The following is a 72,089-nucleotide window of genomic DNA, read 5'->3' as shown; positions in this document are numbered from 1 at the left end:
AGGGAGGGGTCCGTCGAGACCGGCGCTCCTTTGTTGGTCGAATCTCCGTCACCGGCTGTCACGAATCTAGTGGAGCAAAGCTGCTACAATGGGTGGTTGGGCAGTGGTTGAAGGAGGACGAACCATTGTTGCTTTGTGTAACGTCGTAAAAATTGAAAACAATTTTTCATTTTCCCAACATAACAAATATCATATAATCATCTCAAACTCAAGTGTATCAAATATTATCACAGTAAAACATATCCCAGAATCTCAAATACAAAATCCTCTATCAGTGTGTGCAAATCATACTGACGCCTTCCCGCGATCCTCACTAGTACCTGAAACACATATCACATAACACGGTAAGCATAAATGCTTAGTGAGTTCCCCAAAATACAACATACAACACATAAGCCACTCGAGGCTATAACTCAGTAAGACCCTCCGGTCAATGTGTCTCAGCGGGACCCTCCAGTCCCGTAGCTCGTTGGACCTTCCGGTCCAGTCTAACTCGTTGGACTCTCCGGTCCGGTCTGATCGAGGACCCTCTGGCCTCATGAGTCGTTGGACCCTCTGGTCTGGTCTAAATAACACATAACATACATATAACACAATGCACATAAATCTCATACATACACATAAGTCCCTCCGGTATGCACATAGATACCATTCTAGGTAATATATAGTGAGAAGACTCACCTCGGGTAATCTTGGAAAGTCTCGAACTCGAAATACTGATCTAGCCTCCGCCTAATCATACAAATTAATTTACCTCTAATTAACAACGATTCTTAAAGGCTAGACTAATCCCTTCCTATAATCTCTCAGAAGGGGAAAAGATCATTTTACCCCTCCAATGGTCCAAATGTCCAATTGTTGACCAAACCCTAAAAGTTAACGAAATTCAACAAAGGGCAGTACGCGGGGCGTACCAACTCTGTACGAGGGGCGTACTCCGGCTATCCAGAATCGAGGATCTCAACCCCTACGCGGCGCATTCTGGGATTTACGCCCAACGTAAGTCCCAGTTTCATGCTCTTAATGGTTTTTGGTCTGAATCGATTAAGAAATAAGCTCACATTCTAGATCTTCTAATGCCTCTTAACCCATAAAGTCGAAGCCTTTAAGCCTTTGCATGGCTGTAAAGGTCACCAATCACTCCAAACTCTTATCCTCTTTCCTCATTAAGCCCTTATCTCATGCATGACTCAGTATTAATGATCAAGATTGGATTTTCATGGATCTACAACATATTTAATAGTGAAAATGGGGGCAGATCAAGGCTTATGGAGACCATTTATGTAACGCCCAGTTTCCCAGGTACATTAATTAATAGTATAATTTGAATTGCGTTGAGGTGACTCGACGAGTTGGTGCTTAGACTTGTCGAGTCAGGTCGCGAATGGGTGACGTGGAAAATGATCAGACTCGACGAGTCAGGGTAGTGCACTCGCAGAGTCAGAGCTGACGAAAGAAACCCTAATTTCTCGGGTTTGTGACCTATTTAAGGACCTTTATAGCCACCATTTTCGGCTACCAGACCCTTGAGAGAAACCTTTAGAGTGCTTAAGCGTTTGTGAGAGGGAAGAAGCCATTATTTGACCTTTGTGGGTTGGTTTTGCAAGAAGAAGGTGGTTCCAGCTTAGAGGAGGCCAAGGAGGTTGCATACCTGTGGATCTCAAGCAAAGAACATCATCCTTGAGGTAGTATATCGATCCTTTTTCTGTTTTGTTGAAGAATCCATGGATCTAGGGTTTTCTATACCCTTTATGGGGAGGATTTGTTGGAAATATGGTCCCTTATCATGTTTAGGCTTCGGATCTGGACCCATAGTGGTCCAGAGAGCCTTATCCATCTTGCTTTATGATGAGTTATGGAAGAAATGGACTTAGGATGTTGTATTTGGGGCTAATTCTTCAAGTAGAGTTATTTGGACGTTGCATGAGTATCAAGTTCGAACCTTTACGTGTTTATTGAGTTTAGGAAGGTTAGATCTATGGATTAGAGGAACAGATATGACCTCAGAAGGCCATTTGAGTTCGAGCATGGAATGAACTCGCTGAGTCCATGAGCAGACTCGACGAGTCAGAATGGGTTGTCCCGTGACTCGCCGAGTTGGGGGAGTGACTCGGTGATTCAGTTGGGATTTAGGGAACTTGAGTTCACGTATGAACTCGCACGAGTCAGTTCCTGACTCGACGAGTTGGGTCAAAGGGTGGCCATTGACCAACGTTGACCAGAGTTGACTTGTGTTGACTTAAGGGATTTAGTCAAACTAAGTCGGGGAGGTATTAATTAGAGATGTATTTATGCTATAGGAGGAAGCTTGGTCGGAAGATTGAGCGCGAGTGATCATCCGACATCTTCGAGGTGAGTCTTTTCACTATGCCTTACCCGATGGGGTAATTATGTGTGACCGAAAGGTCTTATGTGTATGATGAATATGTGATGTATGTTGTATATGTAATATGTTATGATATGAGTATGATGATGTGGACCGGAAGGTCAGGATGATATGGACAGGAAGGTCAACAGAGTATGAACCGGAAGGTTAACAGAATTATGGGATGGAAATCCCCTGAGACACTTGGATCGGAAGAACCCATAGAGTTATGGCATGGAAAGGCGTATGTGTTGTATGTGGTATTTTGGGGAACTCGCTAAGCATTTTACTTACCGTTTGTGTGTTATGTGTTTCAGGTACCAGTGATGATCGCGGGAAGGCGCCGGCATGATCAGTACACATCTGTAGTGGAGATGTGTGAGATTCTGGGGATTGTGATTTGCACTTATGTTATGTGAAAACAATTGATACACGTTTTTGAGAATTGTGATTGGAGTATTTTTATTAATTTAAAAATGAAAATTTGTTTTGGAATTTCATGGTGTTACAAGTTGGTATCAGAGCCTTGGTTTGAGGGATTCGGATTCATCTTCGGGTGTATTTGAACTCAAACTGAGGATTTGAGAAGGTTTTCATAAATAAACAATTTTTCCTAAAAGAATAAAAAGGAATTGAGGAAACAGAGGAAAGCAGTGTGTACGATCAGCCAGCGCCCGAATGGTGATTTCCCAAATTACCCAAACAGAAAGGACGTCCGCTCACTCTGTCCATCCGTCTGTGGGTGGTAAGCAGTACTGAAGTGCAATCTCGTACCCAACTCCTCATGGAACTTCCCTGGAAGTGAAACGTATATCTCGGTCTGGCACAATCGATATCGGCACTCCATGTCGCGACACTACCTCTCTCACATATATCTCTACCAGCCTCTTTGCAGAAGAGCTCTCACTGATAGCAAGGAAGTGAGCGCTCTTCGTCAGCCGATCCACAATCACCCAAATTGCATCAACACCCCTCGTGGTCCTCGGTAATTTGGTGATGAAATCCATAGAAATCTGTTCCCACTTCCACTGGGGAACCTCTAGCGGCTGCAACTTGCCATGCGGACGCTGGTGCTCGGCCTTAACCCGGCGACAGGTTAAGCACCTCTCTACTACCCACGCAACATCCCTCTTCATACAGAGCCACCAATAATCTCTCTTCAGGTCCAAGTACATCTTAGTGGCCCCGAGATGGATCGAGAATCTCGATCTGTGCGCCTCTTCCATCAATATGTTACGTGCCCCGCCCATAAATGGCACCCAAATCCGACCGTGGAAGGTCATAAGCCCTCGGATATCAGTAATAAACTCGGACACTTGCCCAATCACCCGCTCTCTCTTACGGTTCTCCGGTCTCACAGCCTCTGCCTGGGCCTCTCGGATGATATCCAATACCAGAGTCATCACCGTCATCCTCATGCATATATCTCGAATCGGGGCACTCTCCGCCCTACGGCTCAAAGCATCGGCTACCATGTTAGCCTTGCCCAGGTGGTACAGGATCTCACAGTCATAATCCTTTATGACATCCAACCATATCCTATGGCGCATGTTCAGGTTGGGCTGACCCATCAGATACTTCAAACTCTTGTGGTCCGTGTATATGGTACACCGAACCCCATACAAATAATGACACCATATCTTGAGGGCGAACACTACCGCCCCCAACTCCAATTCGTGGGTGGGATACCTCGTCTCATGAGGCTTCTACTGCCTCGATGCATATGCTACCACATGCCTTCTCTGCATAAGCACCGCACCCAATCCCGATATAGACACATCACAGTACACCACAAAATCCTCAATTCCCTCCGGAAGGGCTAACACCGGGGCTTCGCATAATCTCTGGCGAAGAGTCTCAAATAAGGTCTGTTGCTCTGGACCCCAAACAAAAGCCACGTCCTTCTGGGTCAATCTGGTGAGGGTAACGGAAATCTTGGAGAAATCCCTGATAAATCTCCGATAATAGCCGGCCAATCCTAGAAAACTCCTGACCTCGATCGGGGATCTCGGCACCTCCCAACTCATAACAACCTCAATCTTGGCCGGATCGACCAATATCCCATTCTGATTAATGAGATGTCCCAAGAACTGGTCCTCTCGTAACCAGAAATCACACTTGGAGAATTTGGCATAAAGTTTCTCTGATCTCAATATCCCAAGAATCTCCCTCATATGCTCCTTATGTTGCTCTCTGGATCTCGAATACACTAGAATATCGTCGATGAACACAATCACCGATCGATCCAAACATCGGTCCGCATACTTGGTTCATGAGATCCATGAACATTGTTGGTGCATTGGTGAGCCTAAAAGGCATTACCACGAACTCGTAGTGCCCATAACGAGTCCTAAATGTCGTCTTCTAAATATCCTCATCACGCACCCTCATCTGATGATATCCAGATCTCAAGTTTATCTTGGAGAACCAACAAGCACCCTGCAATTGATCGAACAGATCGTCGATCCTCGGTAGTGGGTAACGATTCTTGACCGTCAACTTTTTCAACTCCTGGTAATCAATGCACATCCGGTGTGAACCATCCTTTTTCTTGACAAAAAGGATCGACGTTCCCTACGGCGAGCTACTCGGTCGGATGAATCCCTTCCCCAACAGCTCCTGAAACTGCGAGGATAACTCCTGCATCTCCGGTGGAGCAAGGCCATAGGGTGCCTTGGCAATAGGCACCGCCCCGGGAACCAAATCGATGCGAAACTCCACCTGCCTCTTGGGAGGGACACCCGACAACTCCTCGGGGAAAACATTCAGAAACTCTCGCACTATTGAAACCTCACCGACAGAACTCGGCCTCTCTGTGGCAACTCGTGTATCTATCACACAGGTTACAGACCCTCTACAGCCCTGTTGTAGACTCTTCCTCGCCCTGGTAGCTGAGCAAAATGCTGACCCAGCTCGGGTGACTTCACCATACACCGTAAGTACTCCCCCACCAGGGTGTGATATGGTCACTAACTGATGCTCGTAGTCGATAACAGCTCCAAATCGGCTCAACCAGTCCATGCCCACAATGACACAGACATCCCACATCGCAATCGGTACCAAATCTATCGGAAACTCAACACCGAAAATCTCGAGTACACATCCTTGAATCACATCAGTAGAAAAAATTGCTCACTCGTCATCTATAGAAACTCGCAGAGGTCGACTCAACGCCTCTCGTCGGATACTGATGTGTTGACTAAACGCTAATGACACGAAAGATCGACTCGCACCCGAGTCAAATAACACCAAATTAGGTACAAAATTCACAAGGAAAGTACCTATGCATACCACAATATAAGCACAATATCTCAAACTCAGCATAAATAAATAAAAGAATACATACCAGCCACGACATCGGGCGTTGCGCGGACCTCCTCCGCTTTCAACTGAAAGGCTCTCCCGCGAGCCTTCGGTGCCTCGACCTTCACTGTTCGGGCCTCGGTGGCTCTAGTCGCAGCAGGTGCAGATCCCTGTGCTGGTCCCTGAAGTAGCCGTGGGCACTCGGCCTTCCGATGGCCAGTCTGGTTGCAGTGGAAGCAAACTGCAAACACCTTGGGGCAATCCCTCGCGAAATGCCCCTCCTTGCCACACTTGTAGCACACCCCCGCTCTACACACTCCCTCATGGCTCTTGTCACACTTCCCACAAGCGCGGCCATTCGGTCCTCCAGATCTCGAATTAGCGGGCTTTGCCCGCTTGGCTGTCGGCTGAGACTGTTCCGGCCGCCTATCCCTCCTCTGAGACTTGGCCTCCTCCCTGGCCTGAGTCTTTAGCTCGATCTCCTTCTTTTGGGCATTTTCCTGGAGCTCGGAAAATATCCGGTATGTCGAGTTCGCCACGAACTCACGGATGTCTCTCCTCGGTATGCTCAGATATCGACTCATGTGTGTCTGCTCAAAAGACACATGCTCAGGGCAAAACAACGCCCTCTCGTGAAACGTCCGTGTAATCACAGTCACGGACTCCGTCGCCTGCTTGAGGGACAAGAACTCCTGCGCCAACCGTTCGCTCTCTACTGGGGGAACATACTCATCTTGGAACATGGTGGTGAACCGCTCCCAAGTCACCGCTGTAATCTCTGCAGGAGTGAAGTCAGTCGTCACAAACTTCCACCAGTCCTTCGCTCCCAAGCGAAACTGGTTCAGCACAAACTGTACCCTCAGATGCTCAGGACATGAACATGTGTAGAAGCATCCCTCAATGTCAGAGATCCACCTCATCTCAGCTATCGGAACCTGAGTCCCGTCAAACTCTGGTGGCTTCGTGTTGCTGAACTCTCGGTACAGCAACGAGTCACCCACATGTGGGCCTCGCGACAGCGACAACTATAGTGGCTGCAGCAGCAACCGCCTCAGCCAGAGCAACATATCGCTCGTCAAATGTCTCAATCAGCATGGTCTTGATAGACCCAAACATCTCTGGTATCTCAGCTCGGATGGTGGAGGCCACCTCCTCGTGAATCATCCTACGGATCTCCTCATCACTAGTACCACTGGTACCACTGCCTCCTGGGTTATGGCGCGTCCCCACTATGATGCCTCTGAATTATGACATAAAATAATCAAAGACTCGACCGAGATTACTCACACTCGATCAACCGTTCCTACTTGTTCCTTAGCACCCTAAGGATTCTTACTTGGGATGTTTACCGATCCGGTGCTTTCAGTAGTACGGGCCCAATACTACCTTCCACACCGTATCCGTATCCATACCAAGTCCTCCTCCTAGGATCCCAATTCACAAGTATTCTATACCTCCTAAATTCAGCCTACTCTCAAGCAGACTTCTCACAAGCTACTTTCTGATACCTACATTCACTCAAAGCAACTCACAACAGCACAAACTCCTAGGCTAAGGCATCACATATCAGACCACCCTAGTCCTAAGATATGATTTACCTAGCCTACTATAGGATGCATAGTACATCACAAAATATCTCATAACACATAATGTAAGGGTATTTTGGGAAATCACCATTCGAGCGCTGGCTGATCGTACACACTGCTCCTTTTTTCTTTTCTTTTCTCAAAATCTTTTACTCTTTTTAGAAAAATTGTTTCTTTTATGAAAGATTTTCTCAAATCCTCAGTTTCAGTCCAGATACGTCCGAAGGTGCATCCGAATCCTTCAAACTAAAGCTCTGATACCAACTTGTAACGTGGTAAAAATTCAAAACATTTTTTCATTTTTCAAACATAACAAATCTCATATAATCATCTCAAACTCAAGTGTATAAAATGTTATCACAGTAAAACATATCCCATAATAAAATCGGTTATGATTAAAGATTATGTTAGAATTCAAACTGAATTAATTTAAACAAAAATCATATTTTAAAATTATAACAATTAATTATCCATTAAAATCCGAAAATTACTTTTTTTTTAATATACTTTAATTGACTAAAATAACAATGAAATTTAAGTAAATATATGATAGATATTATTCCATTGTAATACGATAAACCCTCAAATCATATCCCCTTCATTCTATTCATCTATATTATAACCTAACTATATATATATATATATATATATATATATATATATATATATATATATATATATATATATATATATATATATATATATATATATATATATATATATATATATATTTTGTAGTTTACGAACATTATTAATAATCTATTATTTCCTTTCGTAAAAAAATAGTTATTTTATTTTATCATCATATCATTTTGGTCCCAAATAGATCAAATGGTCAAGATGGTGGTTCTATGGTTTTATAAATACATTTTGTTTTATGTTAAGAGAACTCTCCAAACAATGTCCTTTTGATCTATTTATATCTAAACTAATCATGACATTTCTTTTATTATTCTTCCTTGATCATGTAACTTAGAATTTAAGTCTTTTTTATTCATTGTGTCTAAGAAATTAAAACATTAAAAGTCATAATCATTTAATTAGCCCTACTAAATTTAAAATGAAAACTAACAAATTAAAAGATAAAAGAAGAACATGCAACAACTTAATCAAACTTTTCACAAATCATTCAATATAGTTTTTCAATTGAAGGACAAAACGTTTGAGTTATATTCCTTAAAAAATATTAATTGTTTACCTTCCCTATAAACTTTAATGACTTTTTTGCAATAAAAAGATATATAATTGATTTTTTTCATTCTATAATTTAACGTAATTCGATGATATTCTATTAAAACAAAATTAAGACAAGAAATTGGATTTGTTTTGTTTAAAACTACGTAGTTTAAAAGGTTTTATACCTAAGCTTACGTACATAACAACCACATATTCATTTTTTTTTTCTCTCTCTCTCTTTATATATATATATATATATATATATATATATATATATATATATATATATATATATATATATATATATATATATTAATGTTGTAAAAATCACTCGACGTTAGCGAGTCGATAAACTGGGATCAAGCGATTAATCGGCTAGACGAAGATTAATCAGTGACTATTAATTGCTAAATTTGTTGAATTTTAAAAAATTTAATATGACTAATATCTTATAAAAATTCATAAATACCACTATTATCATAACAAAATAGGTTCATGTGATTAATAGAATATTAATCATATCTCAAATAGTTTATATTGAGATATAACTTTTTGAAAGTGTTAAAATGTCATTGGGTTCTACTGCTTTACTTATTGTGTATCCAGAGATTAATCGTTAGGCACCCTCTAATTGGTCGAGTAACGCTTATGGATTAATCGGAGTTTAATCGGGAGCTAGTCGGGATTTTTCAACACTGATATATATATATATATATATATATATATATATATATATATATATATATATATATATATATATATATATATATATATATATATATAGAGGATCTTTTGCACACCAATATTTTTCCGTGAACCATTCTAAAAATGCAAACTCCTTTGAGTATATTCTTTTTTCAAAAAAAAATGAGTTAATGCATTACGTCAAACATATATATGCACTTTTTATGAATATGGGTATTTTTGACAATTTTGCATATATGCATGTTTTTTTTAAAATATTTTTTTACGAAAGTTCTTAGATATATTCGACTTAATGCATCAGGTCATGTTTTTGAATAAAAATATTAAACGAAATATTTCTTATTTTAAGAGAGATTCGTAGGAAAATGTTGGTTCACAAAATTTTTTGACTCATATATATATATATATATATATATATATATATATATATATATACGTCTCAATATTTTTTTAAAACATAATCTTATTCATGTGCAACGTGTTGTACTCAGTTTTTTCATAAATGATTATGCTTGGTCCTCATTATGATATTTATCATTTTGTTTGAAAGTACAAATAGTGATTTATTGAATTTACGATAAGTCAAATTTCAGTAGAAATTTAACATTATACTCTCAATTTTTAAAGGTGTTACAACCTACAAGTGGTGATAGTGAGTCGCGTGGTGAAGATTTAATTAATGAAAACGATAACAATTTAATCTTGATTGTGATGGATTTCAAAAAGTGTTATATTTTTCTGAATAGAATTAAAATTTATTGTATTTTTGACGAGGATCCCAACGAATTTCAGAAGAAATTAGATATTATACTTTTATTTTTTAAAATATATAACAGGTGGTGACACTGATAAGGGATTAGTTAATGAAAATGTAAACAATTTGATCTTAATTGTGGCTAATTATTATTTGAATTTGATAAAGATGATGTGCTTTTGGGGTTAATTTTAAATATAGTTTAAGGTTTGTTTTGTCCAAATATGACTTGATTCTATGAAGACGCAGATGGAGATGAGTGGAAAGATAAAATATTGTTTAAGGGGCTCAACATGGATGGTGATGTAGATCCCAACTATTAACAATGAAGATATAACAAGCACAATTAACAACTAATAAGGTTATTACGTGTCATAGAAATGTTACATCATATTTTATGGGTATCCGTAAAACATTATCAATATTTTGATCTATTAGGTTTTATATTATGATTATCTATTATAAAGTTTTATATCTCAGCCATTAATTTAAAAGCTAAAATAGAAAAAAGTTCAAGGACATAGAAGGGAATATAACATACTTGGTTTCACCTCATTAACGCTAGCCTTTTAAGAATACTGCTTTTCGATTTTAATAAATGTACAATATGTTTATAAAATTTATAGTGTATAAGGGTTGTTTAAGAACTTTAAAGCATCGGTATAGTTCGGTAATCAGTTATGTAATTGCTATAAAATAAAATTCTGTTTTGTAAATCTTATAGACTTTATGCACAATAAGTAGACAAATAAAATTTTCGAATAAAAATATTGTTTCTATATTATAATTCGGTAAACGGTCATTTTTTTATTCAAAATATAAATATTAATCTTAAAAGGTGAGTCATACATTATAGTTCTTTTTAATGCTTGAAATAATGGCGGAGTGTACTTATTAAATTGTCTAACACCCCCACATGAGATGGACAGTTTTATTAATTACAATAAATTATGGATAAATTTTTTAATACGTTATACTGACTTTATTTCACCTACTCGTATTTCTTTAATTAATTTGTGGAAACTTTTTATACAAAACCTATATATATATATATATATATATATATATATATATATATATATATATATATATATATATATATATATATATATATATATATATATATATATATTGGAAAAAGTTCAATAGAGAACCACAATTATGGGTTCTTCAAGGAACCAAATCTTTTTTTTTTTTTTCAATTTCTAGAGCTTATTTCTAGAACCATATATATATATATATATATATATATATATATATATATATATATATATATATATATATATATATTATCTTCGTCACATATTTATTATCCACTTTTGATTTTTGAAGTTTTTATTTTTCAACTTTGACATTAAATATTTTTGTTTTTTATATATAATATTTGATGTAAAATATATGAATGTATTGTGTTTTAAATTTTTTTTTCGTTGTTATTTATAAAGCTATTTAAGGTCAAAGTTTTTTTTTTTTTTTTTTTTTTTTTTTTTTTTTTTTTGGAAAGGGAACTTCCCTAACGAGGGTTTCCGGGCCAGCTTACGCGCACCGACTAATCCCCCGCTGCAAACATGAGACTTTGCCTCATGCCCTGGAGTCACTGCAGGCGAACCTCCATGGCCACAAGGGCTGAGTAGTGTCAGGATTTGAACATGGGTCAATAGGTTATCCACCATATCTTCCACATGCCTTACCAAGTCACCACAACCCAAGTGGTTAAGGTCAAAGTTGATAAATAAAGAATTCAAAATTCAAAACTGGACAATAAATATGGAACGTAAAGTGTGTGTGTGTGTATATATATATATATATATATATATATATATATATATATATATATATATATATATATATATATATATATATATATATATATATATCTTTACTATCTTATAAAAGAAATCTAACTATTCATAAAAATAGATTCAATATAATAATATTATTTTTTTAAGACGTTCAAACCATTAAGCCAACGGTACAAGTAACCATTAATAAAATAATATTAATTTTAAAATCATTCAAATCTTTATGCTGAATGTACAATAAGCACTGCATATCTTTCTTTATTAAATTTATTTTTAATAAGATTTTGATCCTAAACTATTTTATCTTTGATCGGGTCTTATTGAATCCCAGTATCTTGCATGATAAAATAACCTCTACTAGATTAAGTTTTAGATTCCCCATTTTTTCGCCCTTATTGGTACATCACCACTAACAGGTACTGCTACCCTTTCTTATTTGTAATCATAGGCACAATCGATATACAATCCAGGTTGTGGCTTTAGTCTTTGTTGGATTCAAGATATGATATCGAACGTATGGAAGAGTGATGGGGATTCGGTTCTCCACCTCTAGGTAACGCGCTTGACCTTGATTATCTATGTGTTTTAAATTAAATTGATGTTTTTGATGCTTCTTCTGGAATCGAAAACAAGTACATTTTTTTACTCCACAAACTCTTTAAACCCTTTCGCACTCCACTTGCGTGAGCCGCTCCAGAAACACAACCCCGGTAGATCAAGTTCGAGCTTTTTTTGCTTAATCATGGTAGGTCTAATCTAACCCTATCCTTGCCATCTCCAAATCGGAAGAATCATTCAATTCAAAGGCAATACAGCAGGAAGACTCATTCCAGCAAAGATCTGAAAACTCAAAAGCTCTCTACAATTTACCTAAAAAACATGAAAACCCTATCCTTGTCATCGTTGCTCCTACACACATATCTAACTTTTTAGTGATCACAAATCTTTGAGTATCTCGCTTCCTCTCCTGCAGAAATAGATTCCAGCACACTTATATCAGGGGTTTGAAATGCCCAAAATCCACTCTTCACTTTCTTTCTCCCTTCCCATATCTCTCTATCTCTCAAAAACCCCAATATGTTCACCACTGTCGCTTCAGATCTATCTTTGTAGCACTCGCAAATAGTTATGTCCTTATTCGGTGGTGTCGCTAACTCTTCTTCAAGTTCTTCTATTCATAACACTAAGGTACAATTCTACATATATACTTATGTTTGGAGTTTTAAATTTGTGATTGATTAATGCTTATTTTCGAAGCAAACTCATCAGTTTTGAAGAATGACTGAATGCTCAAATTTTTAGATACACTTGTGTTTCGAATTTTAAATTTGTGATTTATTAATGCTTAATTTCGAAGCAAGCCATCAGTTTTAAAGAATGGCATCATGCTTTTAATGCTCTAATTTTTAGTTTTGTATGTATATGATATTTCTCTTTAATGATTTGATCCATCTGTTTTATTTCCCCTTAATTTAATTTGTATTTTTTTTTTTTGGTGAATACATATCCAAAACTTATATGCTTTCTAACTGAATTTGTGTGTGCTTTTTTTTTATTTGCAGGTAGGTTGTATCAGATGAATGTTTAAGTGACTGCAAATAGGTTTTCCCATATTGGATTTAGTTTAATTATGTTGACATCTTTAATTTTTAACTGAATTGTGAAGCAGTAACAAGAATTACCCATTTGAGTGTTTCAAGATTGGGTTTAGTTTGACTATGCTCATGTCTAACGGGAATGAATTTTTTCAGGATATATAATAACCAAGAAAAAAAGATTATGAGACAGTTAGTTGACCATCATATGCATTGCTCACCGCCACTGCTAACCACCACCCACTCTCTTTCTCCTCAAATTTCATGTATTTTTGCAACTGTTGATTTAAAAGGTTAAAGGAGTTTATAGGTAAACAGGGTTGAGATTTAGTGATTATGAAGCTAATGAAGTGTTTCTTTAAAGGTGTCCTCTTGCAGGTCTGACTCTTTGGGAAGCTTTACAACATGTTGAAGATCCAAACATTAACAAACCATCAGTCACAGTAACTGATGTTGGGGTTTCTCAGCCAATTGTAGAAGAAGATGGTGGTTCTAATGTGTGAAATGGTGTTAGCACCGAAGAATTGGCTTCATTTACATATTTTTGGAGTTTTAGTTTGCCACTTTTGTTTTTTGAGTTTTATTCTTTACTAGGCATTTAGATGTCATTTTTGTTGAGGGTGTAAGTATATCTTTCTATATTATAACAGGTTGTGTGACTTTAAAAATCTTGAAAAGTGTATTCTTAAACTTGTAGAGGGAGAAATGGGGGGATTTTTAGGAGATCCAGTTTTTTACAAGTGTAATTTTGGAATATGTTGGAAGTAAGAACATATACCATAATTGTGGACACAAGGGTCTTAATAAGAAAATATATAAAAAAAAGTGTCGATTGCCAAAGCAAAAAACTTGGTTTTTTTTTTTCCATGAACAACAAAACTTAAATGTTCAAATATTGTTTTCCAAAATAAAATATTTATGATTTTAAATGGTCTTTGTTTGATTATGGATGGTTTTGAAAGGAAGGGGCAATTTGCTCATAATATAGAATTTTTGGAATAATAGTCTTAAAAAATCAGTATTATCTTGAAAGTTTGTAGTTGTATGGACAAAGTTTGGATATTTCTTTTATATGTGTGATTATAGCATTATAATGTATAGCTATTTTTTCAAACTTAATCTTTGCATAACTAGGTTTCTTTATAGTAACCTTCATTAGATATGAGAAGCCTTTTAGACTTTCTGTCCACTTGGGTGTCACTGCACGACTCTAATCTACTAACTAGGAGGCTAACTTTTTCGTTCTAAAAAAAAACGTTTTTTAGACTTTATATTCCATTTTTTTGTTCATTCAAAGTCAATTTAAACCTTGCAGTTATTCATTTTTCAGGCAAAAGGTAGCTCCATAACCATTAATGTTCTATTGAACATCGAAGTTGAAGCCTGTACAAAAGTATGCTCTCATGTCATTGTAATAACCTTTTGGCGGTTTGCAATTTGTGAGACCTTCTACAATTAAAAAAATTATCATTTGGTAGAGTAAATCATATTTGATATTTACTTAGATAGTATAAGTAAAAACGTGTATGAAACAAAAATAACCCACACAAATTTTTTAATTGTACTCATTGTTTCTATTAATAATCAAATGATGATGATTTATCAAATATACATGGAATATGGAAAATAATATTGACTGATACAAAAATGTATTTTTTAATTATTAGATAAAAGATAGTCAAATATTTAGTTATCCATGTGAAATGGTGATGAAATGCAAATGACATTTTAAATCTACATTAACTTATGCATATTTATAACAAATAGTAATGATGATAATTATTGGTTTAAAATAACAAATGTAAATAATATGACTATTATTAATTGTAAATCAAAATTTCTAAGAAATAATTTGATATTAACTTTAACGTTTAAACATAAACAATCTATTACAATATATTTTATTTTATTTTTTTGGTTAACCGTCTTCAGCGCATAAAAATCCACCCAAAACAAAACAATACAAAAAGCCAAACTATATGTTGCCCTCCAAATAGAACGTTCAGAAACTATTTGGTGCAATGAAATTATTCATCGTCGTCGCATTGCGCGGGTAAACGACTAATATATATATATATATATATATATATATATATATATATATATATATATATATATATATATATAGAGAGAGAGAGAGAGAGAGAGAGAGAGAGTGAGTGAGTGAGAGAGAGAGAGAATAAAGTTCTGTTAGGATCATTAATTATTTTGAGATCTTTACATCTAATTTTCAGGCAATAGATTAAAAAGTTACAATATGTTTAAGGAACACTGATTTTGGTCAGAAAACCCTTTTTATGATTCACAAGTTATGACTATTTAATGTACACACAAGAGGCTTGTGAAACTGCCAACAAGACGAATATTGTTATTTTTGTGATTCATTGTGTCTCGATGTGATTATTTGTTCAACTCGTGTTCCTGCATACTCATAATTTTCATTACAAATGTTTTACCTTTTCGATATATTACAGAAACGAACAAAGCTTCACTTGTCCATTGGTGACTTTGGTGTTGTGGTTACCACAAAATTTTTTACACTTAACCCCGTCCATCGTTAATTTTCACATGTTGTGTTATTTATATATGAATAAGGTGTTCAAATTTTTATAACATTTCGTCATTTATTAGCATACTACTTATTAATATATAAATAACAAATGAAATGCAACAAAAATCTGATAAATGTTTTATTCATATGTGAATATAACATATGACGATAGCTAATACACGGTTTATGCATATATGAATATAACATGAGACAAAAGATGATGTAAAAAATATATTTTAGATAATAAAACTTTATTACATGTTATACTTATATATGAATAATACTTAAACTGTAAAAAATTAAACATACGTTTTATTAATAAGTGAATATTGAATGTATTGTAATAAAAATCTGATGCATTTTTATTCACTTATGAATAATGAGAGCTGAACTATAAAAAATATTTTTTTTTGTTTTACTTTAAAACTATATCAATATGAATGTCTTTTATAGAGAATAGAAAATTATGAATTTTTATATATTTAAAATAATTTTTCGGTAAAAGTGGCTCCTTAAAAGTTAAAAAAAAAAAACTTACGCTTTTGGTTTAAAAACACACGTGTATTCTTGCCTATTTTTGTTGGTACGTCCAAGTGTTTTGAGACAAAATAAATATATGACTGAAATTGATTCTCACATTCTCAACATTATTTTTCTCAATTGAACAATTCTCTCTCTCTCTCTCTCTCTCTCTCTCTCTATATATATATATATATATATATATATATATATATATATATATATATATATATATATATATATATATATATATTGGCTTAGGTTATTCTATTAAAACAAATTATTGTGTTATTATATGCATAAATGTGGGCAATCTTTTTACTTATTTTAAGAAAATGATTAATACATATTATTGAATTAAAATAATTGAAAAATACCATCCAATTTAACTAGAAGGGTATTTTAGTTAATTAATACATATTTAATAAAGGAAATTTGCATATTTTAAGGGATCATAGATTCTATTAATTTTAAAAATCCGAATTTTAATAATTATAAGGTTTTTAATTCGGACATTCTGACAGAATATGCTTATGAGTATATTCAAAAATAAAAAAATTCTTGAGCCGTAAATAATAAAAAAAAATTCTTGAACCTATTTCTTGATGATGAATTTAAAAACTTCTTGTAGAATAACAAATTCTTGAACAATGACTTGAAGAATAAAAACAAAAAATACATTATTTCTAATAGAATACGGGTAACAATTGTTAAGAATTACATTTATTGTTCAAGAATAAAACTAAAAAACTTTCAAAACGGGAAATAAAACATCAAAAATCTAACAACGACTAATACATTCTAAAAGAATATTGTGGTCCGTTCTTCAAGCATCAACTTCTGCGATTCCAACAGAATTAGAATTCATGATTCCAATCCAATAGAATTGGAATTCGTGATTCCATTCGAATAGAATTGGAATCTCACCAATATCATCCATTGAATCATCTACATAAATATACTTGATACCTTTTCAGAATTCAACCTTGTCAAGATCCTGCAATGTCCACATAAATGAAGTGTTAAATCAGAAAAAAAAACATAAATTGAAATATGAATCAATTCATAAAATGCAGTCAAAAAACTGTTCATTCTGATATGTGTATTAGTCCCAAATAAAATCAATTTCCCAACAACGATTGTTAATGAGAAAACACATAATTACTTTGTCTGGCTTTTCATCGAATACCTGGAGTGCAGGTTTGGTGCACAATCACAAATTATCAATAACAAAATCAAACGACTTGCTCACATAACATGACATTAGGGCAAAGAACAAAGGACATGTGAGGCCGATTCAGTTTTTGATCAGTGTCAAGCGAATCGTTTGTAGTTGTGCAAAGCTTATTGAACAGTGGAACAAGATAACCATGAGTTTTGCCACTGCCAGTCTCAGCTGCAACCACAACATCATTTCCATGGAGTATAGGAGGTAAAGACACGGCCTGAAGTGGAACGAAACATGTGTTAGCAGTTACCAAAAATTGAAGTTCATGATCTCTACGCATTCACAACACAACACAAGCTATGTGTATCAGGCTATCAACTATGAAATCGACTCAAATCTATGTAAAATTTGGACAAATTGAGTAATTACCTGAACCAGAGAAGGACGATTGAGGCCAATTTTAGAAAGAGCTTGAGAAAGTCTATCAACAACCCCTAGGGAACTCCAGGATACAGTGTCATCGGCAAAGAAGGTATCGCTTTCCTTTTCATTGACGGTGACGGCGGTGGCAAATGTCCTAATTCGGCCGCGCGGCCGGTGGTGGAATCGAGACGTGTGTGGTGTGACATCCCCAAAATCACGGCCAGAAAAGACCGGTTTCATTTATGCTTTTAAAATAATTTCAGAGTAAATCCTTTTGATTTAAAAGAGTTGTGGAATTTGTTCCCAAAAACAAAATGTGATAAAATAATATTTACCAAAGCATTTCATAAAGAAATGTATTTTCATTATATAATCAAAACTCGGGATGTCATGTTCCGATACAGACCATAAAGCATAAACAATAACATTACAAGTCATTCAACAAATATATACATATACAGACTTGTAAACAAAACGACTTGATAATTCATCCATCTTATGCCCTTGCGCCACTTCTTGTAATACAAATAAAACTGAGTGTGTCAGTCTTGGGAGTCTGGTGAGCATATAGGGTTTTCAACCCACAATAAATAATTAATTAAATTTCCTCAACCCAAAAATGACTCAATTACCCATTCCCGTTATTCTCACTTTACGTCCCTAAAACAACTATCACAAGGGACCTAGTCTCAGAATATTTCATTGGGGCGACAACACATGCTTCGGGGATTCCTCAGCAAATATGAGTCAAATAAGGCAACCATGAGGGGGATGGAATACAACGAATGAACACCCAAGTTCATTAACACCTATAGGTTATGAGCCTGCTAGTGTTCCACGGGACTATCTAGAAAGAGTCTGTGGTCGTCATCGAAATTCCGCTCGATGACTGGATCATAATGACATCGAGGCCTCTCATCTGTTTATCACACATCAATTATCTACCCATGTTCTACCCAACATATTAGTAGATAAAAAATATATATTTTTATATATAGTTTAAAACTTGTATAGCATGTTCATTCAATACATATTCCACATAACAGACGAGGCACACACACATAACACATATTTCATAGAGAATAAATCATATCTATGAGATAGAAGAAAGTGAATATACATTCACACATATAATCAACAAAATATACACATAACACGTATTTCGTATCTAATACTTCATAATTATGTGTTAGAAGAAAGTAACTACACACTCACTTGATCAGAAGATGATCGGACATCACTACGACTTGTAGAAGTAGTATTCTTCGGTAGATCTGGAAGATCTTCACAATAACCGGGCTCCTCGCAGGCAGAGCTTCGGCTCGGAAATAACGCTTCTCGAGATCTTCGGGACTTGCTTCGGGGCTCGAGAATAATACCGGGGCTTTAGGATATGATTGGAACGCAAAACGATGCAAAACTTAGAGAGAAAGGAAGAAAAAAAAAGCAAGGAAAAATGACTGATCTCGGTTTCTATTTATAGGTTGCTAGGTATGGGATTACGCTGGGCGTAACTCCAAGTACGTTGGGCGTACTCAGTACGCTGGGCATAATCTTGGTTACGCTGGGCGTACTTTGACGTCACTGCATGCGTCATTTGGTAGCACTCGAGTATTGGTCAGGCAACTTGCACTCATTCGAGTACGTTGGGCGTACTCAAATTACGCTCGGCGTAATTTGACTCGTCATACTTCTAAATTGCGTAACTTTCGCATACGATCGCCGTTTTCGACGTTCTTTGTATCCACGCGTAGGTCAGACCATACTCTACAACTTTCATTTAGACTCCGTCGGCTAATTTTAACTTTATTTTTATTATTTATTTTTAGTAGGCCGGGACAGGAAAACTCCGTTATAAATTCATAACTTCTTCATCCGACGTCCGTTTTCGCCTATCTTTTTATCGTTTCACTACTATTAAAGAGATCTTCGATTCCCGTTTAGATTGTTTCGGCTAAAAACCCCTCGGTCTCAAATCGAGTATTCGGGCTGCATACTGCTACGTCAAAACTTCGAAAAATCATAACTTCCTCATACGAAGTCAGATTTGGACGATCTTTTTATGCACACTCTCGGTTTAACAAACTCTACGACTTTCGTTTAGAGCACTAAGGCTAAATATTGCTCTAAAGTAAATTTCACTTTTTACGTCATTCAACATTGCCGGTTTTGTCGCGAAACTTCGACAGATCATAACTTCTTCGTTATAACTCGGATTTCGACATCCTTTATATATTCGGAAACCTCGTTTCAATTACTACAACATTATCCAAAGATATCGGCTTTATCTACTATTTTATTTTGACGCTTATTTTTATTCTTAATTCAATTAAGGCACACAATTAAGCAATTAAGCATAAAACACGTAATATTCATATAATACATTTTTGTTATTTCAAAATGGGTTACAAAGGTTAACCTAGACTATTACATTGCTTTTAATGACAAGCCCGGAAACACGGGCGTTACATGTGGTGAACAAGAAGTCGATGATGATAAGTTGAAAGGTAAGAACAGGAATTTGGGAGACAAAAATGAAGTTAATTTGCAGAAACTGAAAATCGGAATCGAACGTTGAGAGAAAGACCTATCCTTTATTGAAGAAAGTTAAGGAAAGTGATACCTTCTTTGCCGATGAAACTGTTTCCTGATGGTGAATGCGATCTCATGCCGATGGAATCGGGTTGAATCCACAAAAGAGGCGATTACCTGATGGTGAATGTGATCTCATGCTGATGGAGGAAAGGGATTAGATTCACATTTTATTTACCTGTTGATTGTGTGTGTGTGTGCACGCGCGACAACAGCAGAACCACCGATTGGAAGCAACTATTGATCGGAAGCAGCGAACAGGGGGAAGCAACGATCGTATCTTTGTTCAGTTTTGGAGCTAGGGTTACGAATGGGACAGAATCACAGAATACAATTTGTTTATTGTTTTAAAAAAGAATAAAGATAGGTCAAAGTATTTTCCATAATTATAGGAGTGTATTTGTAGAAAGTATTTATCAAATTACTAAATTACCCTTATTTATTTGTTTGATTATTTATTTATTTTTTAAATATTGATTGGCCCACATTTATGCATATGATAACACAATACTTAGTTTAAACAAATCAACCTAGCGCTCTCTCTCTCTCTCTCTCTATATATATATATATATATATATATATATATATATATATATATATATATATATATATATATATATATATATATATATATATATATCCGTCATTATCACCAACACGTCTGCCACCACCGACACCATCACCAACCGTCTCCGTCATATATGAGTAATTACATGTGAATAGACACAAACTTTTGAAGATATTTATATTTATTCATATATGAATATTATCTATTTCGTCGTACCGACACCCTGGAGTTCATAAGCGGCAGAGTTTATATATATATATATATATATATATATATATATATATATATATATATATATATATATATATATATATATATCTTTACTATCTTATATAAGAAATCCTACTATTTCTAAAAATAGATTGAATATAATAATATTATTTTTTTAAGACGTTCAAATCATTAAACTAATAGTACAAGTAGTCATCAATAAAATAATATTAAATTTTAACATGTGTTTTGAATCCTTATATTTCTCAACAAATTCTATCTCCTTCCCTGAATTTCGGATAATTCAAAATTTGAAACCATCAGAAAATACATGTTGATTCAGATATCCCTCATGCAGATGACTCTTTCTTAACAGATTTTTATTTTAATCCTTACTTGTAATTGATTTCATCATTTTTAACATTTTGTATTTTTATCTTATAAATATATTGGGTGAAGGCTTTATTATATCAGGTTTGTTCCTAAAAAGGTTTTCACTATGTTTCTTTAATGTGTTGGCTTTGCAGGTTCAAAGAACTCAACCAAGAGGGCCAATTAGAGCATTGTATTATCATTAGTTTGTATATTTTGACATCTTACTTTTGCAATAAAGAACGGTGAAACACAAGATTTGACATGATTAAGGTAGTTTGTATATTTTTCATCTTGTTTAGTCTAAAAATGAAACATTTTTCATCATTGGTCCTTATAATATCAAGTTTCATAACATGGACTTCCTGATTACGGTGATTATTGTCCTTATTATAAGGTTCTATATAGATTTTGTTCAATATTTGAAGGTTTCGAGAACCTAAATCAATATGAATCCTTGAATTACATACCATCATTGAAAATGTTTTAATTTGTGACCAAACTTGGTTTAAAGTCACAATGAACAAGTTGACACCTGAGTATTTTGGCCTTCTCAAAGGCCTATTTATCGACTTTTGAATCACAACACCTGATATTCTAAAGGTTTATTTTTATAAACTATTATTTATATATTTTAGCATTACTTAGTAGGACATTAAATTAATCAAGGAATTAAGGAAAACGAAAAAAAGAAGAGGACGATAAACAGTACAAGTGGTTTGGGTATATATAAATGGAAGTAATAACCATTTAGGGGGGTGTTTGGCAAAAAAAAACTTATTGCTTATTAGTTTATTAGTTTATAAGTTAATAAGTAAGTGTAGAGTAACTTATGAAAAAAATAACGTATTAGAGGTTCCCCACTGGAATAAGTTATTTTAATCCAAACACTTTTTTAACTTATAGTGATATGGAACCTAATAAGTTGTTTTAAAAAATCTTAGCCAAACACTCCCTTAATATGGTATGGTAATGCTCTTGAAAAATCGGTGTCATTTAATATTTATTTCTCGATGTGAACGCAAAATAGTTTTAACTCTAAAAAGATCAAATTATTCGCCGCCCGCCGCTTTGCGCGGGTAGACGGCTTGTATATATATATATATATATATATATATATATATATATATATATATATATATATATATATATATATATATATATATATATATATATATATATATATATATATATATATATATATATATATATATACTGATTAAACATAAAATTAATATAAAATAAGTAAGCAGGGGTTAAAATATTTTTGAATGATCACGTCATCACATATATATATATATATATATATATATATATATATATATATATATATATATATATATATATATATATATATATATATATATATATATATAATCAGATAACATAAAATTAATATAAAACAAGTAAACAAAGGTTAAATTATTTTTGATTGATCATGTCATCAAATTTATGTTGAATTTATTAATGATTTAAATGGAGGGTCTTCATGTTCATTCAAATAAGTTAACTATGGTTTTATTATTTGAAGAAAGAAGTAATTATTGTCAGCTTCACATGGAAAGACTTTGGTTGTGAACACATGCAGTTGAGGTGGACTTGCGTATCTAGTGGTTTTTAAGATAAATCTATAAAGGCAAATACTAGATATAATAAATAATATAATTAACATGTATTTTCATTTTCCAAAAAAATCAACATGTATTTTTATAGCAGTGTTCGATACGTAAGGCATGATTGTATGGAACTAGATTTGAATGAATTAGACATGCTTATACAGATTGTCACAATAACATCTGATAAGAGTACATACACAAAACACAAATTGTTTGTGTACCTTATATTTTTGCCCACATCTTTGAAACGTGATAGCCGGTGATCATAAGACCGGACGGAGTGGCTCAGCGGGGAAGGAGCGGGACCGATCCTGCACCTGTGCACACCGCACCGTGGGTGCGGGAATGGACCGGGGGGAGAGAGTCCCGCTCTCTCTTTCTCTCTCTTCCAACTATTGGCCAACAATTTCTTTTCTTTTTTCCTTTTTTATACTCAAACGGCTATATAGCCGTTAACATATATATATATATATATATATATATATATATATAATTTTTTTCTTTTTTCCTTTCCTTTTCTTAATCTATAAATACTCACACATTCTATCATTTTTTAAACCATAATCTATATTTCTCTATATTTCTTTCTTAAAAATATTACTCAAAATGTCATCATTTTCATCATCCGATTCGACGGCAGTAGAGGAGGCTAAGTTTATCGGTTCCGTCATGGCGAAAACGGTTGCATACTATCAAAACCGACTTGGTGAAACATCACGTGCACGACCTAACCTAAGAAAGTTGCCGTTACGTTGAAATCACGAAGCCGGACACGATCGTCTTATAGAAGATTATTTTGCAGATGACGCCGTCTACGCTGTAAAATTTCGACGTCGGTTCCGGATGAGGAAAGAACTATTTTTACGTATTGTTGGCGATTTGGAAGGCCGTTTTCCATATTTCCAATGGAAAATGGATGCAAGGGGAAAAAAGGTTTCTCTCCCTTTCAAAAATGCACGACTTCAATTCGTCAGCTATCATACGGCATGGGCGCAGACAAATGGGACGAGTATTGTAGAATGTCAGAGCATACCGTGAGGGACTCTGTGTACAAGTTCTGCAAAGCGATCTGTTTGGTTTACGGGCAACGATATTTGCGCAAACCAACTATCAACGATATCCACCAATTGTATACGGTACATGAAGGGAAACATGAATTCTCTGGAATGCTAGGTAGTATCGATTGCATGCATTGGAGTTGGGCATTATGCCCCAACGCATGGCGTGGTCAGTACATGAGAGGCGACCACAAAGAGCCGACGATTATTCTAGAGGCTATCACATCACATGATCCTTGGATATGGCATGCATTCTTTGGTCCAGCTGGTGCAAACAATGACATTAACGTGCTAGACCAGTCACCTGTATTCAACGATATCTACCTTGGAAAGTCACACGATGTACCTTTTCAAGCAAATGGGGTAGCATATAAGCGTGGATAATATCTTATTGACGGTATATATCCTCCTTTGTCTGTTTTTGTGAAATCGTTTACATGTCCTAACGACCCGAAAAGGAAAAAGTTTAAAGAGGCGCAAGAGTCAGCTAGGAAGGATGTGGAGCGAGCATTTGGTGTACTTAAGAGACGTTGGCAAGTACTAACGGTCGGGGCAAGGTCATATGAGGTGAAAAGGTTACAACACGTAATGTATGCATGTATCATATTGCATAATATGATTCTTGAAGACGAAGGAAAAACAATATGCGGATATAATGAAAATGAAGTTTTGCCAAATGTCGAAGGAGTAGCCGTTGGTACACAAGAGTATACGGTGAACAGAAGAGAAGTACACAAGCGTGACCTTCATCAGGCCCTTCGTGTTGATTTGGTGGAGCACATTTATAGGGCTCATGTTCAGCCTCCGCAAGAGTTATCTTACGATGATGATTTGTTTGGCGAATCAGACGAGGATTCTGATATGTTCGTCGAGAGTGAAGATTCCGACGACGAGAGTAACGCTGGGGAGAATGATGCAGATGATGTAGGCGAGGACGAAGACGATGATTCCGAGTGACGTATCTAGGTTTAAATAATATTAGGATATTAATTAATAATTTTTACTATGTTGTAGTTTGTTTGATTTTTTTTGTGTTTTTTTTCTACTTATTTAAATATTAGGGTTAATGTAATTTTTATTTTACTTAATGAAATGTTTTTTATTTTTAATTAAATTTTATGTTTGATAATAATTTAAAAATTATAAAAAAAAAATAAAAAAAAAAGTGAGGGAAGGGCTTCCCTCCCACTCCTTGGCTTTTAGGTGAGGGAAAGAAGAGTGAGGGAAGGAAGGGTATGACCTACCAAAAGTGAGGGAACCATCCCTCCCACTCCTTCCATTCTAAGTGTAGTATTAAAGCTCTCGTGATCAGTTCTACCACCAACAATCTTTCGAGGAGTTGTATAATCAATGCATCCTTTACTTATTTGACTCTATTCACATCCATGTTGCCATTATTTGTTGTTGCATTTGACATATTATCGTTTACAGTGAAAATCGTTATTTTCTTAAAATAAACTATATTTGTCAAATCATGAGCGGGCCGAAAGAGACCGGTCTGAAAACAGATCGTACCGAAAAAAGTCCGGTTCGAGACCAGTCTGAAAAATGACCAGACCGCTCCAAGATCGACCACAAAAATACCAGAGGTCCAGACCGTTTCGAGACCGACCCAAAACCAATCCGGGACCGCAAATGTGCAGGTCTACTTTGACTTTTGTCTTTTGTATTTTCCAATTCTCGTTAATTACAAATTACAAGGAAATGAATACAATACATTGGAAAAGAAAAAAATGTAACGCTCGATAATTCTAAAGTATTCATTTATTTAATTTGGTTACTTATTTAATTATGATCTTGGGCTTGAAGACCTTGGACTTGATCTTTGGACTTGGGGGTGTCGTACGCAGCGTGTACCACCCATGTACGCAGGGTGTATATGAGTAAGTGGATCGTGGGTGCCATGCACGTACGCGCATCGTACGTGTCCAGACCCATAAAACTAATATTTAGGGTTTGAGCGCTATTTAAAGAACATTATGTCCCAATGATCTTTTCTATCAGCCTCCCTCTTGTCCCTAATCAGCCTCCACGAAACCCCAACTCCATTGTTGAGTGTTCTTGAGCTTTGAATGTCTTTTTGAGTGTATTTTGGTGTTTTGAAGGAAGGAGATCATCTTGAAGCTTCATTGGAGGAGTGAGAGCTTGTAGATCCGGAATATCATCATCTTTTGTCACTCATTTGAGGTATAAATCTTTGAACTTGTTGTGTCATAGCTTAGATCTCCTTTGTTTGAGTTTTGGACCCTTTTGGTCCCATAGATGAGATCTTGTGGTGTATTATCATTTCTAAAGCTTAGAGTTGCCACTCTTGGTGTTTGTTTGGTCCTAGATTCATAAAGTTTCCATCTTTGAAGCTTAGAACCATCCATGCATGAGTTATGGCCATTATCATGATAGTAGAATGCTAAAAATAAAAGTTGGGATCTTTTGGGGCATGCAAAGTCACCAAGTCAGAGACTTTATGTTTTTAGATACTCTTTGGGGCTTAGATTTATGTTTTTGGACTGTTGGGCTTAAGCATTAAGAGCTTAATGGAAAAGTCGGCTTAATGGAGGAATACGTTGGGCGTACAAGCCATATAGCGAGTACGTGCAGCGTACAACTGAGTACGCCCCACGTACTCAGTCTGATTGGGCTTCACATCTTTTGGGCCTCGGTTGGGCCACTTCTATGGACTTTGTTGCTTTAGGCCTTAGTGGGCCATCTGAAATCAAGCTTTTGGACTAAGGAAAATTATTGGGCTTTAAGGTAAGGCCCATATGGGGGGTTTGGGCCTAATTTTGAAAATTGGGCTATAAGTGTGTTGGATTAGATGTCTAAGCCCATAACTATTATTGGTATGTATTCAACCCGAGAGTAGCATGGTCCATTTGGGTTGCATGGCATCAGAACAATTGGATAGACAAAATGAGAAAACGGATACTTATGATTTATATTAATATATTATAAGTTCTAATATATTAATATGAAACCATATTATTTAATTAGTATTGATCAAGAATTAATTTAGTGATAAAAAGGAATTAATTAAGTATGGACTCTTATATATATAGGATGGGCCAAGTTCATTTATGTTGGGCTAAGCTTGCATGGATAGTCCATGGAGTTTTTTAACCTATGGATCCTATGGAAATGAAAGGTCATGGGTATTAGGGTTTACATGAATGTAACCCTAATCCTCTACACTATATAAAGAGGTCTATGGTTCATGAAATGGGGCTAGTGTATAGTACACAAGAGGGCAAATACGATTTCATAAGATTGAACCTAAGTATTCTTCTTCTCAAGTTATTGCAAGGGTTTTTGGTTTTGTGTGAACCATTTGAGGTGCAACACTTGGGGCACTAAGCTCTTAAAGGTTCAAGACTTCAAGCTCCATCAAAAGGTATGTCATTCTACTTGATTCTTGTATTGTATATACTTCATATTATGCTAGTTAGGATAAAACCTTGGAATATTAAATATTTGCATGTATAATAGAGAAAACATAGATCCAATGTTTATAGGGTTGCATTTACACCATAGGAGTGTTAGAATGCTCAAAACCCATCAATGGTATCAGAGCCTAGGGTTGTTTTCAATTATACTTGATGCAACTTATTTTTGAAAACCAAGAATCGGCCCAGACTAAAAACTCGACGAGTTCTGGCCAAAAACTCAACGAGTTCATGAGTTAAAGCATGAACTCGACGAGTTGGTTTTCCAGTTTGTAGATTTTTGTGTTTTAAGGATGGAATTGGACTAGAATCATTACCCTAAGCTGTTTTTGAACTTATAAACATGTTTTTGATGTGGTAATGATCATTCTAATCCAATTCAAAAGATAATTATCAATAGATTCATGTTGTATATTAGTTTATTGGTTAGGCTAATTACATGAAAATTGTTTGATTTGAATTGTCTTGTTCATATGAGTTTAATCTAGATCATAGTTTTTCTTGACATGCTTGTTAGTTGAATTGATGATCTTAATGTTTTTAATGTATTCCATAACCATAACTTGTCCTTAGGTTATGGAAAACCAAAAGTTTTTTGTGTTAAATCTTCATGAAAGCTATATGTTACATAATTGAAGAGTCTTTTCTCATAAATAGTTTTATGGACTCCATAATTTGTCCTCAAGAGTCTTTTCTCACAGATAATTTCCCTCAAGTTTTGGAATTTGTAAAGTCTCATACACACTTTAATTCTAAACCCTAGAGTTTTAAAAGTTAAAATTCAACCCTTATACTTTATAGTATTATAAGTTAATAATATATATGTATAAGAGCAAGTCAGCCTTACTGTTAGTAGGCCTCATTCATGAAGTCGGTCTATAAGGAAGGTATAAGGTTGTTGCCTATAAAATGGCAACTTAATTAGTGTCTACTCTCACCCATCGCGTCCTTAACTGGTGGAGGGTCGTTAACCGAATGGGTAGGACAAGGACTATAATTCTCGTTATAAGTATAATGATAAATATAAAGTAACTAAACCTTTTATAAATTCCCGATCTTAGTTACTTTAGGAAAATGTGAATTTGGTGCTAACCCATGAATTTACACTTTGTATCTTACCAAGTTGTTGGTGGAGCATGTGTGTGTAACCGGCACATTAACCTGGACTAGTAAGAATGGCAAAGGGTGACTTATTGTTTATCATAGATCGGTGGAGCGCATGTGGGTAACCGACACATCGATTAGGTGATAAAGATTAAGGGCACCAAGTTAATTTGCATGGTTATTCACACATTGTTTTTGATCCTTGGCATCCCAGTCACAAACTTGAGAGGCCACAATCGAGATTTAAACATGCCATTGAAAAGTTCAATGAATCTCAAAAGATCTAGGAGTTTCAAACCAATTAAAACCTAATTCCTATTTCGTTTTTCATGGTGGAAATTGGTGAATTGTCATTCGCCTACCTTCAAATATTTTATAGCTTGGATTACGGCATACCTCTTCCAAGTTATAAAATATTGTGTTGGGTCCTAGCCTTAATATTTCATAGTGGGTGTTATATTAAGGATTTAAATCAACTAACTTGGATTTCTCCCAGTGTAGATGTCTGGTTCAGAAAATTATGATCTTCCCAAATCTCTTGGAACAAGCTTCCCTAATGAAGATGATGTTCCGCGATTGGATCATGGAAATCATACTTCTCTTCCTCCACCTCCTCCAATTATTCTCCCTGACCCATAAGCTCGAAGACTTGAAAAGTTCAAGATCACTCAAGCCCTACTTGCAATGAAACATAAAGATGGAAGACTTGTGCGTACTCATGTCTTAGAGATGAAACCACACATTGACAGGTTGGGAATGTCGGGTGTCGTTGTCCCAAGGAAGTTGGCTATTGACTGGGTTCTTCAGTCACTTCCTGAGTCATATAGTGAGTTCATTAAAGACTACTATGTGACAGATCATGACATGACCATAAAAGATCTTTCTTATTTACTTTTTGCTGTTGAATTAGAAATGTTTTGGCGCACTGGAAAAGTAAATTTCGTTAGAAGGTCTATTTCTCAAACTTCCATGTACATTGAAAAAGGTAACATTGAAAGTCCAGAAAAGCTTTCTCGTAGGGAGCAATGATCCTGTTTTTGAAATAGAAGGATGTGTCGCACAGGATGTGCATTGATTACCTGGAGCTGAACAAGCTGGAGGTGAAGAACCGTTATCCATTTCCGACGATTGATGATTTATTTGATCAGCTTCAGGGTGCATCTTGGTTTTCCAAGATTGATCTTCGGTCGGGGTATCATCAGATGAGGATCAGGGATGAGGATATACCAAATATGACTTTCAGAACTCATTATGCTCATTACGAGTTTGTGGTGATGCCATTTGGGCTCACCAATGCTCCGGCAGTGTTCATGGATCTCATGAACCAAGTATGTAAACCGATGATGGACCGGTCTGTGATCGTTTTTATTGATGATATCTTGGTCTATTCTAAGACCAAGGAGCAGCATGAGCAGCAAATTAAGGAGGTGTTGGATACCTTGAGGAGGGAGAGGTTATATGCCAAATTCTCCAAACACGAGTTTTGGTTGCGTGAGGTGCAGTTTTTAGGGCATATGATCAACCAAGATGGTATCTTGGTGGACCTGACCAAGATTGAGGCGGTGACGCGTTGGGAGGTTCCGAAGAATGCATCCGAGATCTAGAGTTTCTTGGATTTGGCAGGATACTATCAGAGATTTATCCAAGATTTCTCAAAGATTGTCGTACCTTTGACCCGCTTGACTAAGAAGAGTGTGACCCTTCGGTGGGGCGCAGATCAACAAGTGGCATTTGATACTTTGAGATAGAAATTATGTAAGGCCCCGATTCTGGCACTTCTCGAGGGATTAGATGATTTTATGGTGTATTGTGACGCTTCTATTTTCATGTTTGGGAGCAGTTCTGATGTAGAGGGGACATGTAATAGCTTACGCCTCAAGGCAGAAGAAGCCTCATGAGGCGAATTACCCCACTCATGACTTGGAATTGGGGGCTGTGGTGTTTGCCCTCAAGATTTGGAGGCATTATTTATATGGAGTCCGATGCACCATCTTCACCGATCATAAAAGTTTGAAATATTTGATGGATCAGCGGAATCTGAATATGAGGCAGAGAAGATGGTTAGATGTGGTAAAAGATTATGACTACGAGATTTTTTATCATCCTGGAAAGGCCAATTTAGTGGCCGATGCTTTGAGTCGCTGGGCAACAACTGCTCCAATCCTAGATATTTGCTTGAGGATGACAATTATCTCACCTCTGATGGATATGATCAAGGGAGCACGGGTGGAGGGATTGAAGAATGAGAATTGGAAGACCGAGCGGATCAGGGGCCAGATTTCATTGTTCGTTCGAGACAACTGAGGATTATTGACTCGGTGTGGCAGGTTTTGGGTTCCGACATTTGGGGGAGTGAGGTAAAAGATTTTAGAGGAGGCGCATTGGTCCAAGTTTTCTATCCACCCGGGGGCCATGAAAATGTACCGAGACCTAAGATTGAGTTATTGGTGGCCCTGCATGAGCAGGAATTTGTGTGGTTTGTTGAGCGGTGTTTGACCTGTAGGAAGGTCAAAGCCGAGCATCAGAGACCTCACGACAAGGTTCAGCTGCTACCCATTCCCATGTGGAAATGGGAGGAGATCACCATGGATTTCATAACGAAGTTACCGAGAACTGTGTAGAGTGGATTCGATAAGGGTCATCGTGGATCGGTTGACCAAGAGCGCACACTTCATACCGATTCAACAGAGTATCTCTATGGAGAAGTTGTCTAATGTTTACCTCCGGGAGGTTGTGGCACGACATGGAGTGCCGGTTTCGGTAGTTTCTGATAAAGACGTTCGATTCACTTCCACGTTTTGGAAGCGGTTCCATGATGATTTGGGTACTCGTCTTCACTTCAACACGACCTTCCACCCACAGACTGATATGTAGAGTGAGCAGACTATCCAGAAATTGGAGGATATGCTTTGTGCATGTGTCTTCAATTTCGGTGGGAGTTGGGATACGTATCTCCCTTAGGTGGAGTTTTCGTATAACAAAAACTATCATGCCAATATTGGTCGACCTCCTTATGAGATGCTCTACGGGAGGAAATGTCATACCCCGATATGTTGGGGCGAGGTCGGTCATCGTGTCATAGGGAGTACCGAGGTGGTACTCAAGAGGATCAAGTTGATTCAGCAGGTTCGCGACAGGCTTCAAACAACACAGAGCAAATAGAAGAGCTATGCTGATAGACACATATTAGACTTGGAGTTTCAGATCGGGGACATGGTGCTTCTGAAGGTGTCACCTTGAAAAGGTGTTATCCGGTTCAGGAAGTGGGGCAAGTTAGGCCCCATATATATTTGTCCCTTCCGGATTATCGCTCGGGTGGGAAAGGTTGCGTATAAGTTGGATCTGCTTGAGGAGCTTGGTCAGATTCACAGTACGTTCCATGTATCAAAGCTGCAGAAGTTTTTGGCTGACGAGTCTGTGGTGGTATCATTGGATGACATTCAGGTGCATGAGCGTCTAAATTATGTGGAGCGATCAGTTGCAATTATGGATAGGAAGACAAAAGCCTTGAGGAACAAGGTGGTTGAGTTGGTCAAGGTTCAGTGGCAGCATCGGAAGGGTTCGGAGTGGACGTGGGGGACTGTGGCCGAGATGCGGATGCATTACCCCGAGTTTTTTGTTACTTGAGACTTCGGGGACGAAGTTTAATTCTAGTGGGGGAGAATTGTAACGCTCGATCCAGGTATTATTCATTTTGGCCCCTTATATATTAGGTTATTGCTTTTGGTCCTTGTTTTGCTAGTTTGAGGGGGAAGGAAGGACCATTTCGGCCAAGTTTGGACTTTTAGAGGCGGAGCTCGAACGAGAGGCGTTCCTTTTGGGAACGCAAGGCATTTATGCGTGGAGCTCAAACCCTAATTTTTAGGGTTTGAGACGTATTTAAACACCTTAAGTCCTAGGGGTTGGCCTCATTTCCAGCCTCCATAGCTCCCAAACCCTAATCTCAAAACCCTAGAGGCTCCAAGAGTGTTTTGAGCTCATCTTGTGTGTTTTGGTGTGTGTTTGAAGCTCATTCAATGAATATAAGCTTGGTGCAAGGTGGTGGTTCAAGTAGGACCTTATAGATCTTGGTTCTCTTCTCCATTTCCAGCTCATCTGAGTTATAAAGCTCTTACCTTGCTCATTAGAAGTTTAGATCTAAGTCTTAATGGATTTTAGTCCCTTTTTGGTCCCATAGTTATGGTCTAGTAGTTTGTGATCACGCTAGAATCTTTGATTCGCCCCTATTGGTGTTTCTGAGGTTCTAGATTCATAAAGTTTGCATCTTTAGAGTTGTATAAGCCCCATGCATGAGATTTAACCCTCTTTATGGAAGTTGAATGCTATATCTTAAAGTTGGGACATTTAGGGATGCAAAGTCACCAAGTCAGCGATTTTATGATTCTGGTTGTTCTTTAGGACTTGGATCTATGTTTTGGTCGTGTGGCTTTAAGCATCAAGTGCTTAATAATCATTTGTGGGAGTCGGCGTGCGAACACCCAATGTTCCGGTTAAGATTTGTGAACTGCTGGTTGGTGACGAACGCCCAACGTTCCATAAGGGAACGCCCAGCATTCGGTCCATTAGTGGGCTTTTTCCTTGGACCATCTTCTGGACTCTTGAGCTTTAGGCTTTGTTTGGGTGCTATTCGTTGGGATTAGTTTGGACTAAAGATTTCCCTTGTAGTGTTGGACTTATTATTTGGGCTTGTCTTGTTGCGCTTTCCTTATTGGGCCTAGGAATGTATTTTGGGCCTTAGCAGGCCCAATGGGGGATTGGTCCACTGGTTGGCTTGGTTAGTTGGGCCATTTATGGGCCTAGTGTTTGAATCTAGCAATAGTTATTTACTGAGTTTAGCTTTGGGTTTGGCTTAGTGTTTGGAGCCAATTTGCAGCAGCCACAACATTCATAGGTTTTCACTATCGATGCACATACGAAACAATCCGTCTTTCTTCTTCACGAACAAGACCGAAGCTCCCCAGGGTGAGAAGCTCGGTCTCATAAAGCCCTTGCTGAGCAGCTCGTTAAGTTGGCCGGATAGTTCTTGCATCTCTGCATGCGCTAAACGATAGGGAGACTTAGCTACTGGGGTAGCTCCTGGGACTAGGTCGATTCTGAACTCAACCTGACATTTGGGAGGTAAACCTGGAAGGTCCTCTGGATAGACATCAGGGAAATCGCATACAGCAGGGATGTCCTTTGGATCTCTTGCTTTCTGGCTTGTGTCGACGACGTGTGCAAGAAAGGCGCGATATTCCTTGCGCAAGTATTTCTGGGCTTGAATACTAGAGATGATACGAAGGCTCGTACCGGGTTTGTCTCCATAGATTAACAGAGTTTCGTGATTCGGTGGATTTAGGCGAATGGCTTTGTCGAAGCATAGAATATCAGCGCGACGAAGACTCAACCAGTCCATGCCAACAATAACATCGAAACTCTTGATCGAGACTGGTATGAGATCGATTGGGAATGAATGATCGTCTAACGTGAGGGTACAACCGATGTAAATTTTGTTAGAGCTTTTTGTCTTTCCGTTAGCCATTTCTACGACGAATGTTTCTTTTAGTGGTTGCGGGGAATGCTTAAGTAAGTGTTTAAAGTTTTGGTTAATGAAGCTTCTTTCTGTACCACTATCGAATAAGACACATGCATAAGAGTTGTTGAGAAGGAACATACCCGTGACTACTGCATGATCCGCTACTGCTTCGTTGTGGCCAATAGCGAGTAGTCTTCCTGTTCCTCCCGCATTCCCAGCCTTCGGACAGTTTTTCTTGAAATGGCCCGCTTCACCGCAGCCATAGCAGGCCCGACTCACTCCCAAACTGGGGACTTGAGAGATAGGTTTGGGTTGGGATCTGCAAAACCGGACGGTATGGCCCTTCCGGCCGCAGTTGGTGCATTGCAATTCACGGCAGGGGCCGTTGTGATGGAAAGGGCACTTGGGGCACTTAGGCAGGTACCCAACATAAGTTTTTGCTGGTGCAGGGGTAGCAGGAGTGGTGGCAGCATGGACAGCCACAATTTGTTGGTCTTTGGAGGAGGGTTGAGTTTTCTTGCCCTTCTTCCGATCCCAATGCTTCCTCTTTTTGTCAGTTGATTTGGGTGGTGCAGTGGCAGTTATGGTTGTTGTAGCTGGAGTGGAAGGAATTTCATGATCAATCAACCTGTGGGCCAACTCCTTGGCGCTATCAAAGGTTGCAGGATGGGAAGATAGAACATTTCCTTGATACGGGGGCACTAAACCCCAGATGTATCGTTCGATTTTCTTGCTTTCAGAAGGAATCATGTTAGGGCACATAGCTACCAGGTCGCAGAACCTGGCCGTATAAGCCACTATGTATGTTCCCTTCATCTTGAGGTTCCAAAGTTCCTCTTCAAGCTTCTGAACCTCACCTCTAGGGCAGTACTCCTTTCTCAGTAGGTCTTTCAATGTGTCCTAGCCCATGGCATTGGTTGTTACTAGAGAGAGTGAACTGACGTGGCCATTCCACCATGTCAGGGCCCTTTCAGTGAAGGTGGCAGCAACGAACTTGATTTTGCTTTCTTCGGGGCATGAGCACATTTCGAAAACAGCTTCGGCTCTTTCGATCCATTGGGACAGAGCAAGGATTCCTCCGGTCCCATTAAAGAATGTGGGTTTACAGTTCATGAAATCCTTATAAGTACACCCCTATGTACGAGAGCGGATTTCACCATGTCTGGAGTTGGTGCCCATTCCGGATCCACTAGCATCGCCAGAATTCATTTGGGCCATGGCTGCCGTCACAGCTGTTTGAAACAGCACTGGATCGAACTGCGGAGGAGGAGGTGGTGGAGGTGGAGTTTGAGTTGCTGGTCTGCCTCTGTTTGGGCGCTTGCGAGGATGCATCTTTCACTGAAAGTTAATAGGGATGATGACAATAGTAAGAGTCTATTGCAAATATGATAAGAGTGTTTCATGGACTAAATCAACATAGTCCAAAAATCAGAGAGAGAGTCATAGCAATAGAGTAGTTAACTGCCAATTTACTGGTATTAATGATGTAATACAAGTTCGGGAAAAGTGACCTAACAGTAGGCCTTACATCAAACCAAAAGGAAAATGTTGGCAGTCTAGAGGCCTAATTAGAGTACTTTCAAAGTTAGGAATGTTTACAGACAAATGCTCTATTGAGCATAGAAAAGAAAAGGCTAGTCCTTAAATAATAGAGTGAGATGTTTCGACATCTTCTACTGGCGATGGGTCCCCATTGGGCGAACTCTCAGATCTGCTAGTTGACGCATAACTTCCTGAAGATGTCGTTCATGAGTCCTCTGACGTGCTCGGAGTTCCCTAACTTCGGCTCGGGATGCAGCTAGCTGTTGCTTCAGAGCCTCGTTGGTCCTCCTTGTTCTATCCATAGCTTCTTCAAGTTGGCGGATGCGAACAATGTTGAGATTTGAGTTAGCATCCACTTCTACAACTCGACCAATGGCTTCTTGACCTTGCTCGACGTTCCTGGCAATCCTTCGGACCATGATGGGCAGAACTTGGTCCGCTGATCCTCCCTCGCATATGTTGTAGAAGCTTCGGTCTCCATTGTAAGGTAAGGGCTGACCCTGCTCCTCGCTCCATCGGTTCAAGGTTATTGCCCACATGGGGGTGGGACCTTGAAATGCCGGACGGGGGTTGGGGTTTGGAGCTACAGGGGGTAGGTTGTTAACTTCTGGCTCGGAGCTGGAGCTATCCGAAAAGCCTTCTGCATGATGATCATCCAAAAGGGATTGGGTGATCATCTTCTGGCTCCTCATCGAGCCATCCTCCATTGCCTTGGTTTGGATAATACGGATCGCCGGGGTAGTGGAATCCAGCCATGCTATCTACGTGAGAAAGGAGGAAAGAAAGGTTAATAGACGTACTTATCTAGGGTACTTATGAGATGGATCGTTATCGGTCGACCCAATACTTGCGTAGTGCATACCAATTACATGTAACCGAAGAAAGATAGTCCTTCGAATAAGCAACCATAGCTTCAGATCCCCAATCAAACAAGAACAGGAAATAAAGCAAAGGCCATAGATTCTGAGTCTATAGCGCCCTAGTCACATGTAACCATGGTGTATCCACTTAGCAACTATTGTCCTACCGGTAACGACCCTTTTAGTTATCACATACGTAGTTAGTAGAATGCAGAATACTCCTATAATATTCTTGTTCTAATGTTCTTGTGGTAGTGTTGGTAAGTTTTTAGACTTGTTGCAACACCACAATCACTCTTAGGCACTGTCTAGTCACTCCTGAAAAAATGTAGTTGATCGGGATACATCCACCCAGATGTGACTATATGTCACTAAGCTTAATTGTGCTGTTCAACAATCTTAATACTTTGTTCTGTTCTAGTATGATACTGACCCTTTTGTAGTGGTGAGTGTGTATATATATATATACTTAATTAAATATTTTAGTATTTATAAGTATATATTCTTGGTCAGAGTGTTTTAGTCCCGAAGTGTTTATAGTTCGTATATCTTTTATAGGTTGATATACTTGATTCACTATAAACAAAGCTCTGATACCAATCTGTCACACCCCAAAACCGAGAACGGCGGAATACGTTCTGGGGTGGAGGACGTCATGTACTGTAACGCCCCGTTTATTTAAATAAATTAATAAATGAAAGTTTGGGACTAAATTGAAAAGGATTTCGAAGGTCAGGGTGCGTTTTGTAATTTATGGATTTAAATAGATTTTTTTTTTGAAGATTTAAGGGTATAAATGGTAAAGTAAGTATCTAGTTGGAAAGAAATTTGTCATGAGGGGTTATATGGTAACTTTTGGAGCTCATTTGAAAAAGAATGGATGGGGAGGGACCAAACTTGTCTATTTGGGGCATAAGTTTGGAAGAGACACGGGATATACCCGTATCCTTTCCCCACAACGCATCTTCAACCCTAAGAGAATCAGATGCAGCCGCCACTACCCATGGAACGCACGCATCGGCCGCCATCTCCGTCTTCTTCTTCTTTCGACCAATCGAGGCCGTCGCCTGCTGCATCACCGACGAGCACCGCCTCTTTGCTGCTGCCGGTGACGTAAGGGATGCCGGAAGAGCCACCGAGTCTGGCGACTACAGCTACGTCGTCGCTGTGTGGGTTCTGCGTGACCGGGAGGTTCTTGGTAAGGTCATCTGTCGCTTCTCTTCTCATTTCCTCGTTTGTTTTGGTGTTTTGACGCCGTGTTTGGAGGCTGCAAACACCATCGGCCCTTGAACCACCATTTTCTGCCCTTTTTCCGCTACCAGCCACCATAGGAGGTGGTTGTGTATGTTTATTTATTATTTATGAAGATTTCAAGTGTGATTTTCTTGGACAGGGACCGCCACCACCATTGGGAATGTTGGCTGCCGCCGCTGTGCCGCTGTTGTTGCTTTTCTAGTGCTCTTGCCGCCACCGTGAGCCACCAAGGGAGGGTGGCTGGACCTTTGTGCAAATAGAATCTTGTAGGTGTGTGTTTATTGCAGTTTAGTGGTGTTTGGGTGTTTAGCCTAGCCGGAATTAGCAAGGAAGCCACTACCACCACCGTGAGGTGGTGGCTGCCGCCCAGCGCCGCCGCCGGCCACCATGGTGTGGCAGTGTGTGTGTGTTAGTTAGTGTGTTAGTGTGTGTGGTTATGTTTTGATCAAACATTGTAATTGTAATTATTTTGGTTAATAATAAAAATAGTAGTAACCACCACCGTAAGGTGGTGGCCGCCGCCGTGAGCCGCCATCGACCACCACTACCCGAGGTGGTAGTGGGTGGTGCCCCGCTAGCAAACCCTAATGGGCTTAGAGATTTGATTTGGGCCTATTGGGCCATGTTTGAGTGGAAACCCTAATTAGGGTTTAGAAAACCCTAATTGTGATTAATTGGGCCCACTTGTGGGCCATTGGGATTGGATTGTGAATTAAGCCCAAACTATTCCATGCCATTTATCTAGTAGATTAAAGGACTTAATGGATTAAGTCCTTAATGAGCTAATTGAGAAAATATTAATATTTGGGAATTTATCAGGACACATGAGAATTATTTAATAAGTGAAATATTAAATAATAATCATTGGCAGAAATTAATCAAAGCAATAATAGACTTAATGGATTAAGTCCCTAGTGTGTTAAGTCCTTAGTGGGTTAAGTAAGAAACACTTAACCCTAGTTATCATTTGATGTGAAACCCTAATTTCACTTGGGCTTTGTGTTGGGCCATCCGAGAATGGTCAAAAGGGCTAGAGTAATTAGTTGGGCTTTAGGGTAAGGCCCATATGAAGGATTGGGCCCAATTTGGAAAATTGGGCCATAGATGGGCCATAGTTGGGGCCTAGATGGTTGTAAGATATTGGGCCCTAGAATGATACATGTTGGACTGGACTGATCAATTGGGCCTTAAGGGATGTCCATGTAGAGATTGGGCCCAATTTGGAAAGTTGGGCCATATGTTGGGCTTTGATCCCTAGTTGACTTTGGGCCTATGGAATTGGGCCTTGGGCTTGGGTAAGCCAAGCAAGGGGTAATGTAGTAATTATCCAAAGCATATATTTATAGTTATGTGTTAGAACCCAATTATTAATTGGGTGTTATTTGGTGTTGATAGTTCGGGGATCTGTCAATCAGCAGCTGGGGTGGAGTCTGCGGGACTTCAGCAGTGTGGGATTGTGTCTACGAGACTTCAGCAGTGTGAGGTGAGTTTCCTTCCAGTAGGGACGGGTCTACGGCTACAATGCCGACCCGTTTAGTTAGTAGTAGTTCCGGACTTCGGTCCGAAGCAGTAGTTCAGTATGCTTGATGTCTATGTGATTCAAGCATGTTTGTGTGTTATATGTTCCGGACTTCGGTCCGATGCAGTATGCAGTATATGTGTTTATATTAGTTGATATGTGTTATGTTATGCTATGATCAGTCAGTCCCGGACTTCGGTCCGATGCAGTCAGTCTCGGACTTCGGTCCGATGCAGTCAGTTCCGGACTTCGGTCCGATGCAGTCAGTTCCAGACTTCGGTTCGATGCAGTCAGTCCCGGATTTCGGTCCGATGCAGTTAGCTCCGGACTTCGGTCCGATGCAGTCAGTTCCGGACTTCGGTCCGATGCAGTCAGTTCCGGACCTCGGTCCGATGCAGCTAGTTCCGGACCTCGGTCCGATGCAGCTAGTTCCGGACTTCGGTCCGATGCAGTGGGCAAGGCCCAGTATGTGCTTTATATGTATTGTATGGTATGTGGTAGTTTGGGGGAGCTCACTAAGCTTCGTGCTTACGGTTTTCAGTTTTGGTTTCAGGTACTCAGTTTTCAAAAGAAGAGCTCGGAGAGGTTGCAGTGCACACACCATTTGTTCAGCCTGGGATGTTTATACTCTGATATATTTGACAGTTGTTAAGATATTTTGAGATATATTGTTTATGATTCTTATACGACGTCGATGAATATGGTTTTATTACTGATTTTAAAACGAAATTTTCAGACTGTATTTTTGGGATGTTTCATGTACAGTATCATTACAATTGCATAATAGTAAAAACAAAAACAACAACCATTTCATTAATATAGTGCTTTTAATTACAAATGTGTTCTGTAAAGTTTAATAGACACCAAAAGTATAACAAAATAAAAGATGACTCTTGTATATGCTCAATCTTCTCCAAAAGCTGCACCAGTACCTGTCTATCTTTGACCTGAGGATACAATTTATTTTGAAAACGAGTATCAGCATAAAGCTGGTGAGTTCATAAGAATTTTATGTCGTTGTTGTGTAAAAGTGTTTACAAACTTATAGTATAAAAACTGAAATTTATGTTTATGAGTAGTAGAAGTCCCTAGAAAATCCTATATTTTCCAGAAAAGTACATTGTAAGTTAAAATCCTTTGAGTTGTGTGTAAGTATTATCATTGAAAACCTTCAGTTGTAAAAGTACGATAATAAATCTCATATGAGTAACATAGATGAAGAAAAATTATGCCTGTTGACAGTAGTAGTGGTGCAAACTTCCATTAGTAATAGATATTTACTTACTTAGGGATGTTAGCTTAGACTTAAGTCTTAGTGTATTAATTTGGATAAAGGTGTAACCCCTCATGTAACCAGACTAAATGATAATAGAGAACCCGATGACCTTCCCGGTCATGCGTAATGTAGTGATGTAGTGCCACCCCTGGGCCTAGTCGAATCGGACTGTAGTTAACAGTCGGGATGTAATAGTGTCCGCCCCGTATAGATCTATACATGTAGTGTTGCATTCCTTCCGGAAAGCCCTGGTCACATGGTGTAAGCGCGGTAGAGTGTCTTATAGAGGGATAGTGTGTTATACTCTGGATTCGTGTATTCTCTTGTATTATAGTATAATAGTCTTTTTGTATAGTTCATAGAGTGTTCTCTTATACGTGTATTAACTTGTAGTAATAGCAGTTATAGTGAGTATAGTAGTAGTAGAGGTAACGAGTAGTAGTCTTAACTATACCTATTATAGTTAGCTAGAGTGTATGATTTCCTGCCTTTGAATAACAAAAGTATTGTATGAGATGAAGACTTTCATATCTAACACAAATATATATGATATATAACTAAGAAATCAACGACAGTCGGACGGATAACAGATACCCTAAGACCACATCAAACAAGAATAGGAAATAAGGCGAGTTATCAGTCCTAAGTCCTTCAAGTCTTACTTATATAAATATATTAGTGTAGATATATTTTAAAAAGAAAAATGATTTAAACACAGTTTTGAAAATAGTTTAACAACAATATAATCTTAAAAATGCATTTGATAAACAACTAAAACAATTTTATTGGTAAATAGCTAAAAGTATAGAAAAATCCCTTTTTGATAATAAATTGTGAATCATATATGATTTGATGATAAAACTTGTAGCATTATACTTGTATCCCCCCCCCCCCCCCCAAAAAAAAAAACATGTAAAAACATTTAAAAAGGTTCATTAAGGGGTATGAACTCACCTGCAACGAGTAGATCGGGTGGATGTGTCGGATGAGCGTTTGGTGTCAAGTAAAGACTTGTACACCCTTTATGACCCTAGTAACATATGAAGACATATGTTTACAAGTAATTAGTGATTTAGACTCTAATTATACACATATAGACATCCTAATGTGATTAAAGGTCTTATGGTTGAGTGCTAGAAGGCTAATGGGTTGCAAGGAAAGAGTATAAGACCTCACCATGGAGTTTACTCTTCTAAAATTCACCTTAAGTGAGTTTACAGTTGGGAGACCACATCCCCCATGAGTTTACGGCCGTAAACTCATGGGAGGAGTGTAATTGAGTGTTTTCAAGCCTCTTGTGGTTCTAGGAATGATTCTAAGGCAATATACAAGGTTATAGGGGTGTTTAAGGTTAAAGGAGGGTACTCCCTTGGAGTTTACGGTCCAAGGACCACTCCTTGGGAGTTTACGGCCGTAAACCCCATGGTTTACGGTAGTAAACTCTTGGACACCTCCCATTCTTTGATTTCAAGGTCCATGGCTCATTCCTAACAAGTTCTAGTGAGGGTATAAGGCTTTTTAGGGGTTTAAAGGGTCATTTGGCATGGTTTAAGGGAGTTTACGGTCTAAGCATATGCTTGGGTCGTAAACTCTAGTTTACCCTTCAAATGTTGATGTTTAGGTGTTCCAAGTCCGAAATAGCAAGTCCCTAAGCCATATCTTAAGCCTAAGTGTGGTTTGGAGGTGTTTTGGGCTTAATTTGCAAGCTTAGAGGGTGTTTACGGTCTAAGCATATGCTTGGACCGTAAACCCTCTTTCAAGCCCTAAAACTCGTTAATTCAAGGTTCAAACACTTCTAGATTAAGTCCAAAACTAGTTTCCAAGCTTAAAGGGGAGAATTTGGGCACTTTTGACATCATTTTAGGGGTTTACGGCCTAAGGAGGTTCTTAGGCCGTAAACTCCTCTTTTTCAGCCTCTTTGCATGATTTTTGAGTTAAAACAATAATCAATGATGTCTAGAACAAGTTAGGGTAAGGGAACTTACGTTTTGGAGGCGGAAACTTGCGGTTTTGAAGCGAAATCGGACTTGAGGAGAGAGAGTAGAGAGAGAAAGTGGGTCTAGTGTGGTAAAAGGGTTCTAAGAAGTGTCCGCCCTCCTTTATATAAGACTTGGGTGTTGTACCCGGTATAAGACTACCCGATACTTATGTTTAACGAGGTTTAAACTTTTTACCCGGTTAAATGGTTGTAATTAAAAATAAACTTTTTTCAACAAAATGGAAAGATAATTTACGTGTTTTTATTTATTTTATTACGACGATAATAACATTCGAATGAAAATGAAATAAAACATTTATTTATTTGTCGACCACAAATTAATGGAACTTTTATAAAATAGCATATTGTATTAACGGAAACGGGTTATAACGACGGACTAAATTTTGGGTTGTCACAATTTTATTAGACTATCCATAGTATATCAACAGACAACAAAACATAAATATTAATATTCATGGATCTTTAATAAAGCAAACATAAAAAATTAAATAACTTCTATTTCCTTTCAATGAATCAGCGCATAATCAAATAAATTCATCCACATTATGAAAAAATATTGGGAACTTATCACACATGATTTTTCACTCCAAATCGATTTTAGCCCTTGCCTATTTCAGTATGTAACCGTATGAAGATGAGTTGCATCCATTTCATGGCTTCTACCACCATTATGTTCATAAATGCATCAAGATATGTCTTTTAATATTTATGAGAGTTCCAATTTCATTCATGTCATGGGTTACAAATGCCCTCCTGGTCTTTAGTACTAACTTTAACATCAAAATACTAATTGTCTCATATGTGTCTTCTTAGATGGGAATGAAGAAGGCATAAACATGAGAAAGAAAGGCGATGAAGATGAATTCATTTCAAGAACTCGAAAAACCTAAACCGAAAACCGAAGGAAATGAAGTAGTGATGGTGGAATATTTGGTTAGGTGGTAGGAAGATAACGAAGGGGAGGAAAATGCATCATCAATGATGGTGATAGTCAATAGGATATATGAAGGTGACGAAGACGATGGAGTGAGAGTGTGGTAGCCTAATCGAGGAGGACAAATAAGAGAAGGGAGGGGATAAGGTGGGAATGGGGTCCATATTATTTAGTAGACTGAATAATATTATAAATAATAACAATAACAATTAAAAAAATATTAAAAATACAGCTAATAACAAAATAGTTATTTTAACTTAGACCATGACAAAACTGAACAAAACCAAACCAAATTAATTGAACAAGTGACAAAATTTGATTGGACAAAACATGCAGGTTATCCCAAAACATAGGGATGGTTCATGTAATTTTGAAAGGGTAATGCATGAAGACCGAAGAGTTATGTAAAACAAGACTATATGAATCATCGAGATCACTCTTCTTTACCACTTCCTTCATACGATTATCCAATTCTTTAACTCTATACCATATGTTCGATTATATATATATATATATATATATATATATATATATATATATATATATATATATATATATATATATATATATATATATATATATATATATATATATATATATATATATATATAATTTATTTTATATAAAGATGTATTTTGGTGGTGGGGGGGCTGTTATACAAAAATGGTGAAGCAGATGCCGTGCGGTTGCGGTTGGATTATAATTTGACGACAAATTTAGACTCTTACCGTCCTCGCTGGAGAATCCCATGTGAACTAATAATTTAGTGAACAAATATATTGTTGATATAATTCCATGAGAAGCAATTGTTTATTTTTTTGTAATTATATTATTCCCATTGTCGTTTGAATTTCAGAAAAATATATATTCCATTGTTAAAATAAAATCTCTTAAAACACGGTTTTGTTTCGTTCCCATGAATAAACCCAGATTCACGTAACGTTTCATCATGAAAAAACCCATTTGATGAGCCCACAGATGGATTTTAATTGTAATTGTCGTTTGAATTTCAGAAAAAAAAAATATATTCCATTGTTAAAATAAAATCTCTTAGGACACGGTTTTGTTTCTTACCCATGAATAAACCCAGATTCACGTAAACTTTCATCATGAAAAAACCCATTGGATGAGCCCACAGATGGATTTTAAGTGTAATGGTCCTCACAAGACATTGTTTGTTTGTTCGATTTTTTCTTTCAATAATTCAGTGTTTTCATGCTCATTTCACATACCCGAAAAAAACCATGTTCTAACACCATTATCAACTAATGATTTTCTATACCATCATTATTTGAAACATAATAAAACTGATTTTATAATTTTTAAAAGCTTTTTTACAATAATATTAGCTGAAAAATAATAATATTTTATAGTTTTAAACGTAGAGGTGACAACCGTGTCGTATTCGGGTTACGAGATCAAAAAAACTCAACCTGGGCACAACCTACATAAATTTTTTCGTTGTTTTGCTCAACCCTAATCTAGATTAGCCATAAACAGACAAACTCGCTTAACCCGTTTAATTATACGGGTTCGCGAGTCAGATTCAGGTTTGTGAGTCAATATCGAGAGTTTGTAGGTCACAAGAAAAAAAAAATCTAAATATAACATATTTACTTATTAGTCCTTACTATCCCTTTTATAATAAATACATTTTTTATTTAATCTAATAAAATAAATAGGTTCATAGGTCAACCTACAAAATAATTTACAAACTAGAATACGATCTGTATAATAAATGGGTTTGCGGGTTGTAGATTAACATGTTAAAAACTAACTCAAACCCGTTATTATCATATCGAAATCATGTCGTGTCATATATCATATCAAGAATTGACAACCTAATTAAATGTTACACATTATTCAAAATTTTTGCTTAATTATCGTTTTGAATGTCGATTGCTAAAATGTAAACACACAAATGGGAAACCTTAGTATTTAAATGATGACCACGAAATGTCGAAAACCGTCCATAAAATAGAAACCAATACAATTTACCAAATATCAAATAAATTTAAAACTACATAAATAAATAAAACAAAATTATGTTTTGCCATTATCATTGTGTGAAGAGACCATGTGGCCTGCGTTACATAATCAGGTTCTAATTAATGCTCAAATTCTTTTTCCAAGACCAACCTGGGAACCCCCCAAGAAATGTACAAGTTGTATTCCACATAGTACATTATTTAAAAGCATATTATACCTAAAGTTAGGAAATAGCTCTATAAAAAGAAAAGACTCAATTAAATACTGGATCCGCTAACCCCACCCCCATCTACACCCTAACACCCACATCCATAACTATTGGATCCCATTCTACATGTTTTTTTCTCCTTTTCCCTTTCCTTCATCTTCGACTCAACAAAAAGTGGATGTGTTTCCTTCATCTGTAAGTGCCAAATTTGTAGAACAAGCAAACAAATTCAAACACTTGTCTCTTGAAGATCCTCATCTAATTAAACAAAGGAAGAAATCAAGACAATATGCATGCCAAAAGGTACCATCTCTCTCTCTCTCTCTCTCTCTCTCTCTCTCTCTCTCTCTCTCTCTCTAGTATATACATACATACACACACGTATACACACATCCTAGCTATCTATGCTTGTTGAAGAAAATTTGATCGGTGGATATGGAGTTTAGATGTGTTAAACACAAAAAACCTAGTTTTGATAGTTGCTTACCAGATATTACATCAGTAATCATGGTCCATGGATACAAAGCTTTATTTCTCCACAAAGTAATATATGGGTCATCGTGTACGTCAAGTCCTCTTCTATTTACTTTTTTTACAAGGTTTACTTTAATTAACTCCTTTTCAGATGTTTTGGAGGTTCGTAAGTGAAGGATTTGTATACAATTAATTAATCTTATCTAGACTTTAAAATCGATATTTTTGTGATTAAAATATTCAATTTTGGTAAGGAAAGAGTGATTGGCATTCTTCGAGCTAAAGTAGGTCGGAAAACAATGTTTAATTTACAATTTTTCGAATTAAAGTAGGTACGAAAACAATGTTTAGATGTATGAGTATGGAAAATATATATATATATATATATATATATATATATATATATATATATATATATATATATATATATATAATAATAATAATAATAATAATAATAATAATAATAACTCGATGGTAAATTATATATATACTAGAAATCAAAACACAATTATGACAGTTATTGGTTACAAAGAGGTAAAATACCATATTTATTTATTTTGATATACTGTAGTTATTTGTGCTGGTGTCAGTGTTTTAGTTAAATATAAGATACAGCTATGTTATAACTAATGTGGACAAGCTTAGTTCTGCTCTTCTGAATGGGCGATGCTTTCTTAAACTAACCTAGATTTGGCTTCTAAATATTTGGATATATTCAAAGTAAGTTGCTAAAAAGTAAAAACATAAATGAAATGCCTTTTGAATTGTTCTTAAATAAATACAACATTTTCATTATACAAGCAAGAAATTAAATATCATTATATATTTTCTTTCTATTTATCTTTCTATCTATATGAAATAACGACAAATATCATATTTTTTATAAAATTAAGACATTAGTCATCATTTCATTTGGATAAAAAATTCGTAAGAAGAAGAGTAGGAGGATATTTAATTTCTCTTTACAAATATCTTCTTAGATTTATTTGTTTGTTAAATAGCACTATTATGCAATTATAATTGATATATAAACCCTTTTTTTTTTTTACTATTGTATGGATATTGAATATTTGAATGCTAATAAAAGCAATGATAAAAGTATATGCCATGACATTGTTAAATGACCTAGAAACAAAGATAAAGCGTTTTTATTTATTTAAGAAAGATCTATTAGGTTGTTTGTTTCTTCTAAAAGTCGTAATGTAACTCAATCTTTATATTTTCCAATAATAAAATTTAAAAGGCAATTGACATGGACAACACATGATTTGGTCAATCATATAAAATGGAAAGTAAAAACTAAAACTAAAATCCATGCTTAAATTAATTGAGTTTAAATAGTAAACCTCAATATCATCAAATGAGTTTTGATCAAATTTAATTTTCTATTTATATTCTTGTATTTTCATGGGCGGAGTTACGTTGGCTGCCCTCAACATTTTTTTTTTTAAATTATATGTTTTTTTAAAATAATATATTTGGAACTATAAAATAATATATTTTCACTTTTCAAAAATATTTTACTGTCATAAAATAATTAAAATTATTTTATCCTCTTCGGAAAAAGTTTTTAGGTCCGCACTTGCTTTCATCGTATTAAACAACATACAAAAAAGACAAGTATTTTCACAAAAAAACATAAAAACTTTGTTGACATATAGACTTGATTATGTCCCCGCATGCTTTTTCCCTCTACAAGAAAATGAGAGATGCCATCATAATCACCATGTATATATTCTGCAGTTTTGATGGTTTGTTTACATTTTTATATTCAGAAAATTCAAAGATATCGCTAACCATTTTTTAATTCTTAATTCAATATTTTTTTACAAATTAGTTGATACATTCAACTATCTTTTCGTTTTCTTAATCAGCAATTAACCACAAACTATTAGTTATATTAATTTTATCTTACTAATTAAGCCTAAACATACTATTGGTGTGTCAATGACATCGCCAAATACATGGCATCCACTACATGTATTTAAAATATGTATTATCGAGGGAAATTTCATAAAAACTATGTACTTTGGTTTTTTTCGGTTTCGCCACTGAAACAGTTTTTTTTTTCCAATTTAACCATCAGAATTTGTTTTATTTTTCATAAAAACCACTAAATTTATTCGATTTAACCATACAAAAAATTCTTTTTTATTTAACCATTAGAGCTTCTATTTTTTCCTTAAAATAAATCATGCTTAACAAAAAAAAAATTGTTCTGATTGGTGTCTACTATTCGATACCCAAAAAAACTTACAATGATTATTATGGAAAACAAAACCAAATTTTCAGTGGTTAAACCGAAATTAAAACAATCTTTTGATGATTAAATAAAAAAAAATTAATAGTTAAACCGAAAAAATCAAATTACAGTTATTTTTATAAAATTTTCTCCAATAGTAAAACATAACAAACATGTCAATTAAAAAAATAAAAAAGATATTTTTAATATTTTTGGTTTCAAACTTTCAATTTGTAATTGAGAGACTTTTTGAAAGCCGAATGTAGGTTGTCTTTACATAGATTGCTTTCTATAAGCATAGTATATCTTACATAAAATGATAAAATAATAATGAATCGACGGAAATACAACCTAGTGCATTACATGTTAAAGATCCAAAATAGTAAATACAAAGTAGCAATAAAGGCGGTGGAGTGTTTGGGTGGAAGTCAATGATGGACCACTGTACAATCACCGGCACTGCCGTCCGATGAACATAATGTCGCAAACGTGGGTGGTCCAGCCGCAGGCACGAGTCGTCGTTTCCGGAAGGGCGGAGTGCCTGTCATAATCGTATGACTCTTGGGTCGGGTCGGGTCAGTCAACCCACATTCTTTTTGTTGAACTTATCCCACTTGTCTACTGTCTCCCTCATCCCTGTCGGTGTCTTTCTACGGCAGGAATCAGAGTAGCTGAAAAGGGAACATTTTCACATATCATTGGGTCCCACCATTATCTACATCCATCTTTATTATTAAAAATCAAATTGTCGTATATATAAATGAAGTTGTATTTGTATTTGTGAAAAGTCTTTTAAAGTATAAAAAATTACTTTTTTGACCAAAGAATATTGACTGGTTCTTTGTAAATTAGGATAACCTTCCATTTCCTGAACCATTCTTGAAAATTCTCTGTTGTTGGCGTCACTTGAAAATTTTTGTGGTTATATTAGAGAAATTCAGTATGATTTTATATTGTGTTTGTATCCATCTTTCTAGATTAATATAAATATAAGATAATGAATTAAAAATGTAATATATTTTTTTATTTGTATACAATTGATCATTAAGTATTTTTTTTCGTCTATATTACCTTTCAACTTATTAAATTGTACACATTCAGTCCGTATGACCGACTACTCATATTAACCGGTAAAAATGACTTAATAGGGTAATATATTTCTCATTTTATACACATTTAATCCTTAATATTTTTTACATATTTAATCATTAATATTTTTTTTGTAATCATTTAGTAATTATTAATGATTTTTTTAGGTTTTTTCTCGACATCTTACTTGCGACAATCATTAATGAGTGTTTAGGCTTTTGATGTTTATGTACATCGCGATCTCGATTACTTGGTTGCTTAGGTCATGTGTTATGAACATTATAACTTCTTCATACGATCTCGGATTTTAACGATTTTTATATCCACATGTTCGTATTTTAGTCTACTACAACTTTTTGTTTAGAGTGCTTCCGTTAAAAAATAATATATTTTTAGTTACGGTCTTTATATCGATACTTTTTTTATGAATACATCTATGGATGTTTTTTTATATATAAATCATAAGTAAAAATTTATTACATTTTAATGGGAGTAATCTTAACGAAAGTTGTAGTAGACTAAAAAAACACATGGATATAAAAATCATTAAAATCTAATATCGTATGAAGAAGTTACGACGTTTATAACACAAGACCTAAGCCAAACAACAAGGTCGACACAATTAATTAGTCGAGATCGCGATAGACATAATCATTAACACCAACACCTCATCAATGATTGTCCCACATAAGATGTTGTGAGAAAAACCTAAATAAATCATTCATAAGTAATGAATGAATACAAAAACAAATATATTACCATATTAAGTCATTTTTCCTTACTAACATGGAGTAACCGGTCATAAGGACTGAATGTGTACAGTTTCATGGGGTAATGTCATAAAAACCCTCAAGTTTTCAGGGTTTTGTCGGTTTTGCCCAAAGTTGAATTTTATGTTCGTTTTTACCCTAACATTTTCCAAAAAATGTTCGGTTTTACCTTTTTACCGGTGAGAACAGGTTACCATTATATTAACTTCGCAAAAAACCCTTAAGTTTACAGTTTTTTTTACGTTTTTACCCTTAAGTTTATAATTTTTTTTACACTTTTACTCTATGTATTTTTTTTTTCATATTATACGTATTCAAGTAGAAAAATCATATGAATATGTATACTATGAAAAAAATATACTTAGAGTAAAAGTATAAAAAAATTATAAAATTAAGGGTAAAAACGTAAAAAATGGTAAACTTAAGGGTTTTTTTTTGTGAATTTAATATAATGGTAACCTAGAAAACCTGTTATCACTAGTAAAATGGTAAAACCGAACATTTTTTTCGAAAATGTTTGGGTAAAAACGAACATAAATTTCAACTTTGGGTAAAACCGACAAAACCCTGAAAACTTGATGGTTTTTATGACATTAACCCTTTTAATAAGTTGAATGGGTAGACGTTGACGAAGAAAAAAACTCAATTATTAAATGTATACAAATCGAAAAATATATTATCCTTTTAAGTCATTATCCTATAAACATCAAAATTAAAAGAGAATATCAATAATTTTCACATCTTATTATTTTATATGAGTAAAAATATTGATAGAAATAAAAATAAAAATATACTTAATTCTTTATTTTTTAATTCCATGCAAATGAAATTGCATTTTTTTTAATTGGGTTATTGACATAAATGCATATCAAGGTCTCACGATTGGTTTGAAATGATTATTTAATTTTTTTTAACCTTTTAGACCATTAAACTCAAAAATTATCTGTCTAAAATACCATTTTTCCAAAATTTACCGGGTTTCCCCCGTTACATTGCTGATTTGTAGATAATCGACATGTCCACAAGGACTTTGACATTAAGAAAGTCAAAGATATTGATTATGTGTTCATCGGCGTATCAATTCACTAAAATCTCCCTCTCCGTCAACATCTTCCCCACCAAAGCTTCTCGTTCAACCTAAGGCCTCACCGTCCTCTCTTTATAAACTATTGTACTATAATCATTCTAGATCTAATCGTCGAAACTCCACCTTTGACTCAATCGCCACAGTTCATCACCGTCTCTGTCAAATGTATTACAAATCTCTCAAAGAAGTCATGTCATTATAACATGAAAATTCGCCTTCAGAAGAGGACTTTTGGAATTCAAGACACCATGATCGAATCACAATTGAAATAATCAAAGAGCGTGAGGTTGATTTCAATAATGGTAAGTTTAATAAAAGAAGACTTTTGAAGAATTGAAAGTGGATTCAGAAGATGACGGTGGAGGAATAGTCACACACAAAAGTGAAGTCTGTACAAAGTTTTCTTACAATACTTATTGAAGAACAAAGGGTAATCTTATATCGAGAACCAACTTACCCAAATATTTACAGAGGTAATCAATGAACAAAAAGCTAATTCATATTAGGGATCGTCTTGTACGTCTCTTCAGTCTAAAGAAGGAAAATTAAATAAATATACGATCAAATCGGACTTATCTTATAGGAAAACCATGAAGGAACATGTTTCCTTCGGGGAGCATCAAAACCCAAAACTATGGCAGGAAGTTTATCGGGTGATGGTTTCAAAGTCTTCCCCAAACAATAATCAAAATCGGGATGTAGTGCACACTTCAAATGTGAACGGAGAAGGCAAAGCAGGTATACAACAATAATTAAGAGAGAATGAAGAGCAGGGTAGTGGTAGTAAGCTGCGGCGATGGTGGTGAGACTGTTTGGTTTAACTGTGAAGAACAAAGGTGGTGGTGTTTGTCTTAATAAAATGATTTTAAGGAGAGAATAAGGGAAAGCATGTGAGATAAATGGAAACTTACTATTCATGGTTGCTTTTTAATGATTTAGAGAGATAGTCACATGAAAAGAGAGGTACAAAGAGAAGTTATGTCGATGTGGGGATGGGTTTAAAACCCATCGTTACTAGATGGAGAGGGAGAAGCACCATGAGTGACTTTTCCGACAAGATTGGTGGCAAACACAATTTAGTGTTTCATAGTTTCTTTCCTGGTGTTTACCGTGTGGGAAGAGGAGTGTGAACCATAGGGTGAAACTTTGCATGAGAAACCAGGTTAATGGTAGGAGATGGTGGGTTTTCCCTTTTATTTTGTAATTTTTAATAGAAAATAGTTTGGTCCACATGGCTATGGAACCTTTGATTATCATAAGTAAATATAAACAAATGTAACCTGGGAAACCTGGTAAATTTGAGAAAAATGATATTTTAGATAGATAATTTTTAAGTTTAATGGTCTAAAATGTGAAAAAAAAAAGTTAAATGGTTATTTAAAACCAAACGTGAAACCATGATGCGCCTTTATGTTAATAACATTTTTTTAATTTTGATTCTTATATCTTTAAGGGACATGAGATATAGTCAATGAGATTTTATAGCGTATGTTCCTAGGAACAATGGTGTAGTCACATAGAGGCAAAGGTGAGCCTTCCCCCCCCCCCCCCCCCCCCCCCTCCACCCCACCCACCCCACATACACACACAAGTTTAAGTTTATATTTTGTTAAGTAAAAAGAATTAATTCATCTCATTCAAAACTTCAGATCTCATATCTGGCTCATATTTTATAAATTATTTGGTATACCCAAATTCAAAACTTTAGATATCATATCTCGTTCATACATTTTAAATTTTTTGACCCACTCTAAAATAAAATCCTGGCTACGTCATTGCCTAGGAATGATGAGAACTTTTAGTACATTTAGTGACTGCTTAGGAATGATGGAAACTTTAAGTACATTTAGTGGTGTGTATAACAGATTATCTGTTGGTTAATTTTGTTGTCGAAAGTTTCTTTTACCTATTAAAAGTATTTTGTTGTCCAAAGTTTCTTTTACCTATTAAAAGTATTGAAACTAGTTTATCTTACAAACTTAGTGTATGGAGATGTTGTCGAGCTAGTTCACTACGATGGCCATTTTGGTGTGTATAGATGTTTGTTATGGAAAATTGAAGGACTGCCACACTTATTCATGAGTTAAATCCAAACATATCGTAGCTAATCGTAAAGTTTTACATTTTAACAAAAAATTTAAATCAACAAATCAATCAATATGATAATCTAGCAAAATATATAAGGGTGTGTTTGAGATTGCTTTTTAAACATAAAAGTCATTTTTATAAAATGATTTTTTGTAAAATAATTTTTTTTAAAAGATGATGTTTAAAATGTGTTTGGCTTACCTTTTATAACTTTTAAATGATAAAAGCTAAAAATCACAAAAAGATAGGAATTCATATCTTTTCTCCGGCCAACTTTTCATTCCTAACTAAAAATTGATTTTAAAAGATCTTTTCAATTTGCCAAACAACTTTTAGTAATTTTTAACTTTTTGAAAAAATTAAAAGTAAAAAAGATGATTAAAAAAGAATTCCAAAAACCCTCTAAATCAACAAATCAACCAATATAATATTTTAAAAGTTAAAAAGTTCTCATTGATATAAAATTAATAAAGAACTTTAACTGTGTTGAAAAAAATCAAAATGGTTAATGATAAGTATAAAATATAATTATTGTGCTGAAAAAAAATCAAAAAGGTTAATGATAAGTATAAAATATAATTATTGTAAATTTTTTTTGTTAATTTGTCATTTCAATTTAGATTTTATATATAATACCATATTTAATTTTGTTTGCAAGCATTAGAAAATACAATTTGATTTTGTTTTATATTTAACAACATATTAAATTTAATAAATTAAGTATATTTGATTAGTAATTTAAAAGGTGTTGATCTAAATAAGAATGTTTAGCATAAAAAGTTATATATTAAATAACTTAATTCATTATAAATTAATGAATATGGTTTAAGATGCTCAACCACATAAAATGACAGACAATTTTTATATGATATGCTAAAAAAATGCTTGTACATATCATAGTATTACATTTATTTAGTTTAATACGGAGAAATTCAATTTTTTATGAATAATAAAATTATTGTTATTAAGTACAAAATAGCAACTTTATATTAAATTAAAAATTGATATTAACGGTGTTTTTATTTTGAACCATGTGATAAGATACATGGCTCTTAAAAGATCGGTACTTGAGATTGGTAATACTTATAATAACCTAATAAAATTCTGACTAATTAATATGGTTTAAGATAAATATTTATCTCGAATGACATTTACTCAAGAGCCTTTACATATGGGTTATATGTGAATTAAATTTTGTATAACTAAGGGTTAAATTCTCACGCGATCTACTTACCCTTAGAAACGATAAAAGCTGCAACGTACTCTTGAACTGTGTTATGTAATTTGATTAAAAAAGTAAATGGATGCATAATTATAGGTCTAAGGTTATTTTATTAGTTTATTTGAAATTGTTTAATATTTATATGTATAAATAAAAAAATATATTGAATTCTATAGGTTGATGATATTTTGTATTAAGATAAATTCTAAATATCTTATCCTTGAACTCAATGATTTATGATGAATATAATGGTTTTATCAAATTCTTGTGGATTTGAACATCCATATAAATTTGTTTCTATTATGAAGTATGAGAATATATAATTTGTAAAGACATAAAGAAAGAAACATACTTTATAACTACATATATATAAAAATGAATTTTGAGACCAAAAATATATGGTGTATGATATATTTCATATTGAAATAAATTTATATTATTATGTTGATAAAATAAAATATTTTAAATGAGATATTTGAATTATACCGGATATTATATAATAAAAGTTATGATAGAAATTCAAATTAACTATTTTGACTTGATTACAAACAAAAAATGAAAATTAAAAAGCTATTAAAGTTAGTTATTATTTATTAATTGTAATTCAATGGCGATTTCAACATTTCTTTTTGTTTGGGGGCATTTTTTGAATTTCTTAAAAAACATAAAGGACTTTCTAGTAAAAAATTTAATAACTAACTTATTTATATGTAATTTTTTTTTGCCACTGGAGGCATGTGCCCCTACTATCAAAGCTTTAAATACACCGCAGCCTAAAAACACTAAAGGTATCATCTATCGTGAAATAGCCATTATTTTAGTTAACCATGCTTATTAATTTGTGTGTGGTCATGGGCTCACACAATTTTTCTTCATAATATTTATCACTCTTGTTCATGATACTATTCCACAACTACTTTCCATTCACATTCCTTCAATGGTTCAACCGTCTTTCACAAAATTGATTTAATCCTTCGTAAGGATCATGTTCGCCTTTATAAGTTGTGTTTACATCTCCAAAATAGTCTTGATGGACGCTATTACTACCTCTTCCATGGTCCGACTTCACAAAACTCTCTCTCCCTCTTTCTTAGTTTCGTTCATGATCAATTTTTTTTTTTTCCGATTTTTTCCAATCTTTGACAGGAAAACGTAAAATAAAAAATATATAATATTTTAATATAATTAATCAAATAAATAACACCATGCTTGAGAGCGTCATCCTCTTCATTTTAATTTCTTTTAGTTTGTAAAACACTTTTGAACAATGCGACTTTGATGGCAAAATAAATCTGCTAAAAAGCATACCGGCAAAAAGAAAAGAAAATTACCTCACGAAAAATTCGCAAGATTGAACATCATCGCTAAGTGGCAGCTAAATTTAAGGAATCTTTTTTTGTCAACCTTGCAAATTGGCGACTCCTTTTTCCTGATTTAGATGGGTTATATGTGATATAAGTGGAAAAATGTCTTAAAATGATCACTTTTATGATAACTTATTTTTAATTTTATTTGATATATTTTTAATATAGTCTTAATGAATTAGCTAAAAAAAAATATAGAATAATGACACTTGTCATAATTTGATTGGGTAGGAATAATTGTAGGCATAAAAAGATAAGAATCAATTTAATTTCTCTTTTAATTATTGTTATACTAATTTAATCTAGTCAAAATTTCACAAATGGTTTTTATGGTTTTAAAATTGTCCCCAAAATAGTCCTTATATAAATTTTCTTGCACAAATGGTCCTTAAGTATGGATATCATTACACCACCGATCCTTTTAGTTTGAATTCTGTTTCACCACTTTCCCTTTTGATTAACTATGCTCAATTTTTTTGTTAAACCCATGCAAAGTTACATTTTTCCCCTCCTCCAATAAATATACCTAACATAACCACCACCAGTCCACCCTTTTTCTATCCCTTATTACTTCGTCTAAACCTACCACCACATCCACACCACACATACATACATCCACCATCAAGCTCATCTCTAACCTTAACCTTCATTGCAGCCCTACCTTACAATATCTATATCATAATACCTACCCACCTTCACCTTTTAGCCAACAACTACCATTGTCTCCATCTTCACACCGTCCATCGAATCTACATACTTCAACGTCAATGTACCTACAAATCACTATGGAACATAGAGTGATTTGTGTTTTTCTTCTTCTTGGCGGCTTTCAATTTCCTGAATCAATATTTAGAACCCTAAATTCCAACCTAAACTTACATATAATAATATCGAACCCCTTTTGATTTCAATGCTAATTAGAAGGTTTTGTGCCTCTATTCTCGTTTCAATCTTAACCTAGTTTCTCTTATTCAAAAACCTACCAACCCTCTCTTCGCCTTCAACAAAATCATTCTAAGAATACCAAATTCCTAAATCCCCAAGTCAAGTCTAAGAAGAGAGAATCTCAAAGACTTATAGTTGTCCTAATTTCGACATTGTATGTGTGTATGTGTGTTTAATCTATCATAAAAAAGCCTTCCTCCATAACCGCCAAACAGACTAGCTCGATTCGACACACACACTTGATTTGGGTTTAATACACACATTAAAAAATTGAAAAACACTCGCACATAGTGAATAAGACGAAAAGGGTGTGTAAAATCAATTGAAATCAATCACATTCGAAGATAGAAAATGTGTGTAAATGATGCACTCGGTGGTGTGAAAATGACGATGATTGAAAGTGTTAATGTTCCATAAAGAGAAAAAGACATAATAAAGGAATAAAAGATGGACAATATAGTCTTTTCAAATGAAAGTGTTTTTGAATTTTTTAATCTAAAAACTAAGATTTAGTAATATTTCAATTTCTAACAATATCTTAAAAAAGAGCAAAAATCATTTCAACTTATGAGATTTTTTTAACAAGGACGTTTTCATCATTAAACGTTAGATAAACACAAATAAACTTTATTCCAAAGCATGTTTGACACAAAGGGTTTAAGAACTTTCGCTTCTAGGTTTTAGTTTGTAACAAAAATTCTAATTCTCTTTTTTATTTAATTATAGGAGTATTTAATTTTTATTTTTTCTTCATAAAAGTAGCTTTTTGAATTTTTTTTTTAACTTTTGATTTATTTTAGCCACCCCCCCTAACTTTCATCTATCAAATTTCAACCATCGACTACTACCTTTCTAACTGACACCTAATTGCTAGGCATATACACTATTCTACATGAATATATGTGTGATGTGAATTAACAGGGATGTTCCCAATAAGCCAATACACAAATCCCAATACCAACTGGTACGCGTCGTAGCTATCAATCATGTTGTGTGGGAACTGGGGAAGGGTGGGAAAACGAGCACAAGCGAGAGTGCGATGGATGATATAGTCTTAGACTGGTGGGGGCATAGAAGAAACATGGTCAGGAATTCGGTATCTTTTTATATACACTACTTTTTACGACCCACCCGTTTAAAATGTTAAATGTTTATTAAATACTTTCAATAATAAAAACTAATAAAATCAGATGAGCTCTTCCCCTAATTTATCATATTCAATTCTTTCCTTTCCTTTCCATGATACTCGGCATTCATTTTTCCTTAAAATAAATAGATATAAATGAAACACAGTGCTTATTACTGTACTTGCAACTAGAATCGCAAAGCTACTTGATTATACACCACCTTCTTCAACCACCGTCACCCTTTCCCAGTTTCAACTTTCAGTTGTCAAATCCATTTTCTTTTTGTTCCTGATAGGATTTCTGCAAACTCAAGCTTGATGAAGCACCGACATCACGAACAGCATCATCCTCCGTCGAAGAATCAGGGCCATGAGGTACATTTGTTTCTCCTTCATTAGCTTTTTATTGTACACAGTCAGCACCGGATAAGATCATCGACGTATTCATCCACTACGACGAAAAGCTTTTTTCTAGCAGATAACCGGATGTATCGGTTGTACATAACGTCGTTAAGATCTGTGAAGTTATTCGGGTTTGGTTGTGTTATGTGTGTGTTTTGGTTGTTCAGATTTGTAATTTGGAGAACTTAAAAGAAGAACTGCGGAGGTCGTTTGGCTGAAATTATTGTTTTGGCTGTACGTGTTTGCAGGTGTTCTGGCCGAGAATCGTTATCCGGAAGTGGCTCAACCGTTCCGGTAAGGATTCCGATTACAGCGCTGATCCGGAGGACGAAGATAGCAACTATGATTCCGAGGGCGAAGGTCAGATTTAACTACTTGTTCATTTGTTTTGTTGCTATAATATCTGTAGATGTTGATTCTACTTATACCTATTCGATCTCTCATCTCTGAACTTTGAGCGAATGTGGAATTTGGATTATGGATGAATATATAACTAATTGATGACATACACCAGATTTTTGTCAAACAGTTCTTGTTATAATCCCGAGTGTAGCCCATATTGTCGCTAATTGGGGGAGTAAATTAGGATTAATATGTTAATAACTGGGTTACAGTTGGAGCAACTTTGGATCGTATATATATGTGTTGTTTATGAATTTGATTTGATTTTGTTTTCACAGAAGACTCGTATGAGTCGCCAAAAGAAACACGAGTCCAGGATAAACAAGCAGCAGATGATTTCCAGAGTGATAATGGTAAAAGCATACAATTTCTCTTTCTCTCTCCTTTTTTTTTTTGGTTTTCTTATAATGAAGTAGATACAAATGGCGTCACAAAGTGTTAGTTGATGCTATCTTTTATTATTTATTATTCAATTAAATAAAACATTCTGTGATCCATAAGTTTTTGTTGCCTTCCTCTTGGACCTTTTGTTGCTGTTTCGATTCTTTAATTTGATATTTAATTTTAAGAGCACCATGTGTTTTCTTGTGGTATTTAAAGAAGCCTACCAATTGAGAACTACGTGCATTAACTAAATATGTTTTATTCACACTTTCTACATCTCTTAAGTATTTTATTTTTACAGACCATGTGCATTGTTTTTATCTTTTTTACACTTCTTTCAAATTAGGTCTCTATTCATTGACTAAATAATTTTTCTTTAATTGGTCAACAGGAGCTTTTCCAAGGTCAAGACGACGAAAGTCAGAGACAATGCGTGCACAGTATATAGAAGCAAAGGAACTTAAGTAAGCTTTCACATGTGATTTACATTTTACAACTGTTTTCTTCACTTTTTGCTACTGTTTAGCATCTGATACTTTGTACTTTTTTTCTTGCTTTCTTTTGTGTTTCTTTCTATTCTAAGAGTATCTGTCAGCACTTGGAATGTTGGAGGGAAACTTCCATCTGAAGATTTAAATATTAATGACATGCTCGATGTGGACAATCCTGCTGACATATACGTGATTGGGTATCTATCTAAATTCATTTCTTTGAATTTATCTATGCAAACAAAAACAGTAAAAAACAGTACTAATTTCCATGACTACTTAAACAGTTTTCAGGAGATAATTCCTTTAAATGCTGGAAACATTTTTGGAGCTGAAGATAATCGACCAGTCCCAATATGGGAAAATGTAATTCGTGGGACCCTTAACAAAATTCAACCTGAAAAGACCAAATTCAAATGCTACAGTAACCCTTCATCCCCCTCAAGATTTAAACCTTCTGAAGATGCTCCAGATATAGAAGATGAAGTAGTTTTAGAAAGTGATAGTGAAGGAGAAGAAGAAGTCCACCCTTTTAACGAGGAATCTTGCTTTGATGATACACTTTCAACTATTCAAGAAAAGAAACTCGTTTGCTTTCCATCTGAAGAAAATGTTAAGGAATTGGTTGTTTCTAATAATAGAAAGTTGACAAGAATACTTAGTGGGACAGAAAGGATAGGGCTGAGCTGGCCGGAGCCACCGTTGGATCTTTTGGCTCAGTGTGCAACAACAGAGAGACCAAATTCATTGAAAACTGTTAAATCTTTTACGACTTCTAAATCTTTTAGATCTTACGCTTCTTTTAAGTCGTATATAAATGTTGACATTAATAATAATCGAGTCATACCAGAGGAAGCTCTTGTTGCTGACCTGGATCTTGACTCCACATTGTATAGAAAAAGACGACCCCCATATGTAAAAATTGTTAGCAAACAAATGGTGGGAGTATTTATTACAATATGGGTGCGTAGAAGATTGAGAAAGCATATACAAAATGTACACGTGTCAGCTGTTGGTGTTGGTGTCATGGGTTACATAGGCAACAAGGTGACACATGGATCTTATTTTGTATTATATTACATCTTGTTAATCGTTCCCTTTCTTTTACAATTAACAGATTCTGTATTTTTATATTTTCAGGGGTCGATATCAGTGAGCATGTCGATATATCAGACACTTTTCTGTTTCATTTGCACTCATTTAACCTCAGGTGAAAGGGAAGCTGATGCTGCTAAAAGAAATGCTGATGTTCATGAAATTCACAAAAGAACTCGTTTTAGCTCATTTTCAAAAAATACTCTTCCCAAGAAGATAGACAACCATGAGTAAGTATAATAGTAAACAGCTTACAAATTTTGGTTTATTTCAATTTTTCTATTTTTCTTAGGAATTAACTTTCGTATATATATTTCCAGTCGAATTATCTGGTTGGGTGATTTAAATTATCGGCTGAATTTGTCATACGATAAAACACGTGACTTAATTTCCAAAAACCGCTGGCCAAAATTGTCAGAGTATGATCAAGTAAGTTGGTGTTATATTTATAAAAACTAGCTTAAAATTAAATTAGAAATATTAAATTATTTACATGACATGTTAATTGCAGCTAATTAAGGAGCTAAGAAAAGGTCGTGCATTTGATGGGTGGTCGGAGGGTATTTTGGACTTTGCACCAACTTACAAATACGAGCAAAATTCAGAGAGATATTATGGGGAGGATCCGAAAGTTGGGAGGAGAACTCCGGCATGGTGTGACAGAATCCTTTCATATGGGAAAGGAATCAGGCAGATGAGTTACAGAAGAACTGAATTTATGCTCTCTGATCATAGGCCTGTGTCTGCATGTTATATGATAGAGGTGGAAGTTTTCTCTCCAAGGAGATTACAAAAAGCGCTTACTTTCACTGATGCCGAGATTGAGAATGATGGAATGGTGTCCGGAATGGGAATTGATCGTGGAATCAACCACTTAAGATTAAAAGAGGTTAGTCATCTAAGGGCGTGTTTAGTTCTTGGATTCTGACGGAATCGGAATTGGAATTCGTGATTCCATTCCATGGATGGAATTCAATTCCAACAGAATCCTTCAAATTCCATGTTTGATGCTGTTGGAGGAATTCAATTTCACTCTTCCTTTTTTTATTCTTTAAAAGACGAAATTACCCTCGTTATATATATTGGAATAATTAATATAACTTCATTGTAATTTATTATGTTTCTTGCCGGCCAAACATTTTAATAAGATTTTGTTCTGTCGCAGGATACATATTGGTAGTCAGCGTATGCACAAGGCCAAATGTGCTACTGAGTTGAGTTGAGTTGAGATGACTCAGGCTATTGGGACTCGGATGATTCTTTTATCATTTATGGTAACAGTTGAGTTTCATTGATTGTGATCAAAGTATGTGTAAATTATATGTGGTGGGGGTATAGTTTTATTCAAAGTTAGGTTAGCAAAGAAAAGTTCCCTTCAATAATTTTAGGAGAAGTGTTTACTTATATGTACTTGTGGGCCATACACATGAAAGAAATGTCGTTTTTTTTTTCTTTTAAATTTTTTCAAGTGCAAATATATTTTTCCTTGTAGTTTCTGTTCAAGGCTTTGTTGTTATTGTTGTTGGATTGAGTGAGTTTGGTCGTTGTACATGTAACGTGGTTTGGGAAGTAATTAAATTATTTGGGGTCAAGTGCGAGTAGAGTAGAATTTTGGGTTGTTTTTTTGTTCCCTTTTTATGTATTTGTGAAATCTTTGAGAATAAAGAGTTGAATGGTATTTTTGAAAATTCCTTCATTTGGTAACGTGGCAAAACAAAATCTTAGGGTTGCATTTCAGAAAATTTACATTATGCCAGAAAATTTCTCAAAAATTACACTGTACTACAAAATTTAAGGAGTTGCATCGGCCATCCCGAGAACCCATTTAAATCCAATCCTGTTTGGTAATGTGTAAAGCATAGATTCAAAGTATTAAGTTTTTAATTCGATTATTTGTTTGTATATATAAACTTTTTGTATCTGAATTAAGTGCGTGATAAAAGAAAAGTTGGAAATGCCACATATACACTACAAAATGAAATCTCTTGTTAATTTGAAAAATGAGTCTAAAAGCAAACGACTATAAAAGAACTAGAGGTGAGGTGAAAAAAAACTGGTTTGATCTAAACCAATTTGGGAATGACGAAACATAATTTGATGTTGGATATAGATACTTTGCCATGTATGGGTGTTTGTACCCTTGGGGTGGGGGTGGGGGGGGGGGGGGGGCTTAGAGCCCAGGTTGCGGTTACGACTTTAATAATTTCTTGTGTTGTGTTACAAATCGGAACCCAAGTGTTCTTTTGTCATATTAGAATCCGAACCTACGGTGTGTTACACTACTAAGTCCCCCTAATGATCACAAAGTGAAAAATAGAGCTGATCGTAATTTAGGATGTTCTCGAGATCACGTTTCGAACCACAAGTTCGGATGAGAAATTTAGGAGAACGTAAAAGAGTAAATATGGAAGAGTACATGTATGTATTACTAAAACCTGCCATTAGCTAGGGTGATATTTATATTGTTGTTGTTATGGGAGGCAAGACCCGTCTTTTAGCTTAAAAATGTTGTCGGTAAGATATGATTTTGACGTGTCTATTTGATGAGTTTCTTTTGGGAATGGGTGAAACACAATCCAATGTTGGTTGTGAGATATTTGCAACGAATGGGTGTTGGTATCCATATAGATGGTGTTTTAGCGCCCAAGGTTGGTTACAACTTAATTAGTTTCTTGTATTTTCATGTTATAGTGTGGAACTTAAGTGTTTTGAATTGTCATATTAGAATTTGACCCTTCGGTGTGTGACACAATTAAGTCCCCTTAATGATCACAAAGTGAAATCTAGGGTCAACCATAACATGGGATGAGCCTGAGATTACGTTTCAAAGCCCAAGTGAGGATGGGGAATCTGAGAGAATGTAAGAGAGTAAATATTAAAGACTAGATGTTTGTATTATTGAAACATTCCATTAGCTAGGGTGGTATTTATATTGTTGTCGTGGAAGGTAAGACCTCCCTTTTAGCCTACAAAGGTCGCTAGTAAGATATGCTTTTGGTAGGCTTGTTTGAAGCACTCCTTTTGGGAACAGGTGAAACACAATACAATGTTGTTGGTTGTGAGATATTTTGCCATACATGAGTGTTTATACCCTCACGAGGGATTGTGTTAGTGCCCAAGTTACAACTTTAGTCATTTCTTGTATTGTCGTGTTACCGTTCGGAACCCAAGTGTTTTGAATTGTCATATTAGAATCTAACCCTTTGATGTCTTACACTACTAAGCCCCCTAACGACCACAAACCGAAAACTAGAGTCATTCGTATTACATAAAGTGCCTGATGTTACGTTTCAATGCCTAAGTGAGGATGGGAATTTTAAAAGAATATAAGAGAGTAAATATTGAAGACTAGAAGTATGTATTACTGAAACCTTCCATTAGCTAGGATGGTATTTATATTATTGTTGTTGTGGGGGCATGACCTGCATTTTAGCCTAAATATGTCGCTGGTAAGATATGCTTTTAGCAGGTCTGCTTGATGCGCTCCTTTTGGTAATGGACGAAACATAATTCGATTAGGCTTCTGAGATATTTTTCCGTGTATGCGTATCCTTCAAATGTGCGCCGGGGGGGGGGGGGGGGGGGTGGCTGTGAGATATTTTGTCATGTATTGGTGTTTATACCCGTATGGGGGGTTGTTTTAGCGCCCAAATTACGACTTTAGTCGTTTTTTGTATTTTTGTGGTTCAGTTTGGAACCCATGTGCTCTAAATTGTCATATTAGAATTTGACCCTTCGATGTCTTACACTATTAAGTCCCCCTAATGATCACAAAGTGAAAACTAGAATCAGGCGTAATCCATGAAGTGCTTGATATTACGTAACAACGCCCAAGTGAGGATGCAAAATTTGAAAGAATATAAGAAAGTAAATATTAAAGACTAGATGTATGTATTATTGTAACCTTCCATTAGCTAGGTGGCATTTATATTATTGTTGTTGTGGGGGTAAGACCTATCTTTTAGCCTAAAAATATGGTTGGTAAGATATGCTTTTGGCAGGTCTGTTTGATGTGCTCCTTTTGGTAATGGACGAAACATAATCCGATTTTGAATATGAGATATTTTACCGTGTATGTGTGTTTGTACCCTTAGAATGCACACATGGGGTGGGGGTGTTTTGGTGTGTAGGTTGGGTTACAAATTTAATAGTTTCTCATATTCTCATGTTATAATTCGGTATCCAAGTGTTCTGAATTTCCATATTGGAATCCGACCCTTCGGTGTATTACACAACCAAGTCCCAAAAATGATCACAAAGTGAAACCTAGAGTTGGTCGTAATCCAGCATGAGCCCGATAGTATGTTTTCAAGCCCAAGTTAGGATGAGAAATTTTAGAGAATGTAAGAGAGTAAATATTGAAGAGTAGATGCGTGTATTATTGAAACCTCCCATTAGCTAGGGTGATATTTATAGGGTTGTAAAGGAATTGAATGTTCAACGTTTGTAAACCGTTCGGCGGAAAGTTCATTTATGTTCTTTTATTTAATAAATGAATGAACATCAACAAGTATTTTCGTTCATTTAGTTAAACGAACAAAAATGAACAATGATCTCTTTTGATCATTTATGTTCATGAAGATTCATTTAACTTTGTTTATGTTTGGTTATTATATATATATATATATATATATATATATATATATATATATATATATATACACACACACACACACACATACACACAAAGCTTCAACTTTATATTTATTTCGATACTTTAAATTAGAGAGTATGTGACAACCAATAAATAAAATTTTAAAAACCAGTTCTTACCGCGAGCCATAGAAGAGAATAGTTCAACTAGCACCGCTTTTATGCATATTTTAGACCGGAAGAAACTGACCGATTTTTACAAAAAAAAAAAAAAAGAAAAAGAAAAAAATATTTGAACCGGTTGAACTGAATAAAAACACACGGAAATAAAATATTTTAAAGGGATAATGACTTAAAAGGGTAATATATTTTTCGATTTGTACACATTTGGTCACTGAGTTTTTTTTTCATCCACATTTACCCCTTCAACTTGTTAAACCGTACACATTCAGTCCTTATGACCGGTTACTCCAGGGTAGTCGGGAAAAATGACTTAATAGGGTAATATATTTCTCATTTTGTACACATTTAGTCCTTAATATTTTTGTACACATTTAGTCCATAATATTTTATTGTTTCAAAATAAGTCATTTTTGTTTTTGTACACATTCAATACTTATAAATGTTTTCTTTAGGTTTTTCTCGCGACATCTTATGTAGGACAATCATTGATGAAGTATGTGGGGTTGTGGATGTTTATGTGTAATGTCTCGTTTTGACAACAAAAAATTTTCATTTTTAAATAAGGCAAAACTACCTAATTATAAATCCATTATTAAGAAAAAAAGTTTATTCCAAAATACATTTATCGAAAATTAGAGTAATATAAGAAATGTGGAATCCTTAATATTGTTGATGAGTGTGTACAGTCATGCATTCTCATTCCCACGACCAATGATAGAACCTGTAAACATAAACAACTGGGTAAGCATAAAGTTTAGTAAGTTTCTGTCACACCCGAAACCAAAATGGTGGAATCGTTCCGGAGTAGAGGACGTCATCTTTAGCATCACAACCAGTACATAATAGCAATCATAGTAAACACAACCAAACAATGCATACATGAAAATTAAATAAGTTTACATCGGTTTTAAATCTGATTCGAATACATCAAGAGTATAAGGAAAATATAAAGACTTCATCTTATTTGCTACGACTTCTTCAAAATGCTTGGAAGGTACTTACCTACTGATTTCCTGAGAATACAAACAGTTTTGAAAGAATATCAACAAAAAGCTGGTGTGTTCATAAGCTTTTAGTTTTGGTGGAAAAATGTTTCTTTGAATCCTTTTGAAGAGTGTTCCTCAAGAAAATCAAATATTTTCTTATGAAAAGCATGTTTGAAAACCCATTCCTTCCATGACTTCCAGATTCATACAAGATATGTACAATCCAAGGAATCATGGAATGAATATGAATATCTATTAGTAGAAAATGAACCATCAGTTTAAGAGATGTCGGTGTTATCCTGGGAAAATCCCATATTTTTCCTAAAAACAGTTATCCGTTCTAGAGACCTTTATAACTTATTTGCGAGTCGTATAACCATACTTGATATGACCTAGAGACCTTTATAACGTTCTTCAGGCGTTTAAGCTAAATGACATTTGTTCACCTTAGGCATGTATGCCTAACTGTAGCTAGCAGTTCAGGTGTGAGATTGTCACTCCTGAATAGATCTATTCACAAATCTCACGCTCTCCCTCCAGGAGACTCTGGTTATACTGAGATAGGATTTAACCCTGTACACCTAAGGGTACAGTATTGAAGTAGAGCCTCACAATTCTGTATAATCTAGTTTACTTGCTAGAAACTGTATAAAACAACAATTATCCTTGAATAATAATACTTTATACTCGTGAGAAAATATATAACATAAACTAAATCTACCATAGTTTATACATATTCATCCATTTAATATGATTTGGTAAAAACTGCCTAGAGGGTTATCCCAAACTATACCCGTTATAGTTTATTAGAATTGATATGGAAAATGCTTTGTAAAAACCTTTCTGAAAGCTATGAAGTTAGATTTCCAAAATAAAAGTTTCCCTTATGCTCAACATATTACAAAAAGGGATAAAATATTCGAATATGTTATTAAACGTGGAAATCGTTGGACTGTATTAATAATTTTAAAACTTAATAAAATACTTCGAGTTTGGCTTGTATCCCCCCTAAAAACATTAAAAACACGGAAAAGGTAGGGGTATGAACTCAGCTCGGGTAAGTGGTTTGATTGAAGGATCGATACGAAAAACTAGGTGTTCAAGTGAAGCCTTGAACACGATTTGATCCTAATTAACACGTAATGACACATAAAAGAGTCAAATGAAGGTATTTCACCACTAGATGTGATGGAGAATCACTCTAGAGACTTGGAACTACTTGAACTAAGTGTTAGGACATTGTAGGATTGCATGAGGGGAGTGTATGACCACCTTGAGTGTGTGTGCGGCCATGGGTGTGCGGCCCAAGGGATGTGCGGTCGTACACTCATGAAAGAAGGTGCCTTTAAAGTGTTCTCAAGGTCCATACTTGTATCCACGAAGTGTTCTAGGTCTATACTCATTTTTAGTGCAAGTTAAGGGTCCTAGAAGTGGGTTCGCGGCCCTAGGATGAGTGTGTAGTCGCACATAGGAGTGTGCTGCCGCACATAAGGAGTGTGCTACCGCACAAGGGTGTATGTGGTCGTACGCAGGTGTGTGCGGTCGTACACCCCACATGATGATGTCCAAAATGTTAATTCCAAGGTGCAACAAGGCTAGGGTCATGTCTATTTCGAGTATAAAAGTCAAACTCTCACTTTGGAGGGTATTTTATGAGTGTGAGGCTACCTTAAGGGGGTGTGCGGCCGCACTCACTTCCAAACTCGAAGAACATGACGAATATTGCACACTTAAGGCTTAGATAGAGTGGTCTTTCATGGATATCAAGTTAGAGGATGAATTACTCACGTTCTTGAAGCTTTGGAGGGTTTGTGGTTAAAGAAGCTCTAGAGAAATCGTGTTGTTGTGACATTCCCAAAATCACGGCCAGAAAAGACCGATTTCATTTATGTTTGTTTTTAAAATAATTTCAGAGTAAATCCTTTTGATTTAAAAGAGTTGCAGAATTTGTTCCCAAAACAAAATATGATAAAATAATATTTATCAAAGCATTTCATCAAGAGATGCATTTTCATTATATAATCAAAACTCGGGATGTCATGTTCCGATACAGACCATAAAGCATAAACGATAACATTACAAGTCATTCAAAAAATATATACATATACAGACTTGTAAACAAAACAACTCGATGATTTATCCATCTTATGCCCTTGCGCCACTTCCTGTAATACAAATAAAACTGAGTGGGTCAGGCTTGGGAGCCAGGTGAGCATATAGGGTTTTCCACCCACAATAAATAATTATATTTAATTTCACCAACAAACAATAACCCGATTACCCATTCCCGTTATCCTCACTTTATGTCCCTAAAACAACATCTATCTCAAGGGACCTAATCTAGGACTTTTATCGGAACGAACATTATTGCAAAGGGGTTTCCTCAACAATAGATATCCTAAAGGCAACCATGAGGGGGATAGAGTACATCGGTGAACACATTGTTCATAACACCTACAGGTTATGAACCTGCTAGCGTTCCACATTACTGTCTACAAAGAGTGTGTGGTTGTTATCCATACTCCGCTGAATAACTAGATCAACAACAACAACATCGAGGCCTCTCATCTGTTTATCACACATCAACTATCTACCCATGTTCTACCCAACATATTAGTAGATAAAAATATATATTTTTATACATAGTTTAAAACTTGTATAGCATTCTCATTCAATATATATGTTGGAATAGTGTCTAAGGCTGCAACTATATTAGGCAAGTATTTGACCCGATTGTGCATGGTCCTTTTGGGTTGCCTTCACCATAGCAACTTGACAGGATGATTTATTATGAGAGAATAAATATTATTAATATATTATGAGAATAATATAAGGAATAATAACATTGTTATTTGATTAATATAAGTCATAGATTAATTAGTATTAATTTGGTGACTTAAAGAGATTAATTAAATAAGAGGGTATAAACTGTCAATTGTTTGATAGTTACACTTTGGGCTGTAAATCCTTCTTGGATAGAGGATGGACGAATTCTAGGGCTTGGGATAGCCTCAAATTCGTCCAAGGCTTATCATGGAAAGGATTTGGATTGCTTTAAGGAAAGATTATCCAACTAGGGTTTAAGGGTGAAACCCTAGGAGCCTTACAAGTATAAATAGACCCCTAGGGCAAGGGAAATCGGCACCTCTGCTAAAGTAAAGAAACCCTGGCCGATTTCTAATCCCTCTCCTCTCTCTCAAATCATCCTCCTTGCTAGTTGGTGTTTGTAAGCCATTAGAGGAGTGACAATTGTGACTCTAGAGCTCCAAGACAACAAGATCAAAATAAGAGATTCAAAGGTAAACTTCTAGATCTGATTTTGTATTGTTCTTATACCTAATTAGTCATTAGAAGTCTTGGATTCAAAGCATGTTTAATTAGAGAAACCTAGATCCAAGCATTAGGGTTTGCATGTGCACATAGGAATGTTCATATGACCAAAACCCATCAGTGGTATCAAAGCCTAGATTGGTTTCTGTTAAATTGTTGCTTGTTTGTTTGAATCTTACCTGCAAAATTCGAATTTTGTGTTTCTGAGTCATGGACTCGGCGAGTCCCATTGTGGACTCGGCAAGTTGGCCTGACTCGACGAGTCCCATGGTGCACTCGGCGAGTCCAAGCGTCAGGAAGGGCCAGATCTGGATTTTTTGATATTTATCTTATGGAAACTTGCCTTTATCATATTAAATCAACCCTAATCCGATTTTTTGATATATATGACTATAATCTTGATCTAATTAAAGAGATTTATCAATTAATAAAGTATTTAATTTCCTTATGTGATAATTAATTAATTATTTTGATTAAATTGATAATTATCTTGCAAGAAATCATTAAATAAATCAAATATGGATAATTATGGAATTAATTGTTAATCGAGATTATTTGTTATTTGATCCTCCATGTTTTAAATGTTTAAAACTTGTCCTCAAGTTTTGAAATTTATGTTTTGTGATTAAAAGTTTTTAATTTAGAAAATTTAAATTTCAAACCCTAGAATTTTACAAGTTTAAAATACAACCCTATACTAATATAGTATTACAAGATTAATATATATATATATATATATATATATATATATATATATATATATATATGTATAACTAACATGCTAGTCTTACCGTTAGTAGGCCTCATTCACGAAGCCGATCTATAAGGTGGGTATAAGGTTGCAGCCTATAAAATGACGTTTAATGGGTGTACACTCACACCCACCGCTTGGTTGATCGGTGGAGGGTCGTTAGCCGAACGGGTAGGATAGGGCAACCTCATCCTCTCATTAAAAGTATAATATGAAATACAAAGTAACTACATGTTTTTCGAAAATTTCCCAATCTTAGTTACTTTAGGAAAAGTGAATTGATGCAATCCCATGAAATTGCACTTTGCACCTTGCTAAGAAGTTAGTGGAGCGTGTGTGGTTTACCGGCACACTAATTGGTTCTAAGCGAAGGTGGCAAATGGTGATTCATTGTTTATCATAGTTCGATGGACCGTGTGTGGTTTACCGACACTTCGAATGGGTGATCGTTATAATGAAGGCACCATGTGAATTTGCATGGTAATTCACACCCGCTTTGTGATCCTCGGTATCCCAGTCACAAACAAGAGGGGCATATCGAGATTTAAACATGCCATTGAAATGTTTCAATGAATCTCATCTAAACCTAGGAATTCTCAAATTCATTTAGAACTTAAAGTTAGGTTTTCATGGTGGAGAATTAGTGAATCGTCATTCACTTACCTTCAAATTGTTTGCATGTTAGATTACGACATCCCTTTTCTAATATGTAAATATTGTTGTTGGATCCTAGCCCTAATTTTTCTTATTGGGTGATAATTAGGGATTCATATTCTAATCTATCTTTGTCCTTTCTATTTGTAGATGTCGAACGCGAACAACGCTACTGCAATTCTTTCACATTGATGAGCCTTTGTCAAAAGGTCACTTTCGATGGGACGAACTTTAGTGAATGGATAAGATACATTCGCACAATTGCTCGCTATGAGGATAAGGAGTATGTCCTCGATGAGAAGCTCGAGAAAATCAACCCTGAAATCGCTACTCCGGCTGAAATGACCGCTTTTGAAACTCACGAGCGAGATGCAACGAAGGTACATTGCATCATGATAGCCACTATGAACT

The 72,089-nt window shown here is 35.4% G+C and overlaps 2 protein-coding genes across 4 annotated transcripts; both read left to right on the top strand.

Annotated features, from left to right (window-relative positions):
- The first annotated feature begins 24,210 nt into the window (after positions 1 to 24,210).
- LOC111919567 (uncharacterized) lies at positions 24,211 to 24,747 on the top strand. Its single transcript, XM_023915146.2, has one exon. It carries the CDS (start codon positions 24,211 to 24,213, stop codon positions 24,745 to 24,747), a length of 537 nt encoding a protein of 178 aa, XP_023770914.2.
- A 21,333-nt stretch (positions 24,748 to 46,080) lies between these two features.
- LOC111919530 (type IV inositol polyphosphate 5-phosphatase 3) lies at positions 46,081 to 62,773 on the top strand. 3 transcript variants are annotated; one of them, XM_023915091.3, is made up of 12 exons: positions 46,081 to 46,306; positions 58,206 to 58,368; positions 58,707 to 58,785; positions 59,061 to 59,172; positions 59,493 to 59,567; positions 59,990 to 60,062; positions 60,182 to 60,286; positions 60,374 to 61,133; positions 61,227 to 61,411; positions 61,502 to 61,610; positions 61,693 to 62,070; positions 62,347 to 62,773. In XM_023915091.3, exons 3-12 carry the CDS (start codon positions 58,729 to 58,731, stop codon positions 62,359 to 62,361), a joined length of 1,869 nt encoding a protein of 622 aa, XP_023770859.1. In that variant the 5' UTR covers positions 46,081 to 46,306; positions 58,206 to 58,368; positions 58,707 to 58,728; the 3' UTR covers positions 62,362 to 62,773. The 3 variants fall into 3 exon arrangements, with proteins under 3 accessions (XP_023770859.1, XP_042754170.1, XP_023770858.1); XM_042898236.2 differs by having other exon boundaries at positions 58,206 to 58,380; XM_023915090.3 differs by lacking the exon at positions 58,206 to 58,368 and having other exon boundaries at positions 46,082 to 46,306.
- Positions 62,774 to 72,089: the final 9,316 nt, after the last annotated feature.

The sequence above is a fragment of the Lactuca sativa genome, chromosome 9 (assembly GCF_002870075.4).
Source record: "Lactuca sativa cultivar Salinas chromosome 9, Lsat_Salinas_v11, whole genome shotgun sequence".
In the NCBI taxonomy this organism is placed as follows: Eukaryota; Viridiplantae; Streptophyta; class Magnoliopsida; order Asterales; family Asteraceae; genus Lactuca; species Lactuca sativa.
Note: the sequence above shows the minus strand (reverse complement) of the source record. Positions and strands in the feature narration are given on the sequence as shown.

Excerpts from the sequence above, each read along its gene's own strand:
- LOC111919567 (XM_023915146.2), top strand. The coding sequence starts at position 24,211 with ATGGAAAATGGATGCAAGGGGAAAAAAGGTTTCTCTCCCTTTCAAAAA.
- LOC111919530 (XM_023915090.3), top strand. Across the intron at positions 58,786-59,060 it reads CGAAGAATCAGGGCCATGAG|GTGTTCTGGCCGAGAATCGT; the intron begins GTACATTTGTTT and ends ACGTGTTTGCAG. Across the intron at positions 61,134-61,226 it reads TGGGTTACATAGGCAACAAG|GGGTCGATATCAGTGAGCAT; the intron begins GTGACACATGGA and ends TTATATTTTCAG.